The 66,627-nt window shown below is 36.3% G+C and overlaps 1 long non-coding RNA gene across 3 annotated transcripts; it reads left to right on the plus strand.

Moving 5' to 3' along the window:
- Positions 1–10,048: 10,048 nt before the first annotated feature.
- LOC137851748 (uncharacterized) lies at positions 10,049–58,623 on the plus strand. 3 transcript variants are annotated; one of them, XR_011093426.1, is made up of 7 exons: positions 10,049–10,140; positions 28,669–28,753; positions 39,651–39,732; positions 39,915–40,024; positions 42,196–42,262; positions 44,865–44,889; positions 46,878–47,177. It is a non-coding gene; the product is annotated as an uncharacterized lncRNA (long non-coding RNA). The 3 variants fall into 3 exon arrangements; XR_011093425.1 differs by lacking the exons at positions 10,049–10,140; positions 28,669–28,753 and adding exons at positions 29,962–30,695; positions 30,820–30,998; XR_011093427.1 differs by lacking the exons at positions 10,049–10,140; positions 28,669–28,753; positions 44,865–44,889; positions 46,878–47,177 and adding exons at positions 29,962–30,695; positions 30,820–30,998; positions 57,991–58,623.
- The last annotated feature ends 8,004 nt before the right edge of the window (positions 58,624–66,627 follow it).

Genomic DNA, 66,627 nt, shown 5'->3' on the forward strand with positions numbered 1-66,627 from the left:
TGAATAGATATTAGATATGAATACATATATATGACATTTATGCGGACATGCAAGGACATGCAAAATGAAGTTTTTAGGTCACACATGTATGACATAATTTCTTAACTGCAAAGTAAAAATGTGCATTTTTAAATGTTTCTTTTTCATTTGCTTTGTTTTACTTCATGTTATTAAAAACTGATTTAAGAAGAGTGTGTTAAACACATGGAAAACGCAATCAACTTTCCACTATCTCATTTCAGCCAAAGATAGTGTAGAAGTATCTTCTCCATTCATGTGGAAGTTAATACTAAATCTCTCATTTGGATAGCCATCTTCAAGAACTGGAAAAGATAATTAATTGCTGGTTTGCAAAAATCCCAAGAAGTCTGTGGCTGTGAGGAGAGGGAAGGGTGAACAGGATATTTTTTTAGTTCATTAATGGCAAGCTAAAACTGGCCTTTACTTTTGTCTTCAGTATCATTTGATTCACAGTAATATAAACATGAGCAAAATTTAGTCCTTGATTCTTTAAGATTATCTGCTTTACAAGATCTGTATTGTTGATTACCTATTTTTCCTTTTACGGACAAGAACATAATTTGTTATTTCCAACCACTAATTATAGTGCCTGGTAAAATTTGAGCTGACTTTAATTATCTTGTGTTTTCACTTTAAAATGTGATAATTTTTCCATGTGGCTAACCCTACTGCCAGCCTCTCCCACCTGCTTCTTCTGTTTACATATTATGAAACTTACGAGTGAGCTCTTTTCCAAGCAACAAATAAAACAGTAAAACAGTCCTTCACAGCCTCAGTGAAACAGATAAATACAATAAATAATATTGCATTCTTCATCCATGAACTAAGAACCATATGGCATACCATAAAATATAATAGAATCTCACATGGACCCTCTAACAATGAAATTACTTGCTTAAAGTCACACAGAAAGTGTGGCCGAATTTGTAACAGGAGCCACATCTGATTGCAAGTCCAAAGCATTTCAAATGCCACCCAACCTGTAGACTTGTGCCAAGTTCCAGTTATTGAAACCCAAACAAACCATGTTAAGAAAGCCCCAATGCAAATAAGACATTTTGAGGCAATGAGGTCACTCATTGCTCTTTGGTTTTGACTCTCCTTGCTCAGTTAAAGGTCCTGTGCCTTGTTCATGCTCACTTGTTTTATTTCACGTTATTACTTTCCAGACTGCCTTCTCCTCTTTTAAAACATACTGCACTAACCCTTTTCCTCCTTCCATCACCCTTCCTTTATATTGACTCTGCACTCTCATGTGTTTTCTTGTTCTCTACTCAACCTACTACAATATGGTTGGTCAGCCCACTTTCTGTGTGGTGGAATCGTTAGCTGTGTACTTCCTAGGTCTGTCTTCTATCTTTCCTTCACTCCATCAGCTGTGCACTTAACCTCATATTTGATAAACATGAATCTCTTTATAATGTCTCCAATACTTGGTCCTTCTAGACCACCAGTTAAGTTCTTTCTGCCACTCCCACTGAGTCATCTTTTGAATTACTTTTTTTAGTAACACTTTAAAAACTGTTGCTGAGCAAAAATAAAATCAGGTTACCATAACATATTTTAATCAAAGTTTAAAAAGTCATCATTTAATTTGTAGTCTTTCCTTTTACTGATGCATGGAACTTCTCAAAATGGAAACAATATTCTCTGAAACATCATCCCCTACACATTAAAGAGATGGGTTTCCATCACACTTGGTTTCTCACTGTTCTTTGATACAGCAATACTTGTGACTTGTTTTCTTTCAATCTCCTCCTCACTCTGGATTTATTTTCATTGATATGGCTGATTATTTTATAGTTAACTATTCACTGCCTTGACTTTCACATTTTTTTTTCCTCTTTAAAAACTTATTATGAGAAACTGATAATTCCCACTGTCACCTTTCCTTGCACTTACATAACTCTTTCACGTCAACACCCAGGTACAAAAAAAAAAAAAAAATTGATTTCCATATCTTCACACTTTGCTATTTTTCCACCTTTACTTGCTTCATATATCTCCTTCCCTCATCTTTATCTCTCTATATATCATTTCTACTTATTTTCCAGCATACAGTATGATTCTTCTTTTTCCCCTTCTCTTTAGTCTCTTCCTTTCTCCTAGCTCTCTCTACCTCACTGGAAGCCTGCTTTAGTTTCTCAGTTTTCCTATGAATATTCTTTTAGCCAGAACAATCTGACTTAATAAATATTTTATAGAATCATATTATTATAGAATGGTCTGAGTTGGAAGGGACATTAAAGATCATCTAATTCCAACCCCCTGCCATGGGCAGGGACACTTCTCACTAGACCAGGTTGCTGAAAGCCCCATCCAACCTTGCCTTAAACACTTCCAGGGATGGGGCAACCACAGCTTCTCTGGGCAACCTGTTCCAGTGTCTTGCCACCCTCAGAGTAAATTATTTCTTCTGAATATCTAACCTAAATCTACCCTCTTTTACTTTACAGATACTACCTCTTGTCCTATCACTACACTCCCTGATAAAGACTTTGATTAGCAAAGTTGTGGGGAATTTGCTGCTCTAGCATGATATAAGTATGGGGCCCAATGGGATTCATCCCAGAGTACTCAAAAGTGCTGGCTGATGTTGTCATGAGACCTCTCTCAATTATTTTTCAACAGTCTTGATAATCTGGGGTGGTCCCAGTCAACTGAAAACTGGCAAATATTATCCCAATTTTCAAGAAGGACAAGAAAGAAGATCTTGGTAATTACAGGCCTGTCAGTCTCAATTTCAGTCCCTGGCAAAATTATGGAGATTATGCTGCAAATTATTCAAAAACATCAGAAAGAATGCAGTCTTTGGTCACAGCCAATACAAGCTCATGAGGGGAAAGTTTTGTTTAATGACTTACTTTCCTTTTATGGCAAGATTACCCACCTAGCTGATGAATGGAAGACAGCTGATGTGATCATTTTGCATTTCAGCAAAGCTTTTGATACTGTTTCTCACAATATTCTTCTGGACAAAAAGTCCAGCATACATCTAGACAAATATACAATACAATGGATGAACAACTGGCTGATGGGTCAAAATCAAAGGGTTATACCAAATGGGGTTTCATTGGGATGGCAGGAAGTCATTATTGGGGTTCCTCAGGGCTCCATTTTAGGGCCAGTTTTCTTCAATGTTTTCATAAATGAATTGGATGAAGGGCTAGAGGGTATATTAAGTAAGTTTGCAGACAACACTAAATTGGGAGGAGCTGTTTACTCCCTCAAGGGTAAAGAGGCCTTGCAGAGGTCTTAACAAATTAGAGAGCTGGACAATCACCAAACAAGTTTAACAAGAGCAAGTGCAACTGGCATATGGCAAACCTGGATATACGCACAGACTGGGGAACCGGAAACTGGAGAACAGCCCTGCAGAAAGGGCTCTGGGGTTTTTGGTTGATGGCAAGTTTAACATGAGCCAGCAGTATGCCATGGCAACCAAAAGGGCCAACGACATCCACAACCACAACCACAAAGGGTGCATCAGGTACAGCATTGCTAACTTTTTGAGATAAGGGATTGACCTGTGCTGCTCTGCACTGGTATGGCCTCACCTTGAGTACTGTATGCAGTTCTGGGCACCACAAGATAAGAACTATATAAAACTATTAGAGAGCATCCAAAGGAGGGCTACAAAGATAGTGGAGTCTAGAGGGGAAGATGTATGAGGAGTGGCTGAGGTCACTTGGTTTGAGCAGCCTGGAGAAGACGGGACTGAGGAGAGACCTCATCATGGCCTACAGAATCCTTACAATGGGAGTAAAGAAGCAGACATTGATCTACTCTCTCTGGTGACCAGAGATAGGACCTGAGGGAATTGCATTACACTGTGTCAGGGGAGGTTCGGGTTGGATACCAGGAGAAGGTTATTCACCAAGATGGGGGTCAGGCACTGGAAGAGTCTCCCCAAGGAAGTGGTCATGTCAGAGTTCAAGAAGTATTTGGACAACATTCTCAGACATATAGTTTGATTTTTGGGTGGTCCTGTGTGGAGCCTGTAGTTGGACTCGATGATCCTTGTGGGTCTCTTCCAACATGGAATGTTCTACAATTCTATCATCCCGAGACAGTGATGGATGCATCATGAAAAACATGAATGTGAGGAAAAATCATAGTTCACATTTTGATCTTTTGACTAACTCCAGTCAGTGATATTATATATATGACCATTTGCTTTTTGGATATTAACTGTAGGCTTGGGTATACATCTCCCATAATATTCTACATTTCATTTTTCTTATGTTTAATGATTAGCCATGCCACTAGTAAATGAGATCATAATTTTGGGAAAGTGGTGCTGCTTTGGACTGTCTTAACTTACATTTGAATTCTTACATTCTTTTTTAAGACCACTCTTATCATCACTCATAAGAGAACCAAATGTTTTATGACCTTTGATTGGGCTGTATGAGCAGGTTAACTAATGTCTTTGACCACTCATACACAACCAGAGACATTCAAACACTGGTATGCAGCATAAAACTAAAATGCACACGAGTATCTCAGGCAAGACAAACCTCAGAAGGTTTAGAAAGAAATAAAAATTGATACTGCTCTGGTCTAAAGACAAAAGCTGTTGCCTGATATATTGTGTGAAAGTAAAAATATGTTTGGTCAAACACTTCAGAATCTTAACGACTAATTTGATATATCATACAGAAATAAAGGCAAAAAACATGGGTAAAAGTGTTCCATTTAATATGTGTTTTGTTGCTATTAAATTGAATTGGTAAAAATTAGATGCATCTCCTGGGCAACATTACTTTAACCTGAGAGTCTTTGTGTATTATATTAAGAAAATGGCATTAGAAATGGCCGTTTTTGTTCTTCAGTGTTGTTTCCAAAAAGAAATAAGTCTGTTTTATAGATCCTTTCTCTAAAGCACAGAGCAAGAGAGGGATAGCTATAACTAAGCTAAGAAAAAAAGATATAGGTCAAATGCTGACCTCCTAAGAATGATAACTCTATACTTCTATAGTTCCCACTTCCTACTTGCCATGAAGGAGCTAAGCTACTTGAGAAGCAAGCTAAAATTGCCTGAGCAATGCTCTGTGCTTCTACAGGTAGGCTGCTTCTAGTCTGAATCAGGTTTATTTACAGTTAACATACATATTGAACTTCCTACTTTTTTGCAGTGTTCATTATGGAAATACTATGCTTGTCTAAAAATTCATCACTATAAACTCAGCTCCTCCAAACAATTTAAAGACAGAAGGAAAAATCACAAATGATGTGCTTAGCTTCTGCTTCTGTCTTCTGGTTGTGGATTTATTTATTTATTTATTTATTTTTGATAGGCAGGACATTGAGAGGTTATGCAGTGGAGCTTTCATTAGGGCGTCATCAAGTTTTTCTGTTCTCTGTTCCCTCCTGCAAACCAAAACCATATAAGATCAAGCCCTCCATTAGTTTTTGGTTACTTGTAAATTTCCTAGCTCTGCTGAAAGCCTCAAGAGCTGCCATTGTTTTTCTTAAAAATACAAGGATAAAATTGCTTGTACTACTGTAATTGCAACAAGTCAGGGCCTTAGCATTTTAAATTAAGCTATATTCCTATTGAGTTGTAACTTTTAGAAACTTGAAATGTTCTTTTTAAAATAATAAGTACAAATCCGATATAGTTGTATTTTATTTTCAGATGGTAATTTTGCTCTGTTGTTGCACAGCCTCTCTACAATCAGATACCCTAATTCCACTAAGACAGACATCACTCCTAATGCAAATAATGTAACGTGAACATGAACAATAACACTAAACCTGAGCATCGTAGATAAAAAATAGGGTCACTTCTAACTTGAAGCTTAAGGCAAGTTGGCAAGAGGTCTTTCAAAATACATTACCAGCTGTCCAATTCCATAACAAGGAGGCAGCAGTCTAGTAAAACAAACGCATGGTTAAGTTGTGATGAGTAATAGTGGAAAGTGAAGGACTGTGGGGAATTAATTGAGATACTCAGAGTTACTTCGGATTTACAGTACACTCACTTTCTTCTCATTCTGCACCTTCAGATCTCAACAGAACTTAATTAATTCCTCAGTCTCTGTACCTTTTTTTTTTTTTTTTCTTCTTATTTAGTCAAAGCCTGAATTCAGCTATCTTAACTCCCCAAAGTTTCCATAAACTGGTAATGGATCCTCAGATGTTGTAGTCATTTCTTGCAAATAGGCCACCTTCCAATATGAACTGGGACAGATAAGGTGACCAGCTTCAAAATCTTTTCTGTGTAAAGGTTCTTACCCTGGGAAATGGAAGGTAAAATAGGAAATTGCCAATGACTTTTTCATACAAAGGCCAGTCACAACAGTGGCAGCTGCACAAAAGCTGGTAATGGCTCATTACAGAGCTTGGAGAAAATGGTATTGTTTGAGAACTCTCTTGCTGTACAACAACAAGGGCAGACAGGAAACACTTAATAGGATTATTTTGTTTTCTTTGGTAGCAGGTTTGAAAACCTTGGAAACATTTTGTCTGAAAGTGTTATATATATTCAAGAATGTGTTTTGGGGGATGTGATCATAAAGTATTGTCAGATAGTTTGGCACTAATCACAGAATCACAGAATCACAGAATTTCTAGGTTGGAATATGGTTGATGATTTTGAAAGTCATGCCACGCTTAAACTCAAGAGTTCTCCCTTCCTCTCCTTTTTCTAACCAGTCACATACAAAATGGAATATGGCCCCTTCAATGCTGAAAGTAGTAGAAATATATGTTTCCAGTAGAACTTCTCCCTTGTGTGCTCTCAGTTACAGAAATGTCATGTCTGGACTGTGATATACTGATGGGTTTTCCTTTCACTTTCTGTTCCCTGTGGAGCTGAACTACTAATGTGCATGATGCAGCATTCCTGACCGTCAACAGGAACGCTGCTCTTGTAATATTCAGGAATAACTTCTCCAACCACTTTGCCCACCCATTTCTCTCTTGTTCCCTTCATATTGCATTCATTCCTTGTTCTCACTGCCTCAGATTACATGCTCACCCTTCACTCGTGCTATTTTTGCTGGCTATATTCTCATCTGCTTCCCGTTCTGCCTCCTGAGAACCCTCCTGTCATCTGACTGGCCAGTAACCAAAGAAGATAATGTTGTTTTCTGCATCATTCCTAAGAACTGATGTAGACAGTGCTTCAACTGAGCAAAAGTCATCAGCAAGGCCTACGAATTACAGCTGTTCAATATCTGTTCCTAGGAATTGGACGAGTTGTAATTTTTTATTTTTTTTTTATAAATTAATCCATGTCTTTTAACATTTGCATGGCTCCTGGTATTTATTGGCTGGTTGTGGCAATTCTGATGTTGTTTCAGTGAACTTAAAAGGCTGGATAAAAGGAATTTGCAATAGCATTCTGTGGCATTCACAGGCAAAACATACCCAACATTGGGAAAATTGTTTAAATTTATTGCCAATTAAAATAGAGCTGAATAATGAGAAATAAAGACATATTAAAACAATTTTCCCACCCCTACCCCTTCTTCCCAGGCTTAGCTTCATTCCTTCATCCCCCTACCCCTCCACTTCCTGCCCCTGAGTGGGCGCAGGGCTGGGGTCAGTCCCTGAGAGCCCCTCTCTGCCGCCCCTTCCTCCTCACACCATGCCCTGCTCCAGTGTGGGGCCTGCCTAGGGGCTGAAGGAGGAAAATCCCTGCTCCAGCACTGCCTCCTGCCCAGGGGATCTCTGCTCCGGTGCCTGGAACCCCCCTTCCACTCCTCAGGTGCCGGTAGGGCTGTTTCTCCCCCTTTCTCTCTTTCTTTCTGCCAGCTGCCGGGCAGCGCTGTTTCATCCTTTCTTTTCTGGGCTGTCCCTGAGGCGAGGCGCCGCCATCTTGGCTGCTGGGCCCAGCCATGCCCTACCATGGGGCCACTGGGGCCGTTACGGGGCAGCCCTGGCATCACCACATGCAGCAACAATGCAGCCACCCATCCACACCCATGGGTACCCACACCCCATACAGTTTCAGAAAATTAAGGCTAGAACTAAATGGGGAAAAAATATTTTTCATTAAATGTTCTGAAAAAGAAGCTGAGATTGTCTTTTTCTACGGGGATTAATCTAACCATGTTGTGCTGAACAGACTGTCAGACAGAAACCATGAACATCACCGAGTTCCTATTGGAAGTCAGCACCTCAAAGAGCTTCAGTATTGGTGTGCACAGTGTCTGCCATGCAATATGCCTCGATGTGCTTGAATCAGTCCTTTGGGTTTTAGCTCTTCAGATTAAATGAACAGAGTTGTTCTGGCTCTTTCTCTAATTATATGATTAAAATGTCAAAACATTGCCACTACGGTTTACAGGAATTTAAAGAAAATATGACACCTATGTCTTACATTCTGCTTTCTTTTTGTTTGTGCATTAGGGACATATAAGACCATAAATAAGGCAAAAGGGGGAATGGGTGGGGTGGGGGGCAAAGCAGGTGTTCTCAGCATCCTTGTATCTGCATGCTGAAGGTGGGAATGCTTGCTCTGCAGGCTGATAGAACATGACTGTGTATTCAGCCAACTTCATTGCACCATCTGCAGTTTGGGATTGAAGGCGTTTCTTCTCATCCCTTGCTTATTTTTGGCCTTTATACCTGCACAAATTTTTTTAACACCAGGGACAAAACACTGCCACAGGGATTATAAATACACCTGTGAGACACATTGAGCAGGAGGAATGAAGTCAAAGGACAGTGTGGATTATGGCAGCACACAGCAATATGGGGCAGCCCTTTTCCCAGGAACATATTCCTTTATTGACCTCTTCATATCTCTGTTGCAATACTCTCCTCATATAGATTTTCTTTTTGATTTTTTTGTTTATATTTCTTAATTCAGGCATTGAAATCTGACAAATTCTTAAACAGTTTTAAACAGCTATTGCTAATTGTATACCTTCCCCAATGAGGGTAACTTTATTTCATCTTTACATTTATTCTCCCTGTGCCTTAACAGACAGTACACCTCAGTACAGAAACACAGAAATATACCTTGTTTTCCTCCAGTACTGAAGAAGATTGTTGCATGCATGATCAAAAAAAAAAAAAAAAAAAAAAAGGAGGGGGAGGGGGTAAGGAATAGTGGGACACGACATGGAGTATTTTTAGTAAGAGTGAACAAAATTACTTGTAGGACAGCATTTGAGTTCAACACATCCTAAGTCATTCTGCTCTTGAGTGTTGGTTTTACCTTGTGGGATTGTTAGTTACAAAGACAATGTAGTCTTCCAACCTGCAGAGGTGACAAAGCTTCCTGCTCATAATGTAAAATCCACTTTTACTAAATAATTTATCCATTCTGGTTCGTTTTATGTTCCTTACCATGAAAATGTGCTTATGTTAAGCACTTATCTGAGAAAAAAAGAAAAAAAAAAAAAAACAAAAAACAAACAAACAAAAAAAAAACTTAAGAACTAGTGTAATAACATTGATATAAGATCCTGCACTGAATGACTGATAGATGATTCAGATATTCCAGAATGTTCATAGGGAAGATCTATGGAAGTGGCCATCTATGAAGTTTCTTTTCTTGATTCTTAGCATGATTTGCTAAAAAGTGCTTTATATATTTGTTTAAGTTTTGCAGCAGCATTTCTGTGGGCAAAGAATAGAATTACTTTATTAGCAATAAGTCCTACTTAAGACAAAGGTAAACTTAAGACAAGTATTTTCACTCTTTCCATCCCCTGGCAACTAACTTGAGCCAACAACTAATTCCCTTGACTTATTATGAACGTGGTTATTTTTGCTCTTTCAAGTAATCACAAACTGGTAATATGTTCCTTTCAAAAGCTCATCTCTAGTTTATGTGGTTGCATTGCAGATTGTGCACAAATCATTTGCTGTATCAATAATACTCTTCCTACTTTAAGGGACACTTCAGCTGTAGTAACTGAAAACCAGCTCCTTGCAAGCATAGATCAGTCCTAGGTTATCCAGTGGGCAACACCTGCAATATGTCATCTAGACCAGGTGGTCTTCAGCTGCAGGAATCACAAGATATGCCAAGAGGTCAAAGGAAGGGTAGGCATATAGGGTATCAGTCTGTCTCATCCTCCTGCCCTCTGTTTGACCACCCTACCCTCGAAGTAAATGTCATCAAGGTGCTGATTACACCAACAGGAGCAGATGGAGGTAAAAGTAGCGGCTTAAGCCCAGTGTTCTGGGATGAGATGTGACTAGAGCTTTCTTTTACTAATTTCATGCTTTGTGTGCTGGTGAGAGTTTGGCTGAACTTTATTCTCCTCACACAACCTGAAGCATAAATTCCAGGGATGGCTATTGAATTGAACTTTTGAGAGTATTTTGCCTTGTTTCTTAACTATGTCTATTTATTTATATATTTATTTCCAAAGTATGTGTGTGTATGTGAAAGTGGGGAAAGTTTTCTCTCATCCTTCTACTCAGGATTTTACTAAGTTATCCAGATCAATAACTAAGTAGCTAAATTTTACTGAACCTTTCTGATCTTGTTTGTGAGATCAGACTGCTGTCTTGAATACATATATCATATATATGTAATTTGGAGAAAAGAGTGAATTTAAGGGAAACTTGTATAATGATTTTGAAAAAAAAGTCTTGTGTTAAATATTTAAGTAACAATGAGAAACTGATTCAAATGTACACATTCAAACTATACACATTTTTATTTTAAATTTAGTTAAATAAATTACAAAGTTGGCTTTAGTATTTACCACTGAACTTCTGGGATGTTGAAGGAAATCTGATTGTTAAAAATAACATTGTTACTGTTTAAACAGGCTTAGAGCATATATATGGACAACACAAAATAATAAACTACATTTTTTTATTGAAACTGGCTTGCTATATGTGTTTGTTCTACAACATATTTGTTGTAAAATCTCCACTCAATGAAGTTAGTGAAGTGCAGTCCAAATGAGACTCCAGTTTGACTCAAAATTGATCCTGAAGTCTAAACTCGGTTTTCAGGATGTGTACCAACTAAATGCTCCTGTGAGTGATATGCTCATCATATTTAATGAGATTATTAAGCCCTATGTCAAATAGAGAACGGCTGAAATTTAAATGGAATCACAAAGGTAACTGTGATTTACAGTTCTATAACTTTTCATAAGAAATTATGATTTTAGATATTCTTTATTCTTACTGGCTGGATTTATTTGGAATCAAGGGGATGCATGATATTGAACTTTCATAACCATATGAAAAAAGGGTCTTTTCAGCTCTTGCTGAGCACTTGAGCATTTGAACTACTGTAAAGAAAAAAAAGAATTGTGCTAGTAACCATTCAGTTTGTTGTTCTGGGCCAAACATTATTGTGATGGTAATAAAAGTTAATTTGATATTAGTGTATGAAAATCTTTTTTATGAATTGTGAATCATGTCTGGAAGAATTTTTCTCATAATATTCCCTCAGTTACTGGAGAAATTCCAAAAGGGAAGATATATAATACTAGGTGGAAAAAATGTTTAATTCTTTTCTACTGAAAAAATGACAGACTGGCATCCTGTTAGCTGGCATCCATTGTCTCTCCATAATTCACTCTTAATTCAAATCAACAGTCTGCGATCTGGTGGATTAGGCATCACAGTGTCAAACATGTAATTTGGGAGAGAAAAATGCAACATAAAGCATTCTGGAAAGGTTGCTAACAATGTAGTGCTCAAACTATTGAGAAGTGTTTAAAACTGTAATAAAGTTGGTTTCTGTTTATTATCAATGATATTGTAGAGAGTAGGCTTTACAAACACTATTATCACTTTGTGGGGTAACCTCCTTGAAAATTTGTGCCTCTTGGTGTTGTAGGTCAGGCCTTTCAGAATCAAGCTCATATATTCAATACTGTGACAGACTTGTGAATGATAAATATTCTAGAATGCTTTTTTTTTTTTTTAATTTTTATTTTTTTTATTTTTATTTTTTTTCTTCTACTGCCATTTTAAAGAAGAAGATCACAGTGCTCTTCTGGTTACTTGTCACTCGCTTTCACTGTTGTCAAGCAAGTTTCAAATAAGTAAGCAAATACAGATTTTCTTAATTGCAGAGTTACAATGTTTGACACATTCAGGTGAAGCTTCTGTGTTGAGAAAACAATTCAGAAATCAGTATGCTTTGAAGCCAACCTTCTAGTATCATTTGATTTGGAAGGACAGAATAAAGTCAGAAAGAATTAAGGCATGAAGGACGCTATTATAAAAAAAAAAAAGGAAATGGAATGGAAAGACTAAATCTAATACACATGCTGTGAAATCCTGCCTGCTGGAAGAAGAGCTTCAGATCAGGAGTGGTTAGTTCCAACAGTGTCATTACCAAGCTTTCGTTCTGATCTGCATGTTGGTAGGTAGCAGTCAACTTCAAAATACATCCTGCAGCTTCTATGCATAGCCTGTTCCAGCATTTCATTAGCATTTCAGTATAAAAGGTAGAATTTTCTCCTAATGTCTAACCAAATATCCCAAGGCAGAATAGACATTGCCCTTTTCTGTGTCAACTTAGACTTATGTAAGACCACTGTAACACTTCCTCTCTGAGTCATTTTGCTCAGAAGACATTTAACATGAGCAAAGTGCCTCTGCAACCAGGACATACATAGCTTAAATTGCAGTGATTATTTAATGGCTAAAATCATAGAACAGGTAGTTAGAGATAATGAGCTATTACCCTAGTCACTAATATTAAAGATGAGTCTTTGCTGTCCAAACAATCATCAATCTAATAGTAAGGGTCAGCTTCCACTACTACTTGGAATGGGCTCATCCTGAGTGCTGTAGAGATGCCGCTTTATAACAACCTTTTTTCTTTCTTTCTTTCTTTTCTTTTTTTTTTTTTTCCTTAGGATTTTAATACTTCCTAATGTCAGTTAAATGTTTCTGTTAAATCCTTGTACTGCTAACTATTGCTGTCTCAAATCAGTCTTTCTGCAGTCTTACCTTTCTTATCTTGATATCTCTGATCTTTTTCACAGCTCTTTATCACAATTTAGCAGTTCCTCAAAAGGCTGAGCCAAAGTTACCTAAGCCTAACCTGTATCAAAACTGGGCCTCATCTCACATGCTGCTGGACCTCTAGAATGAGAATTGCACTACTGATTCCTGAAACACTGTTTAAGAATAAAAAATAAATAAATTGCTCCCCCAGGAGAAATGTGTCAAATGTCTTTTAGTATGGCATATTATATTTATATTTTAGTATGGTATATTATATACCTGACTTTTAGTATGGGGTCTTAGGCATCCCTACATTGGTTCTACTCAGAATATGACACCATAAGATAACACCAGAGTTCCTGCAGGCTTGCACCCATAAACTAAGTTTCTCTCTCCTGCCACCCATCCATTCTCAACCTCTTAATTCCACTGGCTTCACTTAAGAGGTTAGGGAATGAGCAGTATAATTTAATGCAGCCAGAAGCATCAGTAACATATGAAGCCAGGACAGTCTCAGATAAGAAAGCAGATGATCTCACTTGCTTTAGGTCATACTCTGATCTTCCCTCCAGGCCCTCCTCTCCCACTCATATGTTCTGCCAAGTAGAGGGGTTAATGAGGGCTATGCAATGGCAGAGGATCTTTACTGACTGTAAAAATGCATTTGGATTTTAAAACCATAAAGGAAAATATTCTACCTGTCCTAGAGAGTCACTTTTTCCTTGATAGCACAGCACAGTTCTGCATGAATTCTGCCTATTTGTCTCTCTTCGCACAGAACTAGGGAGCAGAGTAAATGAGCCACAGAAACTCATCCAGCTTGGGGAATTTAAAAAATTCTTTTTGAGATGAAGATTTCAGTACCCACAGTTTCGTGTGTATTAAAAAGCTTTACTAACAAATGAGTGTTGAAGCATGACCTGCATGTCCCTTTTAGGTCATCAGAGCCAGAATGCTCTCAAACCATTTAGCTTTCAGGTTATGCATCAGTCAAATGAATATTTACACTGAAGTCATTTCAGATGAGAAGGTTAAAGGTTGACATTTGCAGTTATGCCTTCTATGTCCCAGCTTTATACTCCAACCAGTATCTTAAAGTTATTTTTTCACCATAAGCAACTGAATAAGTTTCTAAAGGCTTGGAAATACTTGTCCTTAATGTGTCTTTTCTCTTCCATTCCTCCTCCACCTCCCCCCCCATCATTTTTGAATGTTCTTTCAAACTTATTTTGAAGGTTTTCTGTAAACAAATATGATATTATATCTTATTTTCCCCTATTTTAGGGTGATGTATCTACTTTCAACTAAAAGATGCATATTCATTTCAGCTGGTTTTCATATAACTACAGAAATCCTGTTCAAAATCTTTTTTTTTTTTTCTTTTTGTTTATTTTTTTTTTGTGCAATAGTTAACAAAGCCACCTAATAAAACAAAAGGTATTTCTTTTCTCTAATCCCCTTTATCAATTCTGTGTTCACATAAAGATCCTTCAGACTGCATGGGACCAGCGTAGTGGTAAATGACAAAAGGAATTTTATTGCTGACATTTAGTGGTGCATGTTAAACAGACTATTACAGAAGCTATAATATTCTCTGTTACATTACTGTAAATTTGTTGCCAACACTTTTAGTGAGCCTTTTTTTTCCCTCTTTTTGTTTACTTTTTATTATTATTATTTTTAGTTCAGTCAAGATAAATTATTCATTCTTTATTGAAGGACTAAAAATCATTTAAAGAATTAACAAACTGAGATAATTTTATTCTTCCCCTTCCAATCAAAAAAAAAAAAAAAAGTATCTAATTTACTTTTTAAATTAGGGGAAGTATTTTTTTTTAGTGCTGATGTATGGGTAATTCCATAATCTCAGAGTTGTGCATAATTTCACATATAATATATACATTTCAGGAAATTTATAACTGTCTTCAAATAAAACACTAACAAAGATACATTTATTCATTAGAATAAATATTAAGAACTGGTTAAAAAAAAAAAAAGTAGCAGAAATATAGTAGACTATGATTTTTGGCAAGAAATAGAAAACACTTCAACATAATGAAACCTACTTAGCAGGTTTTATATATATCACTTGTCACTTGAGATACAGCCAAGGCTGGAAGAGCCTTCCAGCTCTGTCCCATTTGTACTTTAAATTCAAGTTAAAGAAAGATCCAAAGCACTGTCCATAACCCTGTATCTACTCACTGAAGTGTGCATGTGTGCATTTGCTTCTGTGTGTGCATATAAAATGGTGCATAGACACTTTGACTTGACTGGCTTTTCCAGAAAGAGAAATTTTTTGAATAATGGGTAGTGTATTTACTGGGGATGTTGTGTATTCATCTGTTGTTGCTATAGATTTCTGGACTTTCTTACATTTTTTTTTTTTTTTTCAGTTAAAATAGGAAAGCCAGGAAGCCAGTTTGCTGCTTAAGATTGTAAGGGGAGATAAGATCTACTTATTCAAGCTATGACTTAGAAATATAGGTCATACTGGTGATGGCCGTTCTGCCGGTGTTTTTCATCAGGCAGCCTTCCAAGAGAGTATTTTCAATGTGAAACTGTTTATTTCAAAATCAGGAACTCACTTGTGAGTTTAAATGTTTAAAAAAAAAAAAAAAAAAAGTTTAAAATAAAGTTTTAAATGGATGACTCCCGGTATCATTTAATTTTGCTTGTTCAAACCGTGTTGGAAGTTATTTTTTTCTTCCTTTCCATTTTCTTTTCTTTCCATTTTCTTTCCATTTTCTTTCCATTTTCTTTCCATTTCCCTTGCCTTGCCTTGCCTTGCCTTGCCTTGCCTTCCCTTCCCTTCCATTCCCTTTTTTTCTCCTACCTCTATCTGCTTCCTCTTCTCTTTCTTCCCTGATCCTCTTCCTTATCTCCCCCATTATAGCAGCAAAATCTTCTAAATATATGGTGAGCTCTGTTCAGACATAATGAGCAGTTTCTCTATACCAGAAAATTAATATTATGAGTGATGGTATTACCTCTACTTGCTCAGTGTAGCTGTTTGTGAAGAAATTGGCTTGGGTGTTGGACAGTGCCTTCATACTCATATGTCAGCTAACAACCATTAGCAGATCTGTACAAGAAGGTTTGCCCTTTGAGTATGCATACAAACAATCATCTTCTATTACCTTTACAGAAACAAAGCAATTTCCAGACTTCCAAGAAAGTTCAAAAACCATGGTTTTTATGTTTCTTAGCTACTTTCAGTCAAACCTTGTGTATCCTTTGTTGCTTTCTGTCAAATATTTTTATGCCTTAGAACTGCAATACAACTTTATTGTGACCCTCCTCCACAATGGACTATGCAAAATAAATTAGAAATTTGAGTTGGATGCTACTAATTTTACTAATTCAGCCAACCTTACGTCATTCCAAAACAAAACAATATGATTTTGGTCAGAACTCCTAAAACTTCATGTCTTAAGTGCACAGAAAAATACATAAAAATAAGTAACTGATAAAACAACAAACAAACAACAACAACAAATAACACCACAAATGGCTGACTATGTTTTCTGCAGTGCAATGTGAACACTGATAAATGTGGTATACCTTTGCCGTTGATTAACACTCTTTTGTGAAGATCAGTGGCCCCAAATGACTTTCTGTAGTGAAGCAAGATTAATTCTCAGCAGAGAGTGTAAGGTCAGATATAGTAAACATGGTGATGATAAGGTAAGGAAAGAATAGAATTATCTTTATCATCACTGTAGTCAGCCCATCTATATGCGTTTTAAACAGATTTAAAGGTATAATAACCAAATGGATGACTAATAATTTTAACTTGGTGACATTTTCATATTCTGAGACAGTTACAGTCCCTGTTTTAGTTCACTTGGTTTTGCTTTCTGCTGCATCTGCATCTCATATTCATTAAGCCAGATTAACATTGGCTTTTAGTTTGTTCAGGGATGGGTGAGAATTTTAAGAAACTCTGTTTCAAAGTAGAGTTGGAAGAATTGTTTTGATCTCAGATGTGCAAACCATTGTATGGAACTCTATTTTGAAATACACTTTGCTGAGGCAGCAAAGAATTGCTCATTTGGCAATGATTTATACAATGCTCAACTGTTACAATTACTTACCATCCTACTCCTGGAAAGCACTTTATGGGAAAAGTGTAAAAGGTGTAAAATGGATGTTAGAAACTTGTCCTTTATTATTCAAAAATGTCTGTGTTTTGTCTAGAATTTTAGAGGTACACCATGAGGCAATTATCATGTCATTTATCATTGAGGAAGGTTTTTTCCCTGTCCTATTTAGAGGTGTTACTTCTTTTTTTCCCATAACCCCACAGGAACAAAAAATAAAATAAAATAAAATAAAATAAAAAGCAGGAGTAGGGAGCCTAATACTAGCCATTATTCTTACACAACTTAATGTGACTTTGATCCCCAGAACCAGCACCATTTGAGAGTTACACAGCTTGTATTTAGTGGGTTTAATACTGCTTCCTGATGTACTTATAAAAGGCCACACATTTTATTATTTATTTTATGATTTTATTTTATTTTATTTTATTTTGAACCTTTTAAATCTAGATAAGGTCTGTAAGACAGGGATTGAAGTATCAATTGGTGTAAAATTGTACCACTCTAAGCTTGTGAGGAAGAAACAATATATCAGGGAAATTCAAGTTCAAGGAAACTAAATCTTCAATAGCAGGTTTGCCTCAGTAGTCACCTCTGAAGAAATCCTCAGTGGTATGATGTTTATCTATGGACTCCACAGGGACAATCTCTTAAAAAAGATAATTTGTACATCCACTCTCAGCACTGTGGCTCTCAGACCACTAGCAGTGCAATGTGACTGTGTTCAGAGGGCATTCTTGATTGTCAAGCGTATTTTACAGAAAATGGTCACTAAGGTGATATGGGAATGTAAATTTATTTCTAAAATGCTCTGAAATATAAAAGTATTTCCTTAGAAATATATATATATAATATATATTATTTTTCCCAGAGGTGTTGCTTAATGTACAGCACACAAGAAATCAAGCACTGCTGTAGGAAATACAATAGCATTTTTTGCAAAGCTACAGAAGCAGAATTAAGTCCTCTGATTTACTAAATGCCCAAATCTTACAGCAAAATAATTCAGGCCCAGAAAACATCATTTGCACTACATTCCAGGCAAATCTTACACGAAAATGTGGCATTTGTGAAGAATTAGCAGTGACACAACATTTTGCTGTTCATAAAATCTTACAGACTAAATTACCATATCAGAAACTAGTAATTTTAATATATCAACTTTTGTGATAAATAACAAAGTACTCTTCAAAAGACTAGCAGCAAAACTATTTGAGCATTACTTATATAAACAATGGGACTAACCCAAAACCCACTCAGGTCAATTGATGCTTTTAGGTTGACTTTAGTGTATTTTTGGTCAGGCCTGTACAGTCACGTATTTAAATAATTTTTGCACAGAAAATAATTTTAACACATAATAAACTTTACTGTACCTTGGACCACTGATTTTCATATTGCAATTTTGCATTTTTGTGTATAAAACTGCTAACTTTCTTTTTGGCTTTTCGTAAGTTAATTAAAATATCTTCAAAGAATTGCCTACTAGAAATAAGAGTGATATGCACCATTAGCATGGCCCCTGTGCAAGGATGACATGCAAATTTGTGCAGTGTTCTGTATTTTGGACCCCTCAGTACAAGAGGGACTTTGAGGTGCTTGAGTGAGTCCAGAGAAGGGCAACAAAGCTGGAGAGGGTTCTGGAGAAAAAGTCTTATGAGGAGCATCTGAAGGATCTGGAGTTGTTCAACCTGGAGAAAAGAAGGCTCAGGGGCGACCTTATCACTCTCTACAGGTACCTTAAAGGAGGCTGTAGCGAGATGGGAATAAGTCTATTCTCTCATGTGCCCGGTGATAACATGAGGGGGAATGGGCTAAAGTTGTGCCAGGGGAGGTTTAGGTTGGATATTAGGAAGAACTCCTTTACCGAAAGAGATTGTTAGTCATTGGAATGGGCTGGCCAGGAAAGTGGTTGATTCACCATCCCTGGAGGTTTTTAAAAGACTTTTAGATGAAGAGCTTAATGATATGGTTTAGTGGAGGACTTATTAGTGTTAGGTCAGAGGTTGCACTAAGTGATCTTGGAGGTCTCTTCCAACCTAGATGATTCTGTGATCCTGTGACAGTAATAGATGGTTTTGGTACACTTGCCTATCTTGTATTGTGAGATCAATACAGACCACAAGCCTGTGTGTAGATCGTAAGTGCAGTTTCCTTGCCAGAAAATGCAATAAATAAAACCTCAGTGCCAGCTCTCTTCTCCTTGCCTTTCTGCCTGTGAGTGACCTTGCATCATGCCCTCTCTTTCTACTCTGTACCCTGCATGTGTTGGTTGTGCTTCAGATTTGCCCTGATTTTAGCCAGACATTTTTTTTTTTCCAGTTCCTGAGCTCTTTGTGTGTTGGCTTTATTTTGAATACATATTTAGTACAGTAGAAGACCTCTTCTAACAAGGTTCTTCCACACCGTTGGTGCATAATGAAAAATACAAGTGTAAGAAATGAGGAGCTGTTGGTTTTGAGGGATGCAGTTTCCATCTGGGACCGAACAACTTTCTTGGATGGTGTACAATTCCAAAGTTCCAGAGTTAGCTCTACCTTCTTTTGACCACAGAATAACACACTTTTTTACATCATGACTAAGGTACTCTGGTATGTGGCTGTATAATGTCAATCTGACAAATTAATAATAATTAAAAAAAAAAAAAAATGTCATTTATCTTGAAACTGATCAGATAAATATAGATGACATTTGTACCTATACCTAACATGCAGGTAATGTAGAAAATATGTGTGGAAGTTAGAAGATATACGAATTGGTTCCTCAAAGAAACTTTAATCAGGCATATCTAACCCAGCAGAGGACAACATAATAGAAATCTCAGCCAAAAACCTGCTTGCCTAAAGAAAACTGTTGATAACTTTGTTGTTTTGAATTGATAACTCTGTTAGAGTGTGGCATGGATTTCTTAGATAAAGGTCACATAGTTTCTTGACTTGAAAGCATTTGTCTAAATGCATTGCAGTCATTGTTGGCTTTGTTCAAAATGAAAAGGACTTCATGATTTCTGTTTAAGACAGTATGCCGTGCAGCTCAATAGAGGTTGTTAATACTTTTAAGAAACAATACTGCTGTCAGTAAAAATTAGATTAACAGGGATAGATAATTGATGGGTAATATAATTCAAAGACTCAACCTCTGTCAATAAGGAAGAAAAGTAAACATGAATCTATTTATTTTTAAAGAGTGTATTTTTTTTTTAGACAAGAATAATATTTTTCAGACAAAACAGACAAAAACAATATAATACTAAGAATACATATGAACTGTAGTTTTCAAGCTTATAGTTGAGCAGATATATGAGAGGTATGGTGGGAAAAAAATAGAAACTTTTGCATAGATTATAATGTATTTTGGAGATTTGTGAAATGATGTTGAAATTCTAGGTCATGGTCATAAAACAAACTGGGGTACTATTTGACCTCAGTACTGAGGTCAAACTTAGGTTACTGGTCCTCAGTAACCTAAGTTTAAGAATTTAAGAATAGATAGGAAAGAAAGGGAAAAGTTCCTCGTCTTTATCTAATTTTACAATTAATTGCACTTGGGTTATCAAATATATAGGGCTTTAGAAGGAGATTATATTAATTATTATTTTATTTTATAGTAAAATGTTTTATACTCTACTTTATTCCTGAGGTAAATATGTTAGTACTGGTCTGCTTTAGAGTTTTTCCTAATAGAAATCACCAAACATTTCAAAATCAGCTGATGAACCTGAATAAGCAAACTCCTGAATTTATAAACACAATTTCTGGAAAAGAAGTTCTCAGTAGTCCCAACATTAATGACAGGTATAGGAAAAACAAAACAAAACAAAAAAATGAATAATACTGTTGGAGAAAAAAACATTTCTTCTCCATACTTTGATCTTCGCAATGAATTGATAACTCTGTGACATTCTTTTCTATCTACTCAAAAGCTCAGAAACTTATCTCCTCTCCTCAGGCAATCTGAGCCCATAGTTCCTGCTTTCCAGGGGAAGAGTCCTAAACCCATATGACAAGGTATTAACGATAAGATATTCATTCAAATTCTGGCTCTTTTGCGTGAATTGATAATGCACCACCATATTTGTTATAGTTTGAAATAGTTTGAAATATTAGTAATAGTAATAGTTTGAAATATTTTCAAACTATTGGCTTAATTCTAAGGTTATGATCTCTCCTCTCAACTGATTGAAAGTACTTTAGGTAATATAATTTAGGTCTATGTGAAGAGACTGAGGGAGAATCTGTTTCGAATACCCAAAGTCTGATAAGATATGGTTGTGCAAATATTACCTACTGACCTGGCAAGAAAGTAGATTTGAAATATTGTTAATAAATCATTTCATCATTTCAACTAGAAAACAAACAACAACAAACTAGAAAAATGAAATGAAATTTGATTTTAATTAATATTATTTTCACTATTTGTGATGCAGAAGCTAGACCATATATATACATAATGTACATAACTTTGAAAAAGATTAGCTCATCTCTAGCTCTGTTCTTATAGCTCTGCTTGTATATCTTTCTGTCTCCATTCTAGTCTCTCTCTTCTGCTGCCAGAAGCTTTCTCTTGTTAATGTATATAGTTGTTAAATGCATGTTAGCTTTCATTCTTTCTTAAGGGTGAATTATAATGCTTGCCAGAGGAATCAGATGTCTAAGAATAGGCATTGACTCCTTCAGTCTTCCTGAGAACTAGCTAAAAAAATTCTCACTGAGCTCAGAATCTGGTGCACAATACTTTTATTCATGACACATATTCTTTCTTAACAATTTTTTTTTTTTTTTTTTTACTCTCTGAGTGGAAGCATTAATGTATGTAATGTAGAGAAACATATGGAGATGATACTAGATGATACTAATAAAATAGGATTGGATAGATACTTTTTTCACTGTAACACCTCTGCACTGTAAAAAAAACCAAACAACTCCTGAATTTCATTATAACAAACATTTAAATCATTGTAGGAAACAGATAACCTATTCTATTACATGTTGTTGTGAAATAAATACTAAAAATTCTACAGGTGAAGTAGCATTCTAATAGGAAGTGGAAACTCTCAGTCATTTCAGGTGATGACCACCAATACATAAACCTTAGGAGGTAGTCAGAAATAAGACATATTATCCTTCACCATTTAGAGGGAGGAAAAAGAAAAAAAAAGCTTTTCAGCACTATGGTTTTGATTATGTCTAGAAAACATTAAATAAAATAAAGACTTGTCATCTATCAGCATGCACAGAATTCAATATGCCAAACACAAGATAAACTGAGTTTGACATTAGAAAAAATTGAGTGTGACAGCTGCAACAGTTACTTCTTGTACAAGGATGTGTGTGCTGGCAGAGACTTTACATCAGGTTCTGGTTGGGAGCTGGCATTTTCAAAGGTCATGAAGCTCCTTAGCACCATTCAATTACTGCACAAAGGGTACCACTGACAGTTTTAACACTGTGGTTAAATTAGATGAGCACTAGCTGAGACAATCAAGCTTTTGACAAGAATGGTTGGATAAAATCCAGATAAAACCAAAAATTTCAAATATAATATCTATGTTACCCCGTCACCTCTCCCCCATCATTATTTTTGAAAAACAAGGAAAATGCCAGAGAACCACTTTGTAGCCTATGAAGTCATCATGATTTGTGTGCCCACTCTGAGATTATCAATTTTTACCATCACTTTGCACAAATATAGGTATTGAATGAAGTAAAAGGCTTTCTTATTATTATTATTTTATCTGCTTTGGATTTTCTTAAGGAATGTGGAGTTTGGTGATATGCAAGAAATAGCATTATATAGGAAAACCAACAATGGGTCAGGAATTCTTGAAGGCCCTTCCAAGTGGTAGGAGGTTGGGGCTGGTTGCTTAAAAGTCACATTATTGAAAGTACATAAAGAAATAAGAATTTTGTTAATAAGGAGTTTCAGACAGTTTCTTTGTTTCCAAAGGATGTTTTTCTAAAAAAAAAAAAAAAAAAAAAAAAAAGAGAGAGAGAGAAAGAAAGCTATATGTAGGGACAAAAAAAAAATAAAATAAAATCCGGTATTACCAGGTTTCAAAGATTTTGTGTGTGTGTGTGTGTGTGTGTGTGTGTGCGCGTATTACCATAAACCATGCCACTAGCTCAGCTCAATATGCATAGCTTTTAGTACATCTACTCTCAGCACATCCCCCGAGAGTCAGTTAGCCACGAAGGTATTGATAATACTTTAGAAAGTAAATATAACCTTGAAATCTCTAAAGAGACTTGGCTGGTCTAAGCAATATAAAACTTGAAAAGGTACATAGTATTAAATGTTCCCATCTGCTACAAATAAGTATGAACCAGGTCTCAGTTGTAATAAACTGACAGATGCTTTGGGTTTTGGTGATATTTTTTTTCTCCATCATTTGAATATATATTTTATTTATTTATTTATTTTAAAAGCATATTCAGTGTTAAAAAAAAAAAAAAAATGCTTGAAATTTACTCCTTCAGCCTTGGTCCCAGGATACAAAGAATTATTGCAATGTGTCCTAGCTACAAGCCCTTGCCACATATTGTGCTTGAGAAACAAAAGGTATTAGAGTGCCTCATAGTTGGAGTGCCTCCTCCACTGGGGTAATATCTTTTTAGGAATGCTTTTTTTTTCTTAAAATTCCAGAGAAAATTTTTTTAAGTACTACTTAACTTATTACCACCGTTAACAGCAATTTTTCTCCCTGAGTTCAATTAAGTAATTTGAAGAAAAGAACCACAAAACAATCAAATAAATGAATAAATAAATCCTTGCCATCATATTTTTATTTTTATTTTATTTTATTGTCTCCCCAGTCAGCAGTCAGTAAAGGGGAAAAAAATCCAGAAATGACTGACATCAAACATAACTCAGTGTTCAATCAGTGGTATACCATACATATTGTGTTAACATAGATTGTAATTACTTTCTCACCAAATGCTATGCCAGATCTTTTCACTGCATAAATGTATGCGTATGATATGCCATCATTCTATCAATGACAATTTAACAGTCATCTCTTTTAGAGAGATGAAAAGTGAAGATATTTAACTCATTTCTTTGAATTTGCGCATTCGGTATTGAACAGTTATGTTTGATAGAGAACATGATTTTTTTTTATTAAAAAATTGTACAGAATTAACATCTAAATTGGCAGTGAGTAGAAAAGATAGAACAAGAATAAAAAAGTAGCTCTGAGCCCTGAGCACCACAAATAGTACTGGAACATTCAATTTCTTTCACTAGGAACACAGAAGGAAGAAGAGCAAGGCAGACATGATGGTGTGTTTTTTTTTTTTTTCATTTCTCTACCCATCTTTTTATTGAAAAAAAAAAATCAAATAATAATATTTAATATATAATATTATACACTTATTATAATATTATTATAATATTATATATTTAATATATAATATTAAATATTATTATTATTATTATTATTATTATTAATAACAATAATTTGTCTCAACTCAGTACTCAATTTTTGGTGCAGACTGTTGCATACCCGTTTTGTCTGAAATCCCTTCTCAGATGAGTATGCTATTTCATTGTATGTTCTTACTGTGAAATAATGGTCAGAAACATGTGCAAATAAAATAAGATTCTAATGCTTGTTTGTTTGAGCTTAGAGCTGACACAGCATCAGTGTGTACTACTGCACATGAAATATGTTGTGTTCACAGTCACGTAGATTGAACTGTGTAAGAAATGTGACTGCAGCATGCAAAAGCAGTAAAGGAGTGAAAATGAGCAGAAGAAATAAAGACAGAATGCTGAGCATAACATGGCAAACCTATTGTTTGATGTGCTGTTAGCTGGTAAAGAACACAACTAGCCATTGTGGAGACAAAGAGCAGTAGCAATCTTCATGTAAAACTATCTCTCTTTGACAGTTTCTGAACCACACTCAGTTCTGATCCGTCTAACTAGGACTACAGGATGGATATAGTTTTCTGTGAGAGTGAGCTCATAGGTGAAGAATTCTGGGCAGGAAGAGGATGTTTCTACCTTAAAGAAAGTATATATGCATGTATGTGTGTGTATATATTTTTTTTTTACTAGCCTTATACAGAAAATAGGTTTTATTTAAGATGAGGAGAGCACATTTTATTTCAACAAATTTCAGTAGAAGGAAAGGCAAGGGAAATGAAGACTTTATTAGGACTTCATCAGCTTTAGATCAGTTACTGGATTTCACCTACTAGTTTAGTAGCTTGGAAACTCACTCAGGTTGTGGAAGACATCTTCCATATCCACCCTCTTGACTTAAATTAGAATGCTTTTGAGTAGTATGGAGTTGGGATACTTTCCATATATTTTGTTGATTTTTTCTATTAGGAATACTTCGCTACCTCTTCAAAGCAGGACATGTTCAGATGTCCAGTTAGGTAAATTGATTATTGATTAGGCTATAGAGTTTGATCTTTGGCAAAAATATTCATGTATTCCATGAAAAGTGGAATTGCATCTAATAAAAAGGAGTGGTAGTGTCCCATACACCAAAACTAAATCTATAATTATGATACTACTTTGGGAAGGGACAATTTGGATTCAGATCTTAGACATCTCTGATAATTTGAACTAGAATCATAAAATCATAAAACCATTTAGGTTGGAAAAGACCTCTAAGATCATCTAGTCCAACCTTTATCGTAGGACTGCCAAGTCCACCACATGTCACTAAGCAATATATAGCTGCTTAATATTCACTATTGCTTATTTTGGAAGGTAGTATATTTCTTTGAAAGAATTTGCATTTCTCTTTCCTACAGCGTAATCTGTTCCTAAGACTAGTTCTGCTTGTTCATTATGTTCTTCCTTTTCATATAGAATTAAAAAAAAATAATCAAGTAGGAAACCTTGGGAAATCCTAGAAAGAAAAATATATATTCTCCAATTAGGCATTGCAAAAGTTGGTCTTAGCTTATTCAGGTCTTTGAGGCTCCCTAGTTCCAGACAATGAAATGCTTGAAGAACTTCCTCATTTTCTTCACTTCCCTGGCATTAATTGCCCTGAATGGTAAGGATACTGGCAAAAACACCCCTTCTCCTTCTTGTGGGCTCTTTCTGTAAGCCCACAGCATTTTTGAGGATTTGACTCATAAACGTTTATGCAATATAAGGATTGCTAAATATGTAAGTTTTTAACCAGTGCTTGTTGCATTGAAAATAGGCCACAAGAAATGGAGGAAGAAAATCTCATCAACAGCGAGCCAGCAAAAGAGCAACAGATAAACAGATATTAGTCAAAGAAGAAAACACACTCCAGCTATGAACAACAGTACAAGCATAAATGGGAAAAAAGTCTATGCAATTATGAATGAATATCTTAAAGAGCTGAACAACAGTACAAGCATAAATGGGAAAAAAGTCTATGCAATTATGAATGAATATCTTAAAGAGCTAGAAAGCAGAAAGACTGTTTAAATGCAAAACAATAAAATAAAATAAAATGTTACTTAGTACTCATTGAATAAAGCTGAAAAAAAAATCCCAGAGAAATATAAAACTTACAACACACAACTATTAGTTTTTTTTCTTTAAATCATGAAATAAACTTGTGATTCAGCTAAAAAGTTGGCCCACAGTACTAAACCATCTATGTCCTGAATGGTTTAATGTTACACTAAGATCGAAGACACCTTTATCTTTTTAACTCTGTCTTGTCTTGATGTTCAGCTATTAACTCAGTCTTTATTGAGTTTTATAATTTTTTGTTTTGTTTTGTTTTTTACTTATTTTTATTTTTTTGGTCTAAGGAAGCTTTTAAGATTTCTAAACTTATGGTAATTCATACAATAATCATTTATATGCAAATGATTACTATGTGTAAAAACATAGGAAGAATTATGAAGCCTGAGTAATTTTTCTTTCTGTACTTCATATCAGTAAAAGCCAATGGAAAAAATTTAAATTGTAGAACCAAGAAGTGTAACATTCAGTATTAATGTTCAGCTATATCTAGAGCAAAAATATGACTTTGAACATCTGTCTTTCTTTTGATGCAGTCTGGTATGAGAGGGACAACAATTTGCCCAGCCTACCTCACTTTTTAAGTCAAAGTGAGGAAGATTAGTCTTTGCTGAAGGAGAAGAAGGCATTCTTGATCCTTGATATTATTTCATTGTATTACTGCTTTATTTGATTGTATTATTCAATAAAATAGGCATTCAATATTCCTGTCAGGCATCTTCTGACACACTCCACTGACTACAAAATTTACTCTCAAAAGGGTCCCTTAGCTGTTTACTTGGGGGAGGAGGGGGAAAGGGGAGGAGGAAGAGAGAGAGGGTATTGTCTTGTGACACCAAATGACACCAAAACAGGAATGAAAAGGAAGATCAAAACCAGGAAAAAGCTTTCAGGTATTATTAACATTTATTTTGACTAGAGTATATAAATATACTCTATATAATGGAGAGTTTTCTTCTGAGATTTTGATTGCATAAACTTCCATGATTATTTTTCTTCATCCACATACTTTTTATGCTTTAGTCTACCTCTTTTTCCTCCACTCAAGTTTGTTGTCTGTATTGTAGATTAACTTTGGTTTTAAGTCCTTTATGAACCCTTACAGCAGACCAGGTAAAAAATCATTAGTTGAGTAATAAATAAGCTAGTATAGTAATCTCTGTAAATCTTTAGTATTTGAAGACAATCTTGGGTGTTCAAAAACAAGGCTACATATATATTTAAATTCCTATGATTTCCTCTAAGATTTATCAGGGTGAATGATAAATGTTTGAGCTACTTTCAGTAGACGTAGTGAAAGAAAACAGCCTAGATTCATGTTACCTTCAGTAAGAGAGTAAGCATTCTTGTTATATCTAGATTATTTTTTCTTCATTAATTTAATGTTGGTGAAAAGCTCTTGATTAACAATTCCAAAAACTGAAGTTCTGGTTGCTCCAACAGAGTTATTTGAATAATTAAAATGATGTCATTAATACCATTGCAACATTAGCCATGTGTTGTGGTTTAACCCGGCTGGCAGCTAAACACCACACAGCCGTTCGCTCACCCTCCCCCCTCCCTCTCTGGGATGGGGGAGAGAAACAGGAAAGTGAAGCCTGTGAGTTGAGATAAAGACAGTTTAATAAGACAGGAAAATAATAATAACAATAATAATAATAATACAATGATGATAATAGTACCACTACTAATAATGTGTACAAACAAGTGATGCACAGCGCAATTGCTCACCACCTGCTGACCGATGCCCAGCCTAACCCCAAGCAGTCCAGCCCCCCTCCACCGGCTAGCCACCCCTATATATTGTTTAGCATGACGTCAGATGGTATGGAATACCCCTTTGGCTAATTTGGGTCACCTGTCCTGGGTCTGTCCCCTCCCAGCTCTTGCTGCACCCCCAGCCTGCCCGTTGGCAGGACAGAGCAAAAGGCTGAGATGTCCTTGGCTTAGTATAAGCACTGCTCTGCAACAACTAAAACATCGGGGGGTTATCAGCACTCTTCTCATCCTAAGCCAAAACATAGCATTCTACCAGCTACTAGGAAGAAAATTAACTCTGTTCTAACTGAAACCAGGGCACCATGTAAACTTAGCATTTAAAGTGTTCAGTTGCTTTAGGTGTTGTATAATAAGAAACAAACAGTAAATTCATATGATCAGGATATATCCCTTCTACTTGCAGATGAAGAACTGTTGAACAGACAGAATGAACCTGCTTCCTTGATTTCAAATCCAGGGACTGAACCTGTATCTTTATTTCAATTTCAGTAAGTATTGATTGGATCTACAAAATCTTCCAGGTATCCTGAGGAATTATTATTTAGGCAGCTGAGCCCATATTGTTCTTATACTTCCATGGCTAGTTTAACTTGTGGAGGTGTTGCTTACTACATTGATGCGTAGCACAGGTCCTGCAACCTTCAGATAATCTTCATAGAATCAGTGGTAAGAATCAATCATAACTGTAAATGTTCAACAGTCAAAAAAATAAATAAATAAAATCCGAAGACTCAAAGACTGAGTAATCAAGATTTTAAGATTTTTCAAGAGAATGTTCAGAGCTTCTAGAAGGACAGATCAAATCACATCAATCACATCAATGCACTCTTATCAGATTCATGACTGCATGGCAATGAAACTAATGATTTTGTGGTTAAGGTACAGGTGATGTTTTCAAAGACGAAGTAAGGAAGCTAGATATGTGCTCTCCCTGACTTACCTGCTTTAGAATGGAGTACGTAAGTCTTACAGACCTTTTGAGAAGACATAGCCCACAACTTATTTTTTTCAGCATCACACTTTTTGTCTTTTTATAGTAATATTTTGTTACATAATCTCAAAATACAAATTATTATTATTTTTATTTATTTTTTTAAGAATTGGGGCAAAGAAAATGTTTCTCAATGGTGTGTGAAAAAAGAGGGTAAATCTTGCTACTAATGTGGCATAAATTAAAACTTTAGACTTTCAGTTTGTTCAAAAAATGAATTGGATTAATACACTAAGAAAAATAGAACAGGTTGTCAAAAGAGCAATGCAGTCCAATTTTGTATTAAGCAAAAGTAATCAGAAGTTTAAGCAAAAATAAACATGGCCATGAGTTGTTTCTACTCAGCGTGCTTACACCTTAAACATCCAATGAAACTGTTTTCATGTGATAAGTGTTTTAGAGCAAAAACACAGCAGGTGCTTTCCATTGAAGTCTGAAGCTGACTTTTAAACTTCTTCCCAGAGGAATAACAGATCGTGGCTTTGCTCTCTGTAGGTTCACAGGATATAAGAAACAAAGCACAAGAAATTTATCTCATTTTCAGGCCTCCTGAATGAGGGCTTACCTTGGATGCACTAAATTTTCATGTACTGTTTGTGCAAGTTTTTTGGGGGCGTAAATGTTGCCTAAGAGCTTGCAGCTGTGGCTTTTGTTGCTGATGTAAAGGGTGAAACAATAACCTGTAGATAAAGGGCTCTTCTTCTTCTATCCATGGGTCAGGATAGGTCCTCAGTAAAATGCTTTCTTTCCTCACCTGTCTTTCAGACTTCTTTATTCTGTTAGTTTGTGCCTTTCTAGAACAAAGTGTATCAAATTCAAAATGGAGATATCTTTATGGACCATGTTATGCTGAATGTTACCTAAGATGAGTTATGCTAGACAAAAAGATATATCAGGTTCACAGTCATTTCAACTGTAGTTATTACTGATACCATTCTCAAAATTAAAAAGCATTCAATGTTTAAGACTTAAAACTTTAGCATGTGGAAGCATTCATATAAAACAGATTAGAAAATACTAAAGTTTTCATTCAAACCTTTTCTCTCAGAAAAAAATTGGATTTTCTAATTATTTTTTTTTGGTAGGAAGCATTTGTTTTGTTCAAGAGCACTATATTCATTCTTTCTCTCATTGATTTACAGAAGAGATAAACAGAGTGATACATTTTTTCTGAGTTTGTGTCTTAACATAGAGGGATTACTTGTGCAAGTTTTAAAAGTTGCGAGTCTCCAAATTAAATGTAAAAATCTAAATTTTATTTAGTAGTCTGTGAAGAGACAGTTTAATGTTCATAGTGTAATGGACAGAACACTAAAATTATCCTAGGTAACATAGGAAGATTAATTACTTGCAGCTTTTTAGTGCTGTTCTTATTCTTGAAAACTAAGGGTTGCAACAGCCATGTTGTGGGTCTCCTAATGGAAGATCTGTTGCTGATTGTATGTGGTATTGCAATCTAAATTAAAATAAAAGTCTAGGATTATGAGCTCTGATAAACAAAAGGCAGACTCCCTTAACTGATACAATCTTTTTTTTTTTTCTTTTCCCCTCGCTGTCTATTAGCAAGGTTTTAGGGTCCTATGATACAGCGCAGTTCATGTGGTTTTTGTTGGTGTTGATGATTTCTGTCTGCATATATAACTGACTGCTTTTGGTCTGGTCTCAATGTCTCTTAAAAACTGCAAGCTTCCTAGTCTTCACTGTATGTTCTGTTTATATAATGAAGACTTAAAGAAAAGCAGGTAGGCGTGTGAGAGAAACTGAATGTGTGGTAAAGTACATGTTTGTCCTTTGACTTAAGTAATATGTTTATGCACTCTTTTCTGTAAAAGTTGTGGAGACTTGGCAATAAAACACCTCTTCAGAAAGCTTTTGTTGTAAAACTAAGGATTGTATGTGTGAGGTTTCACTTGCCTGGCATTCTGTGGGCTTTGCTTAAAGATTCCACCTACTTCTTTGTCTTGCTATGTGGTAAGGCAGATAACTAGTTTGCTAGATATCTGGGAGGGCACTTACCAATGCCTATAAAGACGTGAATTCTCTCCTGTTCTGTTGTGGTGGTATGACAAAATCATACAGATTTTCTCTTTGCTCTAGTTCCCAAGATGTACAATGGGAATAATATCACTGTTTGGCTTCACAATGGTGCTGTGAAGCACCTATTAAAATCTGTGAGCTATTTAGATTTTATAGCGTCATGTGTTCAGAAATCTATGGAAAACTGAGACAAACAAATTTCTCTCCTTTCAATGGTATGTCCTTATCCTTTCTTTCCTTTCTTGAATTTATTTATTTATTTTTTTTTGGGTGGGGGGCAAAAATAATTAATTGGGAAGTATGATTATTCTCTTTTTCTGAAAAAGTTAGCAATAATCGCAGACAGAATTTTGAGTGTGTATAGGCAGATAGATAAAGAGGATCATCAAAGATTAACCCCAGGCTGTATGAACCTAAAATAAGGCCATCCCATATGAACTGTTGGACTTATACAGAGATATGTTAATGACGTGACATTACTTGCCAGTAAAAACCATTAACCTCATGACAGCACCATAAGCCCTTTTATATTAAGAAAAGCAATTTTAAACTCGAGCAATTCCTGAAGGAACTTACTGTACAAATCACTCCAAACATACTTCATTAGTCTCTTCTATTCAACGTAGTTTATGTTATATCAAAGATGTTCTTGGCAGTAAAGATGTGGTGTAACATATATGCCTTAATAATATAGCAAGAGAAGTGTAGTATAACATGCTTTACAAGATATTTCTCTTATGGAGATGCCTAGTCCATTTTATGTGATAAAGAATCAAGTAACACAGAACAAATAGCTGCCTTGTCTTAGATAAAGTATATGTTCATACATTGCTATGCAGTTACAAGAAATTATGTTTTCATGACCACTAAATAAAAAATAAAACATCTTGCTTTACATTTGAAAGAGTAAGGAAAAAGAAATGCAGAAGAGCTCAAGGACACTGGTGCAGCGAAAGATGAAAGGTAGAGAAGAGAATTGGCAAGTATGATTTTGTTTCTATTGCATTTACCAAACCTAACCCAGCAACATGATGAGATGAAAAAGGTGTTTCTAGAAATTCTAGTGAAATTATTTAGTAAACGTTTGACCTTCTATTTGGTTGGGGTTGGGGGGGGGGGGGGGGGGAAGTTTGTTATAAAGAGAGCCCTCAAAAGCAGGAATGTGGAGATGAAACAAGACATTGATCCTGCCTCACTTTTTCCTAAGGTGTACCAGTTCTGTGAAAACTTTTGTAAAGGTGTGATCCAGGCCATATCCCAAGTCCGTATCATCACTTCAATGAACATTGAAGATCACACAGGAATTTTGGTCAAGGAATCTTTGTTTTACTCTGTAAGCCTGGAAGAAATTTTGCTGATAATTCAGCTGTCTGGAAAACTGCTCTTTTTTCCTGTTGGCATTGAGATTGACATGTAGGTTCTTGTATTCATTCATGTGACCTGAGTTTAAATTCATCATGCTCATGATGTACCATGCTTGTGCTTCACCACAATGGTGTGAAGTAGCTGAAGACTTTGAATTAATAAAATTATGTCTGCAGCATTTTGGGGAAGACTTCTTTTCCAATGTGACAGAAATTCACAGTTACAATTGAGTTAAAAATACATATTATACATAAATATATAATACTTTACGATTAAGATTGTGTATTTCAAACAGTGGGGAGAGATCTCATTTCACTGAATCTTTTGATTCGGTGCAATTACTTGAGATGTTATGAGCAATTGAGAACTTTCCAGTGTATATTAAAAAGTGCATTAGAGTGAGAGACATTTTTAAAAGATATTATTTCTGAATTTTGAGACAGAATGAGCGCCTGGTTTCCCCAGAGGGGACATTTCTTCACTGTCATCTCACCCAGTTTCATCTGCCTTATCTTCTATTACCTTCTTCTTGCACTGAGTTGATTCATCTCACTCTATAGAGAATATGTGGTTCACGAGTATCACAGGCAGCTTCCAGCATTCCCTGCACTTTCTCTGTAGTTGGAATGTCCCACTGCTTGCATGTCTTCCCCAGAGCAAAGGCAATGAGAGGCAAGACAAGCATAGGTCTCTTAGGTGTGGTTTTGTGAGGATTTTTTTGTTGGTGGTGCCAGATGTTTTTTTGGTGGTGTGAGTAAAACTGCATCAGTATATTAATGTAATACAAAAAATGATGTATTGTATATATCTATATGTTATATTCAATCATGAAACTTGAATGACATCATAAGGAAAGTGAAAATTTCTTTTGAGTCAGATATTATGAAGCTTCATTTTATTCTTGCATCTGATTTCTGAACTGATTTCTGTACTCTGAAGCAGTGTACTACTCTGTGTTGATTCTTGTTAATGTTATTGGCACATAAATCTATCCATTAGCTTTTTAGTATCCTGAGCTCTTTACAGTAAAATGGTATTCTAGACAATATAGAAGTAAATATTAAAGTAGACGTCATCATATCTATACTATGCAATTCCATAGAGCATATTTTGAGTAATTCAGTAAATGTAAATTAATATGGAATGGCTCTTTTCCTTTAGATGTTAGGAAACTGAGTTGATGCATATGACCTATACAGTAGAACCGTGTTCAGGATCCGATTACATGAGAAATTATTTCATTCTTCTGTCTTATCAAGGTACCAGTAGTCAGCAAAAAATGGTAGCTATATTTCAAAATGTCAAATTAATTTGTGGAAGGGGCAATTTGACTGTGTTACAGGCTATCACTTTGGAAATTGAATCTCTAACTTGCCAATTTTACTTGATAAAATTTACTTATTCAGGCTTTTTCTTTAGACTTTCTGCTGCGTAACTTACAGGGCACTTACATGTGCCTCCTTTGGATTCATTGGTTAATTCGCAAAGGGAGTCTTTTAAGTAAATTATGTTTTAGCTTTTTTATTGATCAAATTTCCAAAATGTGCTAGGTTGAAGTTTGGACTAGATGATCTTAGAGGTCTTTTCCAGCCTAAATGATTCTATGAGTCTAAAAAATATTACATTTTACTAAGCTCAGTGAACGTGGTAAAATCTGTTTAATGAGTCAAATACTCTAGGTTGTGATTCCAAATTAGTTGGGGGTTGGGCCACATAGAGAAGTTGGTTGTTAATGGCAGATGTCATAAGCCTTTGGAGTTTTCATGTGTATTTGACTGCTCTTGGAGGTGGGTGAAAACTTTCTTGGTCTTGCTTTTGAGTTTTCCATGTATACAAAAACATTAAGAAATCCCCTTGAAGAGACTTCTTGTTTATTGTTTTCACATAGTAGAGTGGAGGTGAGAAGGCTAAGGAGAGCACGTTTATCATGGAAATTTTTAGTTCATCTCCTCTTGTTTTGGTATCTGTCTCTGAGACAGGCATTGCCTCCTGTTTTGCTGTTATCAAAGGTGGTAATGCTTAGACTCTTCTGTCTGATAACTGCACTGAAAAATAGAGACAACGGTTGTAGCGTTTTGCTTACCAAACAGTTCTGTTGGGTTTCTTTTACTAGGTTGATAACGCTTCTATTTCTATTTTGTAAAGATTGTTTAAATGCTGTATTTCAGTCCATCACCATTATCCCAAGGCCAGTTTTATTCCTGGTTCTATACCAAACCTTAATGGGTCTCATTTACAAAGACTTCTGAAATTTTGCATGCATCAACATACTTCACTAGCTGAACATAATTTATGACCTAGTGAATTTGGTTTTTGGTTGTTTTGTTTATTTTGATATCATGAAAATAACATGAATGCAGTTTGTTCTAAACTTGTGCTGGCATATAGATGTTGCATACATAGTTACATGTGTAAAAGATGATGTTTCTTATGATAGTCCTAAGTAGAGGCTGTAATAATGGCAAAAAAAATATTTACATAATCTGAAAAAAAATATATATATATATTATATATATATATATATATATATTTTTTTTTTTCAAGAAACTAGTATACTTTTTTTTTTTTTTTTGGGGGGGGGTGTTTATTTTGTGTTTGTTTGTTTGTTTTCTATATTACTCATTTTGCTAAGGATGTTAAGCCATTACATGTATCTTTCTGACAACATAGCCACAGAAGGCCTTTATCATGGGTGGAGAGGCCAATTGTATATCCATTATGAAAAATCTAGAGTGATAGCCTATAAGTAATTGTGTTATGGTTTCTTACATTTTATGAGTAAGAAGATTTTTTTAAAGAAACTTTAATTTTTGCCTTACATGTAAAACAACCTCATTGTATATATTTAATCTTAATTCAGTCATGAAAGCTTGAATACCAGCTCAATGACTGTAAATTTTTTAGAGTCAGAAGCTGGAAGCACTAATTACAGGTCTTTGTGCTTACAACTGACTTCAGAATTGTTCAATTCATTATTCTGCATTCACAATAAATCCCCATTAGCAAAGATTACAAAAAGACTTGTCATTCAAAATGTCATGGGGCATTTTGTCTTTATTAGAATGAAGAGTCAAGAAAGCTGACCCAGCAATGAATCTCTGACAACCTCTGTGTTTAGAGGTCCTGGCAGTCTTCTGCTGATTAAGCCCATCTGTAAAAACTGTTCTAATACAAGAGCCTGATTCTGTAAGATTTTAACTATCTTAATTCTCCTCGATTTTCACAGGGTTCCAATTTTACAGAAACTCCCCATAAACAGAAGGTGGTGGATCAAATTGCTGAACTGCTTACTCTATGTCCAGTCTCAAAGAATGCACCTTTCATTCTGTTAAAATATTGGTACCTTTTGCTGACTGAATATATGGCATCTTTTCCTCCATCTTCTGCATCATCAGATTTCCATAACTAAAGAGGGCCTGCAGTATTGTTCATTTCCCACATCATGAATAAGATGTTAATCTGTGAAATAGCAACAATACCTATGATTTAATTGACTTTCCCCACACACATATGCACACAACTACATTCTAAAATGGCCGATGAAAGATACATGGTATCTTTCAGACTCTCCTAGCACTTGACTTCTTCCCAGAAAATGCCTTCTACACCTTTGATGTTACCTTGGAGGAAACTATTCTGCCAAATGGAAAAGTCCCTACAAAAATAAGAACTTCTAAGTCAAATAACTAAATTAGTCATTTTTAATGACTATTGCTGTTGCACTAAATTTAAAGAGTAGTTACATATCTAGTGAGCTGAAAGTAAGCAGGGCATGATAAAAATCTCAACACAAGAAAACATTTTAAAAAATATTAAATATTTTTTGACTTTTTTTTTTCTAGTTACTTATTTGGAAGTTTTATACTAGTTTCTAATCATGTCTTGAAGCTTTTCCTCTGCAAACATAAGGACTAGAAACGTTTTTTTTTTTGTTTTGTTTTGTTTTAAATTGAACTCTATTGTAAATGCTTTGTTCCAGTGAGCTGAGTTTTTTTTAGGAAGAACCCAAATATTTTGAGACTTGCAGTATAATTTTCAGAATTGTTGATGTTGTAGTCAGGTCCAAATGTAGTCCTCAGCTTCTGTCAAGTATGCAGCAAATATATAGCATACACAAAATCAGAAATCACAACTTCTCAATGCACTTTGGTGTTGAAGAATGACAGGGGTTTGAGGGGTTTTCTGCAAGTAAATGTAGCATTATTTCAAAAGCTCCTTATGGCTCCATAGAAGAGTTTCCTCTTTTGTCCCTCTTTCCTTTCCTCACTTGAGACCTGCAGTAGAATTAAAGTAGTATACGTATTTTACTTGCAATTTAAATGACAGTACAAGAATTTAACAACAACAAAAAAAGGGTGTTATGAGACATAGCAGAAGGTAGCAAAAGTAATTGTGTTGTGAGAAATAAAGTCATTGTCTTATGATAGTAAGAAACACCACCAACTCTCTCTCTCTCTCTCCTATCTCTTTTTTTTTTTTTTAATTAACTTGAGCACATTTCAAAATGCCCTGAATCTTCTGTTTGAGTTAAAATTTTGTCTCTGTGCCAAACAATCGCCTTTTAACATTATCAGTTTTCTAGTTAAATATGATCATAAACAGAAATATCACCATCTGTGGCAATGTCATTCACGATGAAGATATTGTCACTCACTCATTCTCTTGAAGTAATCCAATACTATGTGGGCTAAGTCATGCGCTAGGGTGGAAGGAACAAGTTCTTCCATATTCAAAGTTTTAATCTGTTTGCCAATTCCTTAATTATTATTATTTTTTATATTTTTTTTGGTGGAAATAAGATGTATTCTCATTTTCAACCTCTTTTTTTTCCCCTTTCCTTCCCCTTCCCATTTCTCCCCCTCCAAAAAAAAACAAACAAACAAAAAAGTGCAAATTAATGCTGAAAGTGGATGTGTTCAGTGTGTAGGGTTATTTCTGTTTTTCTTGTATGTTTGTCCTCTGTTTCACAAGGAGAAAAAAGTGATTTCAAGTTGTGGATGACTTTTGAGAACCAATTTCTGTTTTCCAGTTAGTTGCATTTGTTTATTTTCCCATGGAACTTAAAGGAATAAATAGTTCTCTCAAGACATTTTCCATTTAGCAAGGGGCATTGAACTCTTCTATTTATGTATTTATTTTAAAGTTCTTTTCCCCCAATTCATTCAGATATATATGCAGTCATTTTTAACTGAAACCACAGTTTACACACCCCTTTGTGTTGGTGGCCACTGTTTTGTATAATTTGTGATCACGCTGTTACTCTGCTACACTCCAATCTTCCCTCTTAACTTGATGCTGGAGTTGGGTTGCCTGTGGCTCTCAGTGCGTATGGCATCTCAGCATTCAACACATATGTTATTCCTATTTCCGTGCTCTGGATTCACATTTGGACCTTGCATAATGAACTGAAGGATGACAGTTCATCATCAGGGAGCATCTACAAAAGTATTCAGCTCAAAATAGAGTTAAACACAACAATTTCTTTCCAGTCTTGTTAAAGCTGCTCTCTTTTTTACTCCACTTCAAGCTACATCATATGAAGGTTTAGTAACTGTGAGATATTGATTTGAAGTGCAATAATGTACTTGAAGATTCACTTCTAAGACTGAGATGAAAGCTGTGTATTTTTCCCAGAGTCAACAACAATAGTGATACGGTTGTCCATACACTAAGGGTGAAAGGTTAAATACTGTATTTGTTTGTTTTCTCCCAAATCTCTATCAAAACTTTTATGTCATCTGTTCAGACTCATGGTGTCTTTTCTGCATGTTTGAAATGCTGTGCAATTCCTGTGCTGCATGTGTGTGCATTCAGTGACATACCTTGGGAGAACAGCTAGCCTATAAAATAAGATGAAACATAGCATTATTCTTCTAGTAAATATATTAACTGTAGGTAAATTACACTGTGCATTGTTCTGTTTACACTGTGAAACATTTCTTGGAATGGTCGTTGCAATGCAGCATATGTTTCTCTCTGCTCTACCCTTATCCTGTTTCAAGTATCACCATTCCAGAAAGAGTGGCTAACTGTTCTTTAGTTGTTAGTTTAAAAACTTATACTGTTATTGTATGTAAACAAATGTTTGCTTACAAAGTAGAAGTGGATATACCTATAATGTCTCTGGGATTCACAGCCCCACCATGCTCCCAAGATGCAGCTCCAACTGTCAGTATTGCTCTTGCAAAAAGATTAAAATCCTACTTGCCCTTGCAGAAAAGAGGCTGGGGACTTTACAGGAAGGGCTTCGGACTGTTTGTCTGTTTCATATTGATCACATGAAGGTGTCAGAAGAGATGGATAGTACATGATAAATGCCTGCTGGAAGCCTACTGAGATGGCAAGTAACAGTATGCACTTCAAAATGTAGGGCATGCTCAGGGTTTTCCCTTTGTGCATGTAAATTGATTCACATGGGGTCTTACCCTTACGTTTCTGAGAGTAAATAGCATAAGAGGTTCTATTGTTTGCATATGTGCTGGCTTTTCTGCAAATTCTCCCATCAATGGAAGAAAAGGTGACGCTTTATTTTAAGTAATTGATTCTATTTAAGTTTCGTTATGATCATGTTCTGACACTACTGTATTTTAATAGCTCCAAATTAAATGTTTTGTAGTTTCTATTCCATGAGAAAATTTTCAGCAGCAATGCTTATCTGCAATTCTGTAACAGTGAAAGCAAAACACAAGCACTTTAATCCTAGTCTTTCCCAGAGATGAAAAATTCTTTTTTTTTTTTTTTTTTTTTTTTTTTTTTTTTTTTTTTTAGAGCAGCTGAAATAAGCAGTGGCATTAATGTCATTTGTGACAGATACATTCCTGATTGAAGTGTGGTGCTGATTTGTACTTTGAAGGGTAGTTTGAAAAAAGTTTGTGCACTTGTTTGCTGAGTTTTGTTAGTGTAACCCCTTTTTCACAAGGGAAGATAAATCCTCTCTCCTCCCACCATTTGGGCTCAATCAGACATTTTTGTTTCTTTCTGCTTCATTACAGCAACTGATATAGGCCAACTCTCTCTTTTTCCAAGGCAAGATCTATTTGGACATCTATACCTGAAAGGACATCAAAGAGGAAGGCAAGCTTTCCTAATAATAATAATAATATAAATAAATAAATTTGCAGATAGCATGGGATAGAAATTATCCCTGATGGACTGCAAAAGAAAATACAATAATGGGACAAAGGTGCATGATATGAATGTAATATCTGAGGTCTCTTTATGTTGTCTTTCATTTTATTTTGTTTTTGCATGTTTAGACTGTAGCCTTCTGGGGACAGGAGTTTTCCTTGCTATGGAGAGAGAGAGAGAGACAGGCTTATTATCACAGTTATTACTAGAAGACCAGCTGAGGACACGGAGAGCAAAGGTAAAACAGCTCCTTTGCACTGGAAAAGGATAATAACATGTTGGAAGGAGGCCAGTTCTTCCTGGCTTGGAAGAGTTTACCTATCTGTTCTGTGTTGTTTCCCCCTCACATTTATGTTCTAAGTGCTGTCTTGATGTGAAATGTCTTGTTTTTCTTGTTACTTTTTTAATGAAGCCTTTTGGTCAAGGTAGCCTGCAACATAGTATAGCACAAAATTGTGATGGAAGAGTTTGGCTCCCTTCTCAGTCTGTGAGATAGCCTTATGTAGATTCAAATCATGCTGCCTCAGTTTACCAGTCTGTCAACTGAAAATGAAACATACTGGGGAGAAATGTCATACAATCCTTATAATGACACATAATTTGAAGATGAACATCCAATATTGTAGGCACACAATGGAAGGTATAACAAGAGAAAGGGCAAATCGTAAAGTTAATTGCCATATAACCTTAAGTACTCCTTGTCTCCCACAGAGTTATTATATTTCATCTTCTCACAGGTTTTGTTCATTTTTTTAATTCTTGCTCCAGGTATCTTTAAAAAGCCCATGTCAAAATTTCTACATAATGCAATGGCCGTGATTATAAACTCTTAAGTATTTTACTTGTTTATACTCTGCATATGCCAGTTTGGTATGTGTTGTTATTTATATACATTAGAGGAAGATCATTTCAACCACACTGTACAATGTAAGGTCCTGTGCACAGTGATTCGTGTGTGTGTGTATGTGTGTGTGCCCTGAGGGATTTTAAGCATAGCTTCCTAAGGAAATACGGTTATCTGCTCGCAGTTCATCTGTCAGTAAGTTTTGAACTCTTAATTGTAACCAAATTTTGAATGTGATTAGTTGCAGGAGGTAGCAAGCAGGTATTATTTTTGCTATTATTTTTGGCAATTAGCTGTTGCTAAAGATGCTGAGTATTTGCCATGACAACTGACAACACTATTCTTCCTGCAAGCCATGGCAAGTGGGCAAGCCATGGTCTCTGTACCACGTTGTTCCTTTCCTCTGGGTATAAAAAAAATTGAAAAATTCAAGCTAAAGTGCTGGGAAATAAGAATGAGGAAGAGGAAACAAGCTTCATCTGTTGATTTTTTTTTTTCTTTTTCCAGTTTTTTCCACTCTGTCTTTCTTTGTTATAGATTCTATATACTTTCTTTTTCTATAGATCTTTATTTTTATAGTATGTATTTCTTCTATAAGTACTCCTTTGCAGCTCCATTCTTTGCCAGCTTTGCATCAGTTTTGACTACTCTATTTCCATCCAGTAATTTTCTTCTGTCACTTTGTGAATATCAGACTGTATTGATTGCATATTCTGATCAATGGACTTATGTAAATTTATCATGTCCCTAATTATTCCTGAAATATAATGCTGCTTGCCTTTTTAGGCAAAAAGCCTCCTGATAGTATACAGGAGCTTTATTGTGTGTGTGTGTGTGTATATATATATTTTTTTCCCCACTAGGAATATTGAATTTGATATGTTTTGAACAAGCCTGAAATGTTCTAAGCCAACATCAGAGCCAGCTGAATCCTAACTAACAATTTCTGCCAGGCTTGCAAAGTATTTGCATGGACTTAGAAAACAGATCACAAGATTATTCAGTATGACTCTCAAAGTATGCAAATGTTGCCTTTAAGGAGTAGATATATGAAGAAAATCGTTTGTTCTTGTTCATCTTAAGAGAATATTTCCCATGTTTCACTCTTTTCTATAAGTAATTAACAGGAATTCTTTTTATTTTCTCCCATGGTAGGTTCAGAATAATTATTTTTTTTTCTTTCTCTCTAGATACTTTTCTCTCTTCTGTCTTAGTTATTTATTTAATTATTTATTTCCCTCCTCTACACAGTACTATTCTCAGCTTGTTTATTATTTGTATCTCTCTTGGGGCAGTTTCAAATATGTTCAATTTTCATGGCAAATGGCCACAAGTAAATAAAAATTAGTTCAGGATTTGGCCTAGAAAATAATAAAACTAAACAAAAAATAAAATAAAATAAAACCGTGTAAATAATAAACATTTACTTAAATTCATCACCTATGTTAGGTCCTATACTGGACCTAAAAAGGAAGTATAGATCAATAATAGGGGAAACAGGAAAAATATGGAGTTCTAATATCCTCTTATATCACTAATTAATTTTAATTTCCTATTCTTCATAGATCTTGGGGTCCAGTCTTGTTTATGCAACTTTATGAAGGACAAAATTCCTAATCTTCATGGAGCAAGGTAATTCATCCAGGACTCAAACAAATTTATTTTTCCTTAAAATAATATATTATTCTTTTTGTTTATATTTTAATAAAATAACAATAACAACCAAAAAAGAATCATCTTAAAATATGTCCTGGTTATCTTAATACTGTGTAACAAAGACAGCATTTAATTAAAAAGCAATAATTATGGCTGTAAATAGCTACTTACTAGTTTTTGTAGGGTAATATGCTTAAAAAATATACAATCTATAATTTTATAATTTGATCAAGACTGACTCAAATGCTTTATTAAGAATTGTTGTAAGAAATGAACACAATGGAAACCACCCCTTCTGTGGGCCAGTTAAGAAATGGTACTGGTCTTAGAACGAAATCCTGAGGCTCTGTTTAAGCTTCATTGATTTTATTGTGAGTTGCAAGAGCTATCGAGAATAAAATAGATACCTTTGAATGTTCAGTAACAAAGCAGCAGCTCCTGTTTCTGTGTTACTCTAGTGACAAATGCTGCTTGGCTTCTCAGCACAAAAGAGAAACTATTTTAACAGATAGAGCTCATGCCTGCAATTCTGATGCTGCCAAGCTTGACAAGGAAAATCCTACCACTTCTACTTTCCTCATTGCTGTTGTTGCTGTGGCCTGCTTGTAATGGAGCAATAGTTACATTAAAAATATCTGTGTACAGAGTTGAGAGTCAGGACTCATAAAGGCTGACAGCAATTTATAAGAGCAAAGTAATGGCATAAAAGTATGGCATAAAACGTTTCAGACATATCCCATGAAAATAAGAAATGACTGTTACCTAGTTTTCGCGCATGTGGTATCAGAAACATTCCATGATAACAGCGTAGCACATGGTCACCCCTGATCACTTCCATTACCTATTACTCATGTTCACCCATTAAAGTTTATGCAATATTTACAGCTATAAATGAATGTCCCGCACTGCTTTTGAATAGCAAATTGCAAATATATCTCAGCTTTTTGTTTGTTTAAAGTGCATGATGATTTTCTCTCGGATTGTAAGACTCTCTTTTAAAGTCCCTTTACTTCTGTGGCATTTCAGTTAATTGCATAGAGAAGGCACTGTTCAGAAACAGTTGCTTTTATGTTGAATCTTTCTATGCTTTCTGTGTGCTTCTACTGCAAAACTAAATGACCCTAATAGAGTGTTCTTAAGACAAACAGCAAATCATCCCTCCATTCTCTTATCACAGCCATTAGTTTCTTCTTTGCATAGTGATTTCTTTCTAACTTTTAAATTAATTTTTGTTAACAATCATAGTTCATCTATGATTGTTAACAAAATCATATCATATCATGATATGATATGATATCATATCATCTAATCATATCATATCCTTACTGAATAATGAAATATAAAGACGTAACACAGGATTTATGAAAGCCTCCATTGTTTCCGTTCATCTCAAATACATTTACACAAGTCCATTGAGCTACGTTTCGTTTGGATGTAGCTCCCTCGTTCTAAATCAATACATAGTAATGATGTTAAAGAATGCACCTGTACTGTGATTATTGCAACTTTCACAAATGTCTGTCCCTTTAGCTGCATAGCAGGGGAGTAACATCACTACGCTGTTCTGCGTAGGTTGTGAATTCCGGGCTGTGAACAGTCATGCATGACTGATATATTTTTGAAGCATCATGACAAAATTTTAATTGGTGAATCTGCCTGAATTTTGAAAAATATAATTCCCAGTTCATTTGTTCCCTAAACTCAGTTCACCAGCCTTGGGAATGTCAAAAAAAAACACCATAGATTTTTTTTTTTTTTATTATTATTTTTTATTTTTTTTATTTTTTTTTCATTTTAAGACTGACTTTTTTAGTAGGACATGAATCCCTGTGAATATATGGTTTTGTGTAACTAAAAGCACTTAAATATATAATTCAAACTGAAATGGGTAGCGAAGCTAAGAGTGGGATATTGCAATTACTCTTTGTAATATTTTCTCTAAGCTTTTAGTACTTCCTGGAATTTTTTCAATTCCAGCTACTCGTTAGCACTTCATCACCTCATAAAAGCTATATATATATATATATATGTATATATATATATATATATATATATATATATATACACACATATATATATATATATATGTATATATATAGAAAGAAAGAAAGGAAGGAAGGAAGAAAAAATCATAAAAATAGAAAGAACACATTCTTTCCTTGATTCTTCCTAAAATCAGAGTAGTGATCCATACCAGAAGGAGAGCTCCTAGCAAGAAATATTCAAGGTGTTCCATACTAACTAAATTTGTATGACTGCTCATGCAGGGAACCATGAAATTCCAGGAGGGTAACACAAAGAACAAGGTCACTCAGCATGGTTTTCACAGCTTTCTTGAAGATAGACACAAGAGGATGGGCTGTGTGAATATTAAATTTTAAAAGCCCTTTATACTTTAGGAAGCTTTTAGAAATATAAAAAATTTAAAAGGGTTTATACAAACTATATATACACTGTCTTCAAAAGAGCTTGAAATATGTTTGGAAAGATCAAAGAAGAATATCTTACATTATCATATGGTGGGGGAAGGAGAAGTGAGGGAGGAGAGAAAACAAGTGTCTGGTGTTCTGTGTTACAGGTGAAGAACAGAACTGAAGATAAAGGTATGCTTTTCACAGTCTTATCTGGCACACACTATTTGCCGTCTTCACTTTTATATCCATCTGAGTGCTACTTAGAAAATTGTAGAAGGAGGTGGGGTGTGAAATGTCTGAATAACCCATGATATTCTGTGGAAAAGAAATGTGCCAATTTTAGTACTTGAATGGCTCTAATTATCATATTGTGGGCGAGAGTGCTGAAAGCTTAACATTTCAGTGAAGTATGGTGGGATTATACAATGCAAGATGTTGATATGTACCTGTAACTTGCATGTGATGTAGTGTGACATTAAAAGCAACAACAGAACACTCTTTGCCTTTAGGCTAAAACCATATGTGAAATTTAGGACTGTTCTAAAGGGCCTTTCATAAATATTGCATGCAACATGTTGCAAGAGGCTCGAACGGTGGTACTTGACAGTTCAAAGAGTTCCTTTGGTTTTATTATGGCAAGTAAGCTTCCAAATCTAAGATTGAAGTACTCTCCACTTCTAAGCAATTACAACATCTTCCAGAACATTCTAGGTGATATTCATTATGATTGTATCTTTTGATCATTCCTTCTCCACTCCCCATCCCATCCCCCTTTAAGAGTTGTTGTCAGGTTAAATTTAGTTCATGTTTTAAGTTTAAAAAGCTTCTCAACACCCCACACCCAATATAAATCTATATATCACTAATATGAGAGAAATCACTAACCTTACTTCTTTTTATGTTCTTGTGTTTGCAACTATTTGCAATTTTGTCATTCATTGTCCAAGCAGATGGATTTAACTACGCCCTCCTCGCCCCCCCAAAAAAGTCAGTCAATTGCTTATTTTAAGTAATTTCTGCTTGCTGCTTCACTTCCATTTTGTAGATCTCCATGTTTTTTTTTGTTTGTTTGTTTGTTTGTTTGTTTGTTTGTTTTTTCCATAACCAATGGTGCTTTGTTCTCAGTCAAAATGATTTTAACTCCAGTTTATCTTCTTCTCCAGAGACATATTCAGTTCTTGACCCAACAAAATTAATTCCATCTCAAACACAAATGGTGCCATATGCTAGTCTTTCTTCTGTTAAAGTCACTCTCACCTCCTAAACCATTATCATTCCTGTTTCTTAGCACTTTTTATCTTGCTGTACTAGGCTCTCCTGCACCTGCATACTGCATTTTGGTCAGAACAGGGCTTTTCCCGCAAAGCGTACAGGGGATGTTGATGGAGTACCTCTTCTCCCTCTCCCTTAGGCACATGAGGTGGCACAGTGGCTGTTACCATGCACTGCAGTTTGAGGGCGACAGGACTTCAAACTTCAAACTGTTCCAGTTTGGCTGTGGTAGCTGTTTTTGAGCCTGGTTCCATTCCTGGCCCATAATATGAAGCCAGGGACAGTCTAAAAATGTTTATTTTGTTCTTTTGTGGAGCCAACTCTTTTAGCTGGAGGACTGCTTACCTAGTGTGTTGTTGTTGTTTTTATCAATATGAAATTTTATGTAAATGCAAAGGATACAAAAAACAGTTGTCTCCACTGTCTCAGTTTGAAACTCCTGAAGGATAAAATTCATTTGTCTTCAAGAGTCATATTTCAATTTTTTAATATTACCAGAACATACAGATGAGTAACTATGCTTATTAAAGGTGGTCAGGCACCTTATACATGTGACTGCTATATACTGTGTTGTTCGTGAGGCTCTTTATGATCTACTGAAATCTTCCAACAGGGGTGCATTGTCTCACAAAGTTAGACGTTTCATTACTGTGCGGTTCCTCTCCCTCCTTCCCTCCTTATCTTATATAAAAAGTATTTTTCCCTGTGGATGATACTGACATATTTTACAAACTGTTTAGCAATTACTGCATACTTTGAATTTGTTTAAACTCACAATAATCCTTTCAAGCATTCTCTTAAAATTGGTATGTGCATGCGAAGATCTGTATTTCTGTCTGCCCTGTGAAGCACACAGAAGTGCTGCACATCATATTTATAAGCTCTGTCTTGAATTCTTTCTACAGCTAAGACTCCCACTGAAGCTATCAAGCATGTTACTTTCACAAGGAATGCAGACTCCTACTCAAAGTGAATATTTCTTGTTACAGACCAAGCCAGGGGATGCAGAGGGAATACTTACTGTTGCCTTTAAAAGTTAGTCAAGTTTTAAGTCTGTAAGCAATAGCATTGCAGTAGAAGAGAAAAGGTGTGCAATAACGAGTAAGCCTCTGCATAAGCAAGCCTACTCACTTCTCACTGTATTTCTCAAAAAAAAAAAAAAAAAGAAAAAGAAAAAGAAAAAAGAGTAGAACAAAGGAAGAAAATACTCCATGTGTCACTCCATGTGTCCAGGTGTGTCTTCAGCTAGACCACTCTTATGAAGCAGACATGCCAGATATGCAGATATGCTCACTTGTGTTTGGGTTTAGGTAAATGCTTTTCCTGAATGAAAGTGCTTTTTACTGAATGTCCTAATTACCAACAGAGACTCTTGTCAGACCCAAGTTTACCATTTGCTGGTTTACTGTGTCCACTGTTCTGGCTTAAATATTTATTCAGTTTGGTAACCGTGCAAAGTAAAAATGCAATACTGAAACAAAAGCTATTGAAATGTTTTAAATTCTGAAACCAATTTTGGCTTCACCAGATCAGAATGGTTAGTTGCTGTAGCAACAGCATCACAGGGGGTGAGGAGAATTAAACATCATTACAATCAGTTTTGGAGGAGTATTGAATAGCTGCTCAGGGCTTCTTCTCTTGGCATATGGCAATTTGAAAGGTTCATAACATTGTTGCAGCAAGAACACAAACTGAATGGCTGTTTTTCTTCCCCTGCTCCCTCCCGGGAACAGCAGATTAGCGGCCTTCCTACCAGTGAGAGCCAGAATAACAAACTCTTGTTTGGTGAAAGATAGTCTAGTGGTTAAGAAGGATAAGGAGACCTTGGCTTCCACTCATGAAACATTTATCAAGCCAAATTCCTGCAAGTAATATCCTTTAACTGCATATGGAGAGTGAAAGATAATGGAGAATGTTTGAACTCTATTAGCACAATAAATTGCATGACAATTTGCAGAGTTCTATAATGCCAGCTAGTGTAAATATGACACCAATGGATGCTAATCAATTTGGAAAAAACAAACAAACAAACAAAAAACAGAAAATGTGAAGGGAAGTTTTGCTATCACATACTTTTTTTTTTTTTTTTTTTTAAGGAAAAAGTAACAAAACCCTAAGTGTTCACTACGTTAAATGTATTATGTTGGGGGCAATGGAGGGGATTGCTAAAATATTGTGGAACATGTAGTTCTGTGACAACACTAAATGAGGTAGGAATTACGGCAAATCCAACATTTTTATTCATACAAGCTTTTCAGATGAAATTTCCTGCCCAACAAGCATGCTAAGAAATCTCAGTTACTTCTTTGATGTATGTCATGCCATAAAAATACAGGAAAACCACTGTAGTTTTACAGACAGAATCCTGTGATGATAATTTCAATCATTCCAAATGAACAATCCATTTTAAGTGCATGGTTTGGCTGTTAGTCCCCACTTGCATTCGCACACTTTACTCCTTTGTCCTTTTGACTTTGTATCCACCACCAATTAGGGTAAAGGAACTGCCAAGTGGATGGTCTATTTATTTGTTTATGTATCTACTGAACAATTTATCTCTTGCCTTATCTGAATACACCAGATTTTTAATTTTTATATTTTTCCAACATACATAAATGAAAAAAAAAATCAATAGTGATAACTGTTACATTAGTGTGTAGTCATGGATATAAAAATTAAAACTAAATATCATATGCTTTGAATAATAAGACTCTCTACTTAATAACACTTACAAAGAATGAAGAACTTTTTATAACAAAGACAGTTGTCCTGCTTCTCACGTGTTCAAAAGCTATGCATTACAGTTTGAGGGTACATACTTTGGGACAGTATCTCATGAAGGACTTGGACACCTTCCAGTTAAATGTCACAATTTTTAGGGGTCTGATATTTAGGTTATTATCCCATTATTGAGACATTGTCAGCTCTTTTATTTTGCTTTGGTAGCATCCTGTTTTCTGTTTTGAGTGATTCTTGGAAAATGGATTTCCCACAGAAGTGGTCATTTTGAGCACTCTGATGAATAACAGTCAAATCCTGTGTTGTTTATTTCCTGCATGCCCCAGATCTGTTCATGCACAGAGAGCTTGGTGTGCTTGTGTCAACTGACCATGCAGCACCTGTGCAGAAGCTCTGACGACTGCAGCACAAAGACAATGCACAGCTACAGGAAATATTTAGTAAGGAAGTTTCAGATTCCTCTGCCTCTCTTGGGAAGGCAGACACCTGTTAAACTCTCTTTTAAAGAGAGTACAGAGTATCCAGTTCTTTCCTGAAAGAAAACTAGTGGTGCTTTTTATATATATTTTTAAGCTAATAGAAAATTTTCCCAGGCAGCAAGGTCAGTTGAGGTCTCTGCTTCTGATAATTGCTGGTAGTGAACCAAATCAGTATCTTTTACCTCTTGCTCTAACCACAAAACTATTGCAGGGGTAGGAAGGGAAGGTGGAAACAGTAAATTGAATGGGAATGTTTCATTTTTCTCATTAAAAGTCAGTAGCAGTTGAAAGAAAAGAAAAGAAAAGAAAAAAAAAAGCAAAACAAAGCCAAAAACAAACAAATAAAAATCAAATATATTGTTTTTAATAAAAAAATAAAATAAAAAATAAAAACCACAATAGTAAGTTTGCTAAGATGGGAAGAAAGCTCTGAAATGAATATAGTCTTGATAACCTACTTTTTACAGCACTTGTTTGAATCAAAGGAAATGCAGATTCTGTTCTGTGGTCTCAGAACCATTCCGCCCCCGTCCCCTCCAAATATTGTTTCAGGTAATTCACAAAAAAAATCCTTATATTAGGGAATGGACTTCGTGCTCATAGGTTAAATAGACTTAACAGACTGTAAAGGCTTCCTTTACAGTCAGGAAGCCTTTCAAATTAGGTGGCGATACTTAAGTTCCTTTTTTTCTTTCTCTTTGCAAGGCTCATGATTTTGTACCCCTGAATGACTAAAAGACTATCTACCCATCATATTGCACAAATTCACAGCAGCATCCTGTAGTACTACATTTTTTTTTCTCCAGTAATTTTGCAAAGGCACTTGACAAGATCATTTCTACACCTGAAGTAGACTACAATTAGTATGCTATAGATAGAAAAGTGTGTAATATGTGCAATAGATATAATTTGTCTGTTGTACCCTAGAGGATTGGTTCCTACTCTGGAAGAATTCTTGAATAAAGGTATCAGATGGATGTGCCAGCTCTCCTCTATAGAGCTCTAGTGAGAAAACTGATAACTCTGTGTTCAGTGCTTTATCTGCAGTGGGCAGTAAATAATTTATGTAACAAAAATTAAGCAAAATGTGAAGTAACTCTCCCTTTATGAAGTCTGCCACACTGTGCATGGAATGGGAGGTCTTCTGGGGAGGGAATATGTAAACAGCCGTTAAAGACTGTATTATAATGCATATACACTAGGGGATAAAATATAGGATCTGCAAGCATATTTATTTGGAGCATCTCCTAGCTCTCCATGAGCCTGATTTTCTTCCAGAATTATTTGCAATTTTTGTTGTCTGCTGTCTTTTCAGTGTGATTTGCTTTTCTGCTGCATATAAAGAAAGGGGATCTAACACATATTTCTGTTAATATTATAATTTTACAGCTTTTAAACAAGGAGAAATAAATACAGTGTTTTTGTGCGTTCTGTGGTACCACTATAGAATATAATAGTTCAATTAGAAGGAGCCTACAGAGATCATCTAGTCTGACTGCCTGACCCCTTTAGAGCTAATAAAAAGATAAAGCATGTTATTGGGGGCATTGTAAAAACACCTCTTGAACACTGACAAGCACAGGGCATCAACCACCTTCCTAGGAAGCCTGTTCCAGTTTTTGACCACCCTCATAATAATGACATTTTTCCTCTTGTCCAGTCTGAACTTTCCTTGATGCAGCTTTTTGCCAATCCCACCTGTCCTGCCATTGGTAACCAGGAGCAGAGACTGACACCTCCCTCTGTGCTTCCCCTCCTCAGGAGGTTGCAGAGATCTATGAGGCCACCTCTCAGCCTCCTCTTCTCCAGATGAGACAACCAAATGTCCTCAGCCTATTCTCATAGGACATAACTTCTAGCCCTTTTACGAGCTTTGTTGCCCTCCTATGGACACTTTAGAGTATCTTAATATATTTTTTATATTGTGGAGCACAGAACTACATGCAAAACGTTAAGCTGCTAACTAAAGGCAATCAAAACTGCAAAAATTGTACCTGAATATTAATCAGAATTTTGATTCTGATGGTTTCCAGTTCAGGCATATTCACGAACACTTTCTTCACATTTTTACCTGCACAAACAGTTTTAATCTACTACTATTCAGAATATATCTGTACCTCAGTAAGAGAAAGGCTTTATGTAAGTGCCTGAAATGTCATTTGTAGTTTTCTGTTTATTATTTTTCTGCTTCAGTAAGCTGCAATCAGTCAAAGACCAGGAACAGTACTAGGTCATTTAATTTTGTTACTGTTGCATGAATGTAAGACTTTGTGTCCTTCGTGTCTTTTTTCTTCTTATGGCATGATGCAGTACTGATGATTAGTGTCCTGACTTGGGTTTATCATAAAGATCTGCATCTCATCTTGTGTCCCATGGTGTAGGGTAGCATGTGGAGGAAATGTTCTGAGGGCCCTTAGAATCAGGCATAAATTGATTGTGATTGCAGGCTGGGCACAGTTAATGATTCCCGTGTTCCATCTTCCATTCCACCCCCATTTTTGATCAACAGAGGGAAAACAAAAAGCAGATTTGACAACAAAGTACATGATATAACTGCTGAAAAAACAAAGCAAATGTCTGATGATGACCTGCAGACAGAAAGATGCTTGCTTAAGCTACTGGTTATGAGATTCACTATTATTCAGAGTCCTCATGCTTCAATGGGATAAAATGTATCCTTTATGAATGCTTACAAATACCGTAATAATGTTCAGAAATTAGAGTTTGTTGAAGAATGCTCAGTGCGACTGGATGTTGAAAAGCATTTGGTTAGCCATATAATTGTATTAGATTTACCAAGTAGCTTTTAACCATTATATTTAAGTTGAATAATTAAGTTCAAAGCTGAAGCTTCAATACAAATAAAACTTAGAATTAAGAGCACAGGATACTGAAATTGTGGTAAAACTGACTTTAGAAGAAAGGTATGGACAGTGATGAAATTTGACTTCAAAATTAAATCTCTTAACAAATCACAGAATCACAGAATCTCTAGGTTGGAAGAGACCTCAAGATCATCGAGTCCAACCTCTAACCTAACACTAGCAGTACCCACTAAACCATATCCCTAAGTTCTACATCTAAACGTCTTTTGAAGACTTCCAGGGATGGTGACTCCACCACCTCCCTGGGCAGCCTGTTCCAGTGCCTAACAACCCTTTCAGTAAAGAAATTCTTCCTAACATCTAACCTAAAACTCCCCTGGCGTAACTTTAGCCCATTCCCCCTCGTCCTGTCACCAGGCACATGGGAGAACAGGCCAACCCCCACCTCGCTACAGCCTCCTTTAATGTACTTATACAGAGCAATAAGGTCACCCCTGAGCCTCCTCTTCTCTAGGCTGAACAAGCCCAGCTCCTTCAGCCGCTCCTCATAGGACTTGCTCTCCAGGCCCCTCACCAGCTTCATCGCCCTTCTTTGGACCCGCTCAAGCACCTCGATGTCCTTCTTGTAGTGAGGGGCCCAAAACTGAACACAGTACTCGAGGTGCGGCCTCACCAGAGCCGAGTACAGGGGGACGATCACCTCCCTAGCCCTGCTGGTCACAGTGTTTCTGATACAAGCCAGGATGCCGTTGGCCTTCTTGGCCACCTGAGCACACTGCTGGCTCATATTCAGCCGACTGTCCACCATCACTCCCAGGTCCTTCTCTGCCTGGCAGCTCTCCAACCATTCCTCTCCCAGCCTGTAGCTCTGCTTGGGGTTATTGCGCCCCAGGTGCAGGACCCGGCACTTGGCCTTGTTGAACTTCATGCAGTTGGCCTCAGCCCATCGGTGCAGCCTATCCAGATCCTCCTGCAGAGCCTTCCTACCCTCAAGCAGATCGACACACGCACCTAACTTGGTGTCATCTGCAAACTTACTGAGGGTGCACTCAATGCCGTCATCCAGATCATTGATGAATATGTTAAAGAGGACCGGCCCCAGCACCAAGCCCTGGGGGACGCCACTAGTGACTGGCCTCCAACTGGACTTGGCTCCATTTACCACGACTCTTTGGGCCCAGCTATCCAGCCAGTTTCTAACCCAACGAAGCGTGTGCCAGTCCAAGCAAAGAGCAGCCAGTTTCTTGAGGAGAATGCTGTGGGAGACGGTGTCAAAAGCCTTGCTGAAGTCAAGGTAGACCACATCCACAGCCTTTCCCTCGTCCACCCAGCGCGTCACTTTGTCATAGAAGGAGATCAGGTTCGTCAAGCAGGACCTGCCTTCCATAAACCCATGCTGACTGGGCCTGATCGCCTGCTTGCCCTGCAAGTGCCGCATGATGACTCCCAAGAGGATCTGCTCCATGAGCTTCCCTGGTACTGAGGTCAAACTGACCGGCCTGTAGTTCCCTGGGTCTGCCCTCTGGCCCTTCTTGTAGATGGGCGTCACGTTTGCTAGCCGCCAGTTGACTGGGACCTCCCCCGATAGCCAGGACTGCTGATAAATGATGGATAGGGGCTTGGCCAGCTCCTCTGCCAGTTCTCTCAGTACCCTTGGGTGGATCCCATCCGGCCCCATCGATTTGTGCACATCCAAGTGCCGTAGCAGGTCACCAACCAGTTCTTCGTGGATGGTGAGGGCCACATCCTGCTCCCCGTCCCCTTCCACCAGTTCTGGGTACTGGGTATCCAGAGAGCAACCGGTTTTGCCGCTAAAGACTGAGGCAAAGAAGGCATTAAGCACCTCTGCCTTTTCCTCATCTCTTGTAACTAAGTTTCCCCCTGCATCCAGTAAAGGATGGAGATTCTCCCTAGTCCTCCTTTTTGTGTTGATGTATTTATAAAAGCGTTTTTTGTTATCTTTAACAGCAGTAGCCAGATTGAGCTCCAGATGAGCTTTGGCCTTTCTAATCTTGTCCCTGCACAGCCTCGCTACATCCTTATAGTCCTCCTTGGTGGCCTGCCCAATTTTCCAAAGATTATAAACCCTCTTTTTTCTCCTAAGCTCAAGCCACAATTCTCTGTTGAGCCAGGCTGGTCTTCTTCCCCGCTGGCTCATCTTTGGGCGCATGGGAATAGACCGCTCCTGTGCCATTAGGATTTGCCTCTTAAAGAGCGCCCAGCCTTTCTGGACCCCTCTGCCCTTCAGAACCTCCTCCCATGGGACTCCACCAACTAGTGTCCTGAGCAGCCCAAAGTCAGCCCTCCGAAAGTCCAATACAGTGGTATTACTGGTTCCCTTCCTGGCCCCGCCAAGAATAGTGAACTCCACCATTTCGTGGTCACTCTGCCCAAGACTGTTCCCGACAATCACATCCTCCACCAGTCCTTCTCTGTTTGTGAAGAGAAGGTCTAGCAGGGCACCACCCCTGGTAGGTTCACTAAGCAGCTGTGTCAGGAAGCTATCTTCCACGCTCTCCAGAAACCTCCTAGACTGCTTCCTCTGGGCTGTGTTGTGCTTCCAGGATATGTCAGGGAAGTTGAAGTCCCCCACGAGTACAAGCGCTGACAATTTCGCAACTTCTGTCAGCTGCCTGTAGAACTCCTCATCCGTCTCCTCATCCTGGTTCGGCGGTCTATAGCAGACCCCGACCAGGACACTAGCCTTGTTGTCCCTGCCGATCCTAACCCAAAGGGACTCGATCTTGTCATTCCTAGCCTCGAGTTCTACAACATTGAAAGACTCTCTAATATAGAGAGCCACACCGCCACCCCTTCTGTGCTGCCTGTCCCTTCTGAAGAGCCTATAGCCAGGCATCGCAGCACTCCAGTCATGAGACTGGTCCCACCATGTTTCCGTGATGGCAACCAAGTCGTAGCCTGCCCGCTGCACGACGGCTTCCAGCTCCTCCTGTTTGTTACCCATGCTGCGTGCATTTGTGTAGATGCACTTCAGCTGGGCCATTGCCTTATCCGCCGGCCTTGCCATTGCTCCCCCTGGCACAGCCCCAACAGTCCTTGCTTCAGCCCCATCCCCCTTCTTACCTAGTTTAAAGCCCTATCAATGAGCCCCGCCAGCTCCTGGCCCAGGATCCTTTTTCCCCTAAGGGATAGGGACCCGTCTACGGCCATCAGACCAGGTGCTGAGTAAACTGCCCCATGGTCGAAAAACCCAAGATTTCTGCGTAGGCACCAGCCCCGGAGCCACATGTTTAACAGGTGGGCTTTCCTTGTCCTCTCCGTACCCCTCCCTGTCAACGTAGGGATGGACGAAAATACTACCTGCACTCCTGCTCCGTCCACTAACTGTCCCAGCCCCCTAAAGTCTCTTTTGATAGCCTTCAGGCTTCTGTCATCAATGTCGTCACTGCCCGCCTGGACTATCAGGAGAGGATAATAATCAGAGGGGCGTACCAGGTTGGGGAGCTTCCTGGCAATGTCCTTGACCCTGGCCCCAGCGAGGCAGCAGACTTCCCTACGGGTAGGGTCAGGCCGACAAATAGGGCCCTCTGTCCCCCTAAGGATAGAGTCTCCCACGACAATCACCCTTCTTTCTTTCTTGGTGGAGGCAGTCCTGATGCGTGGAGTCGACCTCCTCGCCCTAGGCATCCTCCTGGGAACACTTTCTATCTCTTCCTCAGTTGCTGGTCTCTCAATCTCCAGGGCCTCAAATCTGTTTCGTAAGGGCACATGGGAAGGTGGGGCCGGAAGGGGAGGGCATCGCCTGCCATGTCGCGCAATACAACAAATACAACAAATGATTTAGGTACTCATTTTCTTTTTCTATTCCACAGTTTGCTATCTGGGAAATAGGGAAAATGTTTTTGTTCCATACCTAAAAAATATCAGAGTGAATCAAACAACATGGAAATTGCTTTAAAACAAATAAACATACAAAAAGACAGCTTCGTCCCCCCAAAACAAAAATTAAAACCCTAAGACAGATGGAATAAATCATAGAAAGAATAAACTGTAGTAGAAAATACCAAAAGAAAAATCCACAAAATCTATAGATTATTAATCTATTATTAAAAAAAAAAAAAAGATTATATCATTAATATGCTGTTATTATTTATGAAATAAAATTAAAGATATTACTGCCTACACAGTATTTACCAGTTAATGGAGTTCTCTGTCACTCTATGGTTAGATACCATATATAATATAGAGCAATCTAAAATAGTTTTATTTTTTACATAGTAGCCTTCATTTTATTAAAGAGGATAATGGTAGAGTAAAACCAATTAAACAGCAGTGATCTCTGTTGTCTTTGTATTGTCTCTGAAGTCAAACTAGTTCTGTTAAAATTATTTTTTTCAAGGTGATACAGATGCTTGTGTGTACATCTAGTTTTAGAATAGTTTCAGAATGTCTTTTGTTCTTAGTTTTCAGAACATATTTTGCTAAAAAGACGAATAAATGTCTGCATTTGCTGGCTTTATAATGTGTATGTAATAAATAGAGGGAAGAGCTTACTCAAAAACATACTATTGATGACGGCTGTTTAACAAAATCATTAATTTTGTTAAATGTTAACAGCAATTTTTTGCCAAATTAATGGTTTTAAACAAAACCCGTGAGAATTTAATATTCACAGGGACAATCAAAACTATGTATTGATTATGAAAATCATGTTTTCTGGATAATTATATGTTTCTAAAATCCTTTAAATCTTTAGATTCAAGATTGTATGAAATCTGAACCTACCAACTGTTCAATTTAATGGTGGAATGTCTCTTAAAGTAAATATGAAAATTCAATCAAACATGTGCTGGTATATATATTTTTTTCCTTTATTGTTAAAGCAAAACTGCTTAATTCATTAAAAACAACTACAAATAAAGTGCAATGTTAATGTCTTTATTCAGTTACACATCTGTCAGCAGTACTGGTCATAGTTTAATCAGAAACATCAGAAAAATTGTTGCCTCTTAGCAGAGTAGCCCAGAAAATTAGATTCTGCCATCAGAGTGGTTCCAAAGAATGTTTATCAATACGTTGATAGCCGCTTTATATATATAAATATATATATATTCTGTTTAATCAGAAACATCAGTAAAATTGTTTCCACTTAGCAGAGTAGCCCAGAAAATTAGATCCTGTATATATTTTTTAGTCATTTTTAATGTGTTACTTAACAGCAGAAGCAACAACAGAATAAGTCTTTTACCCGTGGTTTCAGAAGTGTAGCAGATTTTCTTTAATATTTTTACTGTTTTTTTTTTTTTTTCCTCTTCTTCTAGCTGATAATATTAATGATAATAAACCAAAACTTCATATTGTGATCAATCTCTGCAAATACAGACTGTGCCCTTCAACTACAAAACATAATTTAAGTTTTCACAATATCTGAGAATATTCCCATGGTGATTTACCAGTAATCCAACATTACATATATTCTACACCCTTATTCAGTGCACAAAAGAACTTGAGTCTGAAACCAAAGGCATTTTTTGACATAGCAATTCTAAACTTTCATTACCTTTTAAAGAGTAAATATTAAACTGTAAATAAAAATTGCATAACTTTACTAATTATGTAGTCAGGTGGGAATTTACTTCCCTTGTGTCATGCTTTGCAAATTGGTAATACACATTTAATATATTTTGTGTATGGCTTTTGTGACCTTTAGTTTTTCATACTGTCATAAAACGACTACCTTCAGAGAGCAATGTGGGATGTTTTACCAGAATCTCCCACAGGTATACACTGTGAACTACAAAATCTAGTTTAAGTCTTTGAAAAAGAAATGAAACATCCTGCCTGCTTGTGGCTTATTTCTTTCCCAGCCTTTCCTCCACAGATTCCTCCACCTTCCAGACAGATACAAGGAGCTTGCATCCTTTTACTCCCCTACCTCACTTCTCCTTATTATCTTTTTCTCTTTCTTCTTATTTGTTTATTTTTAACTTAAGAATATCTTTCCTCCCCTGCAGATACCTTTCCCAGAATGCATATACACTTGATTCTGGACAAGACAGAGAAGGTCAAGAAGAAAACAGTGTAATGTGGAAGTAAGCTTTCTCACAGAGCTCCGTCTCAGTGTAGGTTCTGCTGTGGCTTCCATAGAAACCACTTTCTCTTGAAGTAGTTAGTGTCTTCTTATTCTTGTCTAATGAAGAGTCCTCAACCTCATTTCGATACTTAACATTGTTAATAATCCCATCTTCCTAACTATCTCCATAGCAATTTTATTTATCACGCTGTTACTTTTCTACAAATCTAACACATTTTTGTCTTTCAAATTTTGGTAACTTTGTGTTGATAAAACTTCTGCCTATAAAATAAAAAGATTAGACTCACAATCTTCCATTTTCTATGCTTAACTGTCTTCCCCTGTTTCCTTGTCTACACTAAATAGGTTTCCAATATCATTTTACAATAATAAATTGTAAATTGTTTCTGTTACATGTTTTAATGAGAGGAATAGCAGGTTAAGGATTTAATTGCTGGTATTAGAATTACTATTAAGGCATCACTTCTTGAAAAAGATTGGCATCGTTGTGAATGAATACACAGATAATGTAAAATAACTATATAAAAGGCACTTTTTTTTTAACAAATTGAAAGTAAAACTATGGTTTTAGCATAGCTGTACTTAAATGACGGTTGCAAACCAAGATGTGCTTTCTGTTTTTTGACTAGATACATCGATTTGCTGTGAAAGGATATAATTATTGGTAATACTGCTCTTTAGAATGAGCTGAATCTGGCAGTAACATTTATGATAGCATTGAATTAGTATTTTCAGTGGCCGAGTGAATAACTCTTGGCTGTGGTACAAAATCACTAGGGAGGCTGGGGGAATTATTGCTGAACCAATAAAGACTAACAAAATTATTAGTGCATCCTTACATCTACAAGCTTTTCCCAATATACAGGGAGTCACTATCCTTTTCACCGGGGAATAAAATTCAATTTCCTCTTACAGTAAAACTAGTCTAAAGCTATACTGCATAAAGACTTGGAGGGTTTTGTCCTCATGATGCATGTGCAGAAGGACGTTGCTCTTTTTCTAGAAATTAGTACAGAAAGATTTCACAGAAAAACAGAACCTAGGTTCAGCCTTTTCTCAAGAAAGATAGACTGTACTTTCTATTCACCTTCTTCCTCCTCCCTCTTCTCCCCTGAAGAATAAACAATTAACTGTAGCTGAATTTTAACAAAATGTTTACTATAATTTAGTGAAGATTCAGAGCATGCCTATGGTTGACATATGTATATTTGCATTTCAATATCCTTTGACATTGTTTCTAAATTATTAGCTATTCTGTGAGCATAACTGATTAATTAGAAGTAATCTTAATGGCAAGGCTTAGCATATTTTAATACAGATAAATGAAATAGAAAGTATGATTAATAAGGAGAACTGAGAAGTATCATGTTTCAGTCCATGTTTCATGGACACAATTTACCTTTGAAATAAGGGTAAAAATAGACATTCCTTTCAGATCTCCAAAGCTGACAGAAACAAACCAAGTATTCTGATATATCATTATTGAACTAAAAAAAAATCTTTTCAATGAAGGATGCTGAAACCTGCAATACAGATGAATACAGGATAAACTGCAAAATATTTTAACATAAATTTCCCACAAAATAAGTTATCATAAATGAGGTACTGTGAAAAGTTAAGCTCTCTGCATCAAAGCTATCCATGAATATTTAGTTGTGAAAGTCTTCTTGTGAAAATATGCTGTCTTATGGTGGAAAATTTGAGTGTCTTGTAGGCTATGAGTTTGAATATCCCATTCACTCCAGTCTTCCACTGGTTATTAATTCTAAAATCTTGTCTTGAACTGACCCCAGAATCACAGAATTAGGCAACAGTATTGAACTAGCAATCTGAAAATAGGTAACCAAACTGTAAATTGGCCAAATATATTCTGTTTATGTTGCATATGTTGCATGGTACTATCTAGTGGCCTCTTTGGCTTGTATCCTCACGTTCACACAAGCTGATTCAGGCAGACAGGAGAGTCCTACAAGCAAGTACGTCCCTTTCCACTGAGATAGGGAGCTGGCATCAAGGAAAATTATACCCTGCCAAATGTCTCTGAGTAGGCACAGTGGGTTCTTCAGGGTATTTCTGAGGTTGCTTTGTTATCTAAATATTTGTTCAACTGTGAAGTGGTAGTGGGGTACAATACCAGAGGTTCCAGTATGGATTCTGGTAGGAAAAGTGTGGGGAAAAAATGAGACAATAAAAAGAAAAAATGGAGAAGGGCAGAGAAATTGATAGACTTGACATGAAACTCAGTTAAAACAGCAGCTCATTGAAATAACCTAAATACATTCAATCCAGTTTGAAGGTGGGATTTCAGGCTTTGATTATGTTTTTCTGTATGGCAGTTTCACTGATGTGTTTGACAAAGGCAAGTTTGCAAGCATGCAGTGCACAGTTCAACACCTGTTTTTCTTTAGTTAACCATGTCTACAGAAATTGTACTGTTATTCAGTGATGTTCTGTGACAAATTACTCTAGAGTTTTCATCACAACCATTTAAGTAATATTAAAAATCTTATATTACTAAGGATTAAGTTTAGAAATACATAATACAGTTGAACGAATTTTGTTGCTTCTTTGAAGAGCATTTTCAGGGCCGGGTTAAAAAAGCATAGCATTAAAATTTCCATTATTTTCTTTGTTATGCTTAAGGATGTAGTAAGAAGCAGACAACAACAACAACAACAACAAACCACAAATATTTATCTATAGTTTTTTTTGTTTTTTTTCTTTTTTTGTCCTGTTCTTCATTAAAATAAACTTTTGAAGAAATGTGTGTTTTTAATAAAATTTACTAATCCTCTTTATACAGAATGTTTTTAACTTGTTATGATATGATTTAGTAATCAAACAGAAGATTTATATTCTGCAAGAATTTTTACTTCCAAAAGTAATGGGGATAATTTAAAAAAACATATGCAGTAGGTCAGGCGTAATTTTTATAATTGAGTTTAATTTTATATTCTGCCATATCAGTTTTAGTGACCTTTTTTTTCTAGGTAGAATAAATTTGATGAAAATTAAGATAGTCAATGTTGTTTAATTGGTAAATTTCTTGAAGCTACTAAGTACTCAAAGTGAAACATGAAGTAGGCTTCAAAATCAAGGATTTTTTTTTATTATTATTATTTTTTCCCTGAAATATTTTGGTTTCAGTACAAGATAATAGCAATAAAATTGTGCATGAGATCAGCTTCATGGTCTCTTGGGACTTATATACTGAAATGATAACCTGCATTTTTCCCCCAGTTTTCAAGGTGCAAAGGTCAATATTGAAGAACTAACCCATATTCCTAAACACACCTTTTAGGTTTAGCTTTATGTTTAGCAGGCTGTGATTCAGGGCACACAAAGAGACCTGACTCTCTTTCTTCCTGTGCAGAAACCAACCCCTGCTTGCTGTGAAGGTTGGCAGTTCTGCCTGAGGGTGCTATTTTGGTAGCCTTCTGAGTGGCAAAGGATGTGGGACAGAAAAGATAGAAGCCAGTCAGAGAACCAGTCAGAGAACCCTACTGCTAGCTGGTATTTCCTACAGAAAAGTATTCTTCCCACTTTTCTTTTTCTTATTTTTTTTTTTTAATAAGCATTTTTCTATTCTGTGTTTATCCCACTATGATAATGGTGGTATATCAAACATACTTCGGAATTGTATTATATAATAAATGGGAAATAATAAAGAAAAGTTCCACATGGGAAGGCTAATATTTATATATGAATATAGCATACAAAATGCTTATATGCTACTGAGATTTAAATTTCCATATCTGACATATTGGTGATTTATTTTTCTTTGATTACATCCTGAGAAGCAACACAAGAAATGTATGCTGTTAACAGATGATGCATTGAATGTCATGTTTAATAATTTTCAAATACAACCAAAATATTTAATGTTTTTATTTTCTAGTTTCTTCTGTATAATGCTGAAATTAAGACTGGAGAAACACCTTTGTATATATATAAATATATATATATTACATTATATATATATATATATATATATATTCCTAAGAAATGGGAACATATAAATGACACACTGTGGGCTGATTTAAGCATTTTTCTGTATTAGCATAAACATTTCTTTTTGAAAACACATGCATAAAAAGCACAGCAGGATTGTAAATTTGGCATTACCATGCCCCGAAGGGCTTATGCAGTGTTAGGAAATGAGAACTTCCAAAAAATTAGGATTTTGCCATATAAAGACAACTTGATAGAGGTATTTTGCAAATATACAAAGGTTTGCCAGTGGAGAAGCTCTGCAGGACTAGGTTCTGCATCTCAATACTGTCTCAAAAGAAAGGGGATATATGTACAACAATGTAATATTGCAGATGCTGCTACTGTAAAAGAGGACTATTGTTTTAGTAATTACCCCTTCATTCTCCTTCCATCCCTTATGCTTTAACATAATGCTTCTCTACTATATCAGTGTTTGTTCTTCACTTAGTTAATCTAAATTGTATCAATTAAACAAGCTTCTACATTTGTCCTAGGGAGATAATTCTCCTGTCTAAAAGATATCAGTGCTTGTATATCGATCTCCTCATAGTCAGTCTATACGTCCCTATTTCTAATTTTAAATGGAAAAACCTGTGGTTTTGAATGTATGTTGTAGGCTATACCTAGTGTGGTGCATCTCTATCATGGGAAACTGCTTTTGTTTTTTTTCAAGGGACACTTCATCCTGCCTTTGTTTGTTTGTTTGTTTGGTGGTGGTGGTGGTTGGTTGTGGTTTTTTGTTTGTTTGTTTTTTTAAATCACCCTGTAGTTCATACCTGGGGTACTGGCTGGATTACTTGTTATATTACTTATGTGATGTTGCAAGAAGTTTTAACTTTATTTATTTATTTATTTATTTATTGATACCTGAAACTATTCTCCTTCCTTCTTTTTCCCTTTTCCCTCTGTAAGTTGTAATTGCAGAACTGTGGGTGATGCATGAGCAGAAAAGGGACACAGCTTGACTTCCTGCTCCCATGCTGTTTTTAAGGCACTGCTAAGAATCAAAACAACATTTTTACTAGGAAACAGAGCAAATATGATATTGAAGTCACTGGCAATTAATACATTTTGAACCCCTGTTTTTGCTAAGCTATTTACTGTTCTGGAACTGTATTGTTTGTTAGCAACAAAAATATGTATGTAAATTCACATCTTAGAAATAGTACGTCAAATTATATTGAGGATGCTACACAGAGTTCTTATAATATGAACAAGCTGGTGTAAAAAGTAAAAGTCAGATTTGGGAATTATGTGTTTTTTGAATACAAGTGATATAAGTATTACACTGTTGGTGACTGAGAAACGTTTGAAAGCCATCACTGTTGATACAATGATTAAAAATCAAGCAAACAAAAAAAACAACAAACAAAACCCAACAACAAAAATCCACCAATGTATCCTTTTACAGTTCTCTGCTTCTCCTCACTACTGAAACTGATAACATAATGTAGGCCCCTAGGCTTCTGTATAGCCAGTTCCTATTCTCGGTCACATCTCTGACAGATCACTATATGGCCCTTTATCAGTCTGGCTACATTCTGTGATGCTCGTGTTATTTGAAATGTGATCAGAATGTTTTATTGCAATTTTTGCTTCCAAATTTCTCTTTCATCCCCCTGTACATGTAATCTAGTTCACATTATCATTCCGATATCCATATATCTTCCATGTTATATTTCAATGTCTCCCAAATTCAAATGAGATGTTGTCTACATTATGAGAGCTGTTGTCTACTTGTATGTGAATGTTCTCCTCTTGTCCCTCTCTTTCTACAATACTCCATTTATTTTATGAAAGTAAAAATAACAATAAATTTATTTTCTATTAATTTTTCATTCTTAAGCAATTAGTTACCACAAGGATGCTTTATAGCTTCTGAAGAGCATATGTAGTTTTTCAGGAAACTGAAACAACATTACATTAATTATCTGCAAATCAAATGATAGCCTTCAGAACTCCAGCAAGTTTCCAGTGCCATTTAACCTCCTTTTTTTTTTTTTTCAAACTAACTATTCAAAACTATGTATGTAAAGATATTCAAATAACTTAAAAAAAAAAAAAAAAGTTCAACCTGATCTCATTAGAGTTTCTTTAGAAAATCAGGTAGCAGACTTAAAGGAAGCATAGATCATGATTAAATAGGAGCTATTCAAGGTTCAAATGGAATCAAAAGAAATTAAAAGATAGATAGGTAGATAGATCTGTTAATGGCTATTAAAATGATGGTCCAGAACAATTCAGGATGGGTATTGAACCAAGTTCTCCTCTCTTTTCATTTATAGATTCTTCTTACTGATGTTATAGTTATGTAGAAGACAGAACATGCTCCACCCCCTGACCAAAAAAAAAAAAAAAAAAAAAAAAAAAGAGAGAGAGAGAAAAGCTATAAACATTCTTTACAGTCTTGAAATGAGAATGAGTTGTTTTTTCATAAATTATTTTTAAACTGAAATGGAATTTTATTGAATATTGAAATTTATTTTTATTGAAATGACAACATTTAAGATAATTCCATTACTGTCCAATAAGGCACCCTTTATGAAAAATTCTAGTTCCCCAATATCAAAACCAACCCAAAAGAGCTAAACTGCTGAAGAATTTTTTCCGTGTCAGGAGGAAGACAGAAATAACACTCTTTTCTCAGCCTGTTCTTTTCAGAGACTGGAAGTTTGACTGTTTACCTGAACAAACTATTAGCAGGAAATCATCACCAGCAACAATATTCTGGAGAGCAAAGGCCCGTACAAGGTTGCTTGTGCAGTTTATTCAATGAACAAATTAATACTACAAAATTAGAAGGCTTAATTCTGGGTCCATGGAGCACTAATGTATGTGGATGCACAAGGCAATATGGAACAGTGAATCACTGCTTTTATACTCAGAGACTGTAGGCAAAAGTCTTGGGGTTAATGGCAAAGGATGGGGAAGGGATAGCAGTGGAAAAGAAACTAAGGCAAAGATGATTTTGTTCTTGAACTTGGTAAGAGATGAAAGTTTTGTTCAGTTTGTTCTTAAACTTGATAAGGGATGACTGTTTTGTTCAGACCTGTTGATAGGCACCGTATAGGCTGAAAGGCTTATGTAAGGCCTAAATTTATACTTTTAAACAGTGTATGTTCTCTATCAAATGAAATTTTGTACAGATTCTACATGACATCATGCACTTTGAGCACATTTTATAAGGAAAAGGTATGGTATTATGGCACTAATGTCTAAATGATCTGTTCAAGTCCCGAATAATTTGCTTTGGAAGGAGTACAAAATAAAATCTACAGCAGCTTAATATAATGTGATAATCACTTTATTGTGTGCCTTCCAAAGCTGGAAACCACTCTATCAATAAACTTTCATTTCTACATGTGCATTCACCCAGGTCTGCAGTGTCCCGGTTCATTAGGATATTTAGAACAATACCACCACGAAATGGAACTGCAGGGAACCATAAAAAAACATTTGGACATAGTTCCATGATGCAGCTTGAGAGATTTGCTGCTGGTAGTCCATATTGGACCATTGCTGGGAAGCAAAACTTTGATTTAGATGCAACCCTTATTGAATCAGAAAGTTGAGTTTGGAAGAATGAAGGTTTAGAGTTCAATGTTATATATTTGATTTTAATTTTTGTCATCCAGGTCTGCAACATCTTTTGAATCTTTTGTATCTCCTTCATCCAGGGTTTCCATCTTTGGCAGGATAGCCATCACATGGCAGGCATTGAGTAGTGGTCAATGGTTCTATGTCCTGCTGGAAACTGGTGATGAGTGGTGTCCCTTAGGGTTCTGTCTTAGTACTGGTGCTTTTCAATATCTTCATCAATGGCATAGATGATGGGATTGAATGCACCCTCAGCAATTAGCAGATGACACAAAGGTGAGTGGTGTGGGTCGTACCAGTGAAGGAAGAGATGCCATCCAAAGGACCTGGACAAGCTGGAGAAGTGGGCCTGTGTGAACTGCATGAGGTTCAACAAGTCCAAGTTCAAGGTGTTGCACCTGGCTAGAGGCAATCTCAGACAGGAGAAGAGAGTGGGAGAAGAATTCATGGAGAGCGGCCCTGCAGAGGACTTGGGGGTTCTGGCAAAATGAAAGGCTAAATATGAGCCAGCAGTGCAAGCTTGCAGCCCAGAAGGCTAGCATCATCCTGGGCTGCATCAAAAGAGTTGTGACCAGCAGGTAGAGGGAGGTGATTTTCCTCCTCTACTCTGCTCTCTTGAGGTCCCACTAGGAGTACTATGTCCAGGTTTGGGGCCCCCAGCACAAGAAAGGTGTGGATCTGTTAGAGTTAGTTAATCTAGAGGAGGGCCATAAAAATTATTAGAGGGCTGGAGCACCTCTCCTATGACAAAAGGCTTAGAGAGCTGGGGATGTTCAGCCTAGAGAAGAAAAGGCTCTGAGGAGATCTGGGTAGATAATGATAGGACATGGAGGAATGGTCTGAAACTAAAAGAGGATAGATTTAGATTAGACATTAGGAGGAAATTCTTCACTGTAAGGGTAGTGAGCCACTGGAACAGACTGCCCAGAGAGGTTGTGGATGTCCCATCCCTGGAGGTGTTCAAGAC

Source organism: Anas acuta, chromosome 2 (assembly GCF_963932015.1).
Source record: "Anas acuta chromosome 2, bAnaAcu1.1, whole genome shotgun sequence".
Taxonomy (NCBI): Eukaryota; Metazoa; Chordata; class Aves; order Anseriformes; family Anatidae; genus Anas; species Anas acuta.